A 72,089-nucleotide genomic window follows, 5' to 3' on the forward strand; every position below is an offset into this window, starting at 1 on the left:
AATTTTTAAAAGCTTTTGGTGAAAATATTTTGATGAAAGATATGAAATAAAAATCAGTAACGTTATGATGTAAATAGCAATTGATATAAATTAATCGAAGCTGAGATAACATTCTGCGTAAGATGTATTGCACTATTCTATAAAGTATACTAATGTTTCGAGAAATTGTATCATTAAGCATAATCACGAGACAAAATTATCCAATTTAGATTAAGATAATATAAAGAAAAACGGCTCATATGTGTAGATAGTGAACGGTATTGGGCTAGTTTCCTTATAAATCACGCGTAAAGAGCTAATAGCAATTTTCATGATTAATCGGTAAAGCGAGCAAAGCAGTCGCGCCACTTCAAGTAAGGCTCAGCGTGTAATTCATCGTATATAATAAATAAATAGAAATATTTACATGATTGCGCGAGAAACCCGATAATGGTAGTTCCATGACTCACCATAATTTAAAATGATAATTAGATCGATAATTACTAAATGTGGTCGCTCGTTCCCATAAGATTTACCAGCGCGTTTAAACGATCTATCGACACGATTGAAAAATATATTTTAATGACCGTAAAAAGATGACACATCGATTAACGTGGTCCAAAGGAAATAACATGGATGGAACAGCAGGATCCATCCTGCAGTCTAGCATTAAAATGCACGTTTAATCACCACTCGTTAATTATGGAAATCTCGGCTACTCGAAATAGCGGCAATTTTCCGCTAAACTTTATAATGTTTACGTATGATGTCATTTTGATAACAGTTAACAGTTCCCAGTTGAACAAAATTCTGTTAAATAATTTCCTGTAGAATTTTTAATATATAAAATTTAATATAAAATATAAAATAATAAATTAATATAAAATACAATATTTTTTGTTTAATTTTTGCCCGATATATTATAGCATTAATTGAAAAGCGTGCGTCAAAATAACGATACTCTTACTTGTCTTATTGACAAATTAAATAAGACACCCCAATCGCGACCTAGCATCATCAGCATATTAGGATCTGACAAATTAATCGGGCAACGAGAATAGAGTTAATAAAATTCCGTCACGGTGCCCGCAGCAGGCGTCTTCACCTTTTTCCCGAGAACGCGTAGCACGCTATTATTATTCATAAACCGGTCTATTCTCGCCCTAATCGAAATCAGGACGCGCCATTAAATTCCGGGGGCCGCGCCCTTTAATCGTCGCCTGACAGCGTTACGGGCGCGATTTGTCATCCACGAAATTGAGTCGCATCTGCACGGAACGCGCGCGTCCGGGATGCTGCGCTTCCGAGGTGCGCGCGCGCGCGCGCATGCGCACGCGCACACGGCCATACAGCTCCCGTTCCTTCGTACGTACGTGAAAGCGGGCGCACACGTCGAATCCACGTGGAACGTCACCACCGGGCGCACGTATTCGCGGATGCCGACTCTAATACCATCATATGGTCCTTGAGGGCGATATAATGCTCGAGTATATATATGTTATATATATGTTATATATATGGGCACGGACCATTAATATATGGCTGCTGGGGCCATTGTTGCGAATTAGGTGCCCATTGAACGACGCATTGTCAATGACAACGGGGGTCCGGGATGGAGGATGCAACGTGCACCCCCTCGTATACCAACCGCGTTTTGATATACCCCATAAGTGGACGCTCCCTTGTCCCGACCCCGACCCCCTTTATGTCGATGCGATGCACTTCTCCCATCGTTACGAATAAAGTTGGAATTGTGCCGAGAGATTAATAGAGTTGAACGTTCTTGAAAGAGGATATATCGAAATGCTCGAATTTTTTCTAAATAAAGATGGGGCGGACGGTTGAATCTCTTCAATATTTAAGCGAATTTGCAAACTCATACAATCGGTATTCTTTTCAAATATAACGCTGCTTCAAATAGTGGTTATAGTGTACTACAAAAAGTTGTTGCTAACTTCATTGATTAATTGTACTTAGCTATACAAAGTATTTTACGACAAAATTGGTACATAAAATGTTTAATATAATTATATAAAATATTTAATATAATTATAATAAATATTTAATTATAATTTTCTATTCAGAATAATGTATATACATACCTAGCAACGATCGCTTTTTCGCCACACATTGACAGAGAAAAAAAATCGGTTGAGGAGATGATTTCTCGAGTAGATATTATGATAGCAAGAGTTGGCGATGCGTTCAACGAAGAATCGACACTTTACGAAACACTTGCGAGAATAACTTTCCGCACGCGAAATACACTTTTATGCAGCAATAATCGCGAAAGATACACGGAATACGACGAGCGTGTAACATGTTGCATAAACCGCCATGTTGTATAAACCGCGAAAAATCTTTTCGATATTAATCTAACAGCACACATGACCAAGGGTCTCTCTCGTCCAGAGGATATCTAGAAGACAGTCAGAAAATTTTATATCCTCTGGATATTCACTCTGATGATCTCTGGATATCTTTTGAATATGTGTTGCTGTATAAGGTACGATTTTCAAAATGTCAAGAATCAAGATCAAAAGAAGAGAGTACCTGTCACGAAACTGTGCGAAAAATTCCGTTTTCCTCAGGGATCACAAATATATAGGGATTTGAGGAAAAACGAAATTACTCCGAACAATTTTATAATAAATATCTTGAGAGGAATCATGCCGCCGTTTTTCATACGATATTTTTTTCCTAGTTCGCACAGTAGCGTCATCATTTTAGAGCAGCCAAAACTACATGACCGATCCACCTTTTCGATGCCATGGTAAAATCACAATGCTAGATCCACAATTGTGGCTGAAAAATATAGAAACGTTATAGATTTATTAATGTGTTTTATTAGCTACGAGATCTTTTTTCACTTTAACATTGTGGACAATAAAAAATATATGTAGATATTTTTCATGTATTAAAATAAAAAATCTCGGAGATAGGAGATAATAATTGATGACATTACCGGCTTTAACTGATAATTGCACGCACTGAAGATAATTACACGAGTAATTAAAATCACGCGAATATTTTAGCTCATCCTAATCAACTATTGTTTTATCGTCGAAAATGTATAGATCCTTAAAAATAACAAAATAAATATTTTATTGCATCAAATTACCGATAAGGCTAATATTACATTTGTCGTACGACAAATTTTTGAAGCACATTGATTGGCTGCGGGATAGAAAATTTCTAAAGATTCAAAAAATTATCATCCCGCAGCCAATCAAAAAAATTGTGCTTAAAAAATTTGTACAAATGTAATATTAGGCTAATGCAAAGATTTTCTTGTCTACACTAGCGTGCAATCTCTTGCACTTTTATCATCTGACATATGAAATAAAAATACACATGTGTATTTTTTGAAGAGGGAGAAAGAGCAAAGAAAATAAATACAGAGGATGCAATTGAAATAAACAGAGCTATTAGTATAAAAATAAAATCCGAAATGCTTCAGCAAATATTATAAATAATTGAAATAGTAGATAACACGGATTTAATTAATTATATAACGACATGCGTAAATGTCTAACAATGAGCCCCGGGATTGGGCAGGCATTTAGCTAGTCATACTTAACCCAACCTAACGCAACCTCCCCGGCACGAGGACGAGGAGAAAAGGGGGTCGTTGCACAGACGAGAAGATACGTCAGGAGTGGATCCGTCGATGGGATTAGGTCAATGAAATTAAACGAGAGAATTGCGTTTCTGTTTGAACCGATAGTATAGCTCCCTCGGAAACATGTGGCTGGAGGAGTGCGATAGTTTTGCCGAGCTGTGTCGTGGATACTTGCCGTACTATTTGTTAATAGTCCTGCCGATCTTCATCATCATCTCCCCGGTTAATCCTGTGGCCGCCTCGCACGAGTTCCCCGTGTATCGTATGCACCAGTACGACTTGCACGGAGTCCCACATGGTAAGAAACCAATAATGTCTGTGATGATTTCTCTGAAGATTGTGCGATTCTCAAAAAAAAAAAAATTGATTTCCATACAAGGTTGCCGAAGCGCACCTATTTCTCTGGAGGCGAGATCGTTGACTGGATGGAGCACTTCCAGGCATTGCGTTGTTGCGAAGGCTCTGGATGTCACATCGTCTGTCTTCAAGTCCATTAAGAGCAAAGCTGGTGCGTTGGTGATTGTTTTACCTGAAAAAATGAATGAGCTTACGGCTGAGGAAAGAGAGGTGAGTAATAGAATTAATACAGCTCTATAAGATAGAATATTATAAGATATAGTAAAATAAATTAAACTGTTTCGATTTTAGCATATTATAAATCTAGAAGCATATATGATGTATGAATCTGAGACGATGATACCGGTATACTTTGCATTGTGGCATCCAGATCTTCAAACAATCCTGGATGATATTGCAGACGGCTTTATTACTGATGAAAAAGCTGGTTCGGCAGCAGAGGCTATGTATAACTCCATTTCTGCTAGTGGTTATCAAGTAGTAGTAGCCACTGGACAGACACTTCCTAAAACAGATGTTAAAGTTGCCACGTTACATGGCAAATTGACGGGAACTGGAGCTGAGGAGAAATTACCTACTATAGCAATAGTGACGCATTATGATAGTGCTGGTGTAGCACCTGTAAGTTTATAATTAAATTCTGTGTCATGATTCCTGATATTCATAAAGATTAGTATATGCTCAGACATAATTTATTTTATTCAAATTGTAGGAACTGTCATTTGGTGCAGACAGTAATGCTTCCGGTATAGCTATGTTATTAGAAATAGCAAGACTATTTTCTGCTTTATATTCGACTGGTCGATCGAGACCACAATATAATCTTGTGTTTATTGCAACTGGCGCTGGTAAATTAAACTACCAAGGTAGTAAAAAATGGTTGGAAGATCAATTGGATGGACTTGAGGGATCTATTATACAAGTAATGCCATATCAATTAAGAATACTTATACTTAATTTTACTAATAATAATTCTATTATATTATAATTCTATTATATTTTATCTATAAAAGACCTGATTTATTTTGATTATAGGATGCAGCTTATGTAATTTGTCTTGACACAGTTTCGGCGAGCGATAATTTATTTATGCATGTGTCAAAGCCTCCTAAAGAAAATTCGTCTGGTAGTCTATTTCACAAGGAACTTATGATTGTATCCAAGTCTTTGAATACCAACAATGTTACAATAGTGCACAAAAAGATAAATCTTGCAGAAGAAACATTAGCTTGGGAACATGAAAGATATAGTATTCGAAGATTGCCAGCTGCAACTTTATCCACACTAGAAAATCATGAAAATCCAGTCAGAACTACTATATTGGATATTGCTAATCACGAACAAATAGATACATTATACAAACATACTCAAGTTGTATCAGAAGCATTAGCACGTCATATATATAACTTGAGTTCTAGTCAAATCTTTGCTGGCCCACTGGTACGTTACAAATTTTGCATTCTTAGCTATATTATTTTTTATACCCTATACATCTGAAATATTTGTGTGTATAATTAAGAGACTTAGAGTATATTACAAAATTGTTATAATTTTTATTTATATCATGTATATAGTGTTTTATTAATGATTTAAATATTAATGTGAATAATGTTTACACACTGTATATCTACAAATCAATTTTTACATCAAAATCTTTCTTTATAGGATGTATCGAAAGAGTCACTGTCTTTATGGTTTAATTATTTTGCTTCTCAACCAAGAGCAGCATCATTACTAACAGATAAACACAATTTACTAGTTGGTACATTGAAAGAAGCAATGGCAAGATATTTGGGAGATATTAAAGTTACTTTCCATATTCCTGATAAGCGAGATCCAGAATTTGTATTCTATGATGTTGCAAAAGCAACTCTAAATGTATATAGGTAAAGTATAATCATTTCTTTTTTATACACGTATATGTGTTTGTAATATACAGTGTATAAAATATTGGTTGTTGTTATATAATTATTTTCATTTTATTACAGTGTAAAGCCAGCTGTGTTTGATCTCTTCCTTACAATTGGCATAGTTTTGTATTTAGGAATATTATACATGATTGTGCATAATTTTTCACATGTTTATTCTCTGGCAACAAAGCTTTCTGCAAAGAGTAAAACATCTTAATCTTATTTTACAAACAAAAACAATTTTTTTGGATCAATTGATTAATAATACTAAACAGTAAAGTTAATCTACATCGCAATATTCTATATTGTAAAAAGATGTTAAAATTCTAGGGTTCTTATAGATAATACATTTCCTCCAAGATATTGTGTAAGTACTTTAAAATGATTATTAATTGATATTCATATATTTAGGTATCTGTCAAAGACGAATAATATTTGACAAATATAAGTGTTTGTTTGTGTGTTGTATATTTGTTTGACAAATTTTTAATTATAAAATAGTTACATAAATTAAGTATTTATAATGCTTAATTATATGTCGTCATCCTTTCTTAACCTTTTCCAGCAATAATAATAATTTAACATTAAAGAAAAAAAAATTTTCGTGCAAATAAGTGTTTTTTTTTTCTAATTGAACTCTGATTAAACATGAAAAAACAGATTAAGGCCAAGCATAATTAAGACCAATTATATATGATCGACCAAATAGTGAGATACCAGAATGCAAATAACAATGTAGATTAAGGAATTTATATTATGTGCAAATATATAAATAAATATAAAATTTAATATTTAGATATATTTAGAAATTAGATTTTAAGTTTATATCAAAGGTGTTTTAAAAATTCTCACTGATTTTTACATCCTATAACAAATTACAAATGAGCTCAATTTTTTTAATAATTAAACAAAATAATTGAATAAAATTCTCTGACCTCACGTGTCTAATATATCTTTATAAATTATCTCATCTAATGTATATTTTTTTTATATACATAGAAAAATATGTTTACAGAGAGAACACAATTTCACACACAATACATACATACAATGGAGATCTGGTAGAATAATATACAATATATACTGTACATATTTTAATAGGTACAACCAAGAAGAAAGTGCTTCGATTTGTTGCTTCCAATTAATTTTTAATAGATTTTAATTGTTAGTGTAATTGTATTCCCAAGAAAAAATGTAAAACTTTTTTATTTTGAAATTTAGTATAAAACTTTCTTTTTGATTGAATTGCATTGTATAAAATTTTGTCTTAATCTATTTTAAAAATCTTTTAATACAAATATAAAAATTTATCATGTGAATTAATTGTGACAATATAAATCATTTAAATATTATTTAATAAACAAAATAAATGTGTTTTGACAAATATCGTTCATAATTTGAATTTAATTACTATTATATTTCTTAATTTTTTTATAGAAATTAAGAAATATAATAGTAATTAGTTAAATACATAAGAATATCTTGTAATAGACAAGAAAAAATATAAATGTAAATAGAAATTTCAGAAATTTATAATGCAATTATACAGAAAGGAGTGAAATATACAGAACAAATTATAATACAAATGTTAAAATGTATCGACCGCATTAATGAAAAATATATTAAATTATAAAAGTATAATTTCTTAGAAATGTAAGGAACATAAGAAATATAACAGATTTTAAACTTGAAAACATCATACATTTCTTAGAAGTTGCAATATGCTATATATATAAACCATTTAGAAAGATGGCTCCTGAAATAACATTAAAAAAAGATTGAACTAAAAATATAAATTTTAATAAATAATAAATTATATTATAAATTATATAATAAATTATAAATGCACGCAACATATTGTAAATTATAATATAGAATTATACAGTTTGAAAATTTAATTATACAATTATAATTTTCATTAATGCCAATAATATATAGATACATATATTTAAAAAAATAGTTGAATTTTTGCATTATAAATATGTTTATCATTAGAATTTATTTTTGCCGACTTTTATAAATAGATTGTGTAACAATTACACGTCAAGAATGTATACTACATTTCTAAGTGTAAAACCGGTTGGACTACTTCAACTTGACCAAGTAACTGCATATTTATCATCAGTTAAAAATCAGTGATTTCTCGGCATCATTTGAGGTTCAAAGTAGTAAATAATTTTGCAATATGTACAGAAATTTTAGAAGAGGTATGTTTCTTTTGCGATTAGTGTCATTTATAAAATAATATTGTTTAAAATGATCGTATAAAGAAACATTTTTTCGAATATAATTTCCAGATATTAGATGGAATATTAGCCGAACATTAAATTCTTTGGCTGCTTACATAGAACCCGAATTGGCAGCGATAGCACAAGCTGGTACATGGAAAAACGAACGCATAATTGCTTCACCTCAAGGAACAAGGATCACTTTATCAAATGGGAAGAAGGTGCTAAATTTTTGCGCGAACAATTATCTGGGTCTTGCGGTAAGATAAAATTTTAAACAATAAATCAAAGTCAATGTTAAAGCACATAATGTAGCTTTATAGTTTATAAAAATTAAAATAAAGCTTAGTATGTGCGTAAGACGAGATCTCTTTAAAATTCCAATTTAACAGAATAACAAGGATGTTATTAATGCGGCGAAAATTGCCTTGGATAAATACGGCGCCGGTTTAAGCTCTGCAAGATTTATATGTGGAACGCAGGACATACATGTTGAATTAGAAGAGAAGATTGCTAGATTCCATGGCAAGGAAGATACGATACTTTACACATCCTGTTTCGACGCGAATGCCGGTGTTTTTGATACTCTATTAACTGCTGATGATGCTGTATTAAGTGATGAATTAAATCATGCCTCTATTATTGATGGAATGCGATTATGCAAAGCGAAGAAATACAGGTAATCTGCTGTATTTTTTAACTTGTTGCACTCTCACACAAAAAATTACAAAATTTTTTTTTACTTTTAATGTCAAGGTACAAGCACAGAGATATGATGGATTTGGAAAGTAAGCTTCAAGAAAGCAAATCGGCACGTTTACGCCTTATAGCAACTGATGGAGTATTCTCCATGGATGGTACCGTTGCACCATTGCCGAAAATAATCGAACTTGCCCAAAAGTACAATGCTATTACGTTTATAGATGATTGTCATGCTACTGGATTCTTTGGCAAAACTGGCAGGTATATTCTAGAAAAACTTACACAGTTATTTGTTTGTTATCTATAACATCAACTTCTCAATTTAATTTTATCTCAATTCAGAGGTACAGAAGACTATTTTGGCTGTCTGGGAAGTATCGATATCATCAATTCTACATTAGGAAAAGCTCTTGGAGGAGCAATAGGTGGTTATACAACTAGTAAAAAAGAAATTGTCAGTTTGTTAAGACAAAAAAGTAGACCGTATATGTTTTCAAACTCAATGCCTCCACCTGCAATTGCAGTAGCAAGTAAGGTAAAGCATTATCTTATATGTTTGAATAATTAGTAATCTCATAAATAGTGTATGCTGTTAAAAGGAAAAAAAGAACCTTAACAGAAATATATGATAATATTAAACTGTAGGCGATTTAAATGTTATTAACAGGCAATGGACCTTATAACAGATAGTACAAGATTTTTGGACTGTTTAACAATCAATACAGAACATTTTAGAAATGCAATGATCAAAGCTGGTTTTGTTATCAGCAGTGATAATCATCCTATTTGTCCTGTTATGTTAGGTGATGCAAAATTAGCAACAACATTTGCAGATAAAATGATGGGTATATATCTTCTTATAAATAACTGAGAATAACTGAGAAAATCTTAAAGAGAAACATATAGAATATATAATATACAACAGAGCTACCATATTCTTTTTAAAAATTTTATATCTTATTTTATCGCATTGAGCAAAAATGTTTCTTACAGAAAAAGGAATTTACGTTATTGGATTCAGCTATCCTATAGTACCAAAAGGCAAAGCGAGAATACGTGTTCAAATTAGCGCAGCACATTCGATCGAAGATATAAACCATGCTGTGAACGCTTTCATACAAATTGGAAAAGAACTTGCAGTGATTCAATAAGTATGTTTTTGACGATATATAATAAAAATTAAATATAATAAAATATAATAAAAAAAATTAAATATAAAATATAATAAAAATTGTATGATTAATATACATATATATTTAATTTCTAATATGCATTTTTTTTTCATTTATATATATATATATATATATATATATATATATATAAATATATATATATATAATATAATATAATATATATATATATATATATATATATATATATATATATATATATATATATATATATGCTCTAAGCTAATTTGTATAAATTAAAAATTGCAAACACATAGTGCATGCAAATGAATGCAGCACTGAATTTATTAACATATATAATAACAAACGTCGAGCAGTATAATTAGGATTCAGCTTTCTTTATACAAATTTTCAACGCGCGGAATTGCAAGTGTATAAAAACTTCGAATTAAGTGTAAAGTGTATATTGTATTATTAATCATTAATTACATAAATGTTAAGGCTTGTATGGTTTAACAAGATTTTCCGAAAATTCCCTGACCTGTTGAGCTCCGCGTACTTCCCTTTCCAATAAAGGAAGCCGTGTGATATGGAAGTCCTCATAAAGATCCAATATCTTAGGAAAAAGAAGTTTAACTTATTTTATAGGAATTTTATCTTTCTTATGTATATATTTGCACATTTGAGTGAAATAAATATAAAATATTATATTGAAATGTTCAAAAAAATACAAATTGCAATATCATATATATTGCAATTTATATCCTAAATTAATTACCTGATCTAGATATTTATCTTGAATTTTATGCCTTGCGAGACAAAGCCGACAAGGAGTATCTCCTTCTTTCAAGAATAACAGTTGGTTCACTATGATATTATGGGTGTCAATACCATATTTTGTTAATTCTTGTACAAGTCGTTCCGTTTCATATAATGACAGAAATTCTGCTATGCAGACACATATAAAAGTTGTTTGATCAGGATTTCTAAACTGTTCATTAACTTGTCGAATGACAGCAAGCATTTCCTCCATCTTATTGGAAAATGTATCTACATTGAACTCTGCCAAGCCCAACAATGAACTTATCTAGAATAAAAACTTTTTTTAATTTAAATCAGAAAATACAACATGATACATTTGATATGTATTAAATGCAGATAATTAAAGTATTATATGAATTAAGTATCTAACCTGTGTAATGAAAGGACTAATCTTCATTTTCAAACGCATTAATTTCCCCAATCCTTTTTCAACCACTTGTGGAAATGATAGTAACCTTAGAGTATGTCCAGTAGGTGCAGTATCAAATACCACAACGGAGAAATTCATTCCTTTCACAAGCCTAAAGACATTCAAGATAGATAATTAAGAATAAAAATAAAACAATTCAAAAATGCATCTGTAGTTTTAATTGATTATAAAGAAAGATCGTTTCTTTAGTATTTTATAGTGAGAAATATGAGTGTGTAAATTTACTTCATAACTTCTGCATAACTCATTGCCTCGTCTATGCCAGGAAATGCACCAACAATTTCTTGCATAACATTTTTGCTTAATCTCATTGCTTCCCCTCCTGAAACTATAATAGAAACAAAACATTTTTAAAAATGTTTAAAAATAAATTTTGCAGAATATTTAGAAAAAATTCAGATACTTATATATTAAATTTAGTTTTTATATATAATTTAATTTTTTTTACTTCATATGTGCAACAATTATTATAGCAGTCATATATAGTTATTATAATCTATATTATTATATTACTGTATTTTACTGTTATCTATAATAATCATTATATAATGAGAATTTCTCTAAAGACTCATAAATATATTGAAGTAAGTTTATTTTGAAAACAAACCTCCTTCGCTGTCAAAGTATTCCTCTGGCAATTCCGTAATACCAACATTTGGATCGATCTCCATGGCAAACAAGTTATCGAAACCCTTGACTTTTGTAGGTACTTTACTAAATTTCTGATCAAATGCATCGGAAATATTATGTGCCGGATCTGTGGATATGATAAGTACACTCTCTCTAACTTTGGATAATTGTACCGCCAGAGAACAACTGTAAAATGAAGATTAGACTATTATTGTTTTTTATTATTTTTAAAAAATTTAAACAAGTCAATAAAAACAGATTTATGACACAGGTTACATTTTTTCAATAAAATCCAATTATTTTATTAAATTTTATGTCTAGACACAGAGAGAAGGAACAAATATTTTTTATGTCACATCAACATACGTAATTATTTACAAATGAAAAAAATATTTACACATGAAAAAAATGAATATTATACTTATATCGTTATATGGTACTTTTACTGATTCATCTCATTTAAGTGTTGCTGACATATGACTTTTTTTCCAGGTTATGTGTACCTGCAAGTTGTTTTTCCGACTCCACCTTTGCCGCCCACGAATATCCATCGTAAGGAACGTTGCTCGATCACGTTTTTGATGGAGGGCTCGAATTCCTCCATCGCATTGTTCTCGGCCATGCTTTTCTGTCGCGACGGTGACGATGCAAACCTCGCGGAAGGGTAACACGTAACTTTTTCTAATCGTCACGCCGATGCACGAGGCGAGATGCGAAAAAGACGCACGATTTCAGACTAAAGTCTCGCACACAACGTGGTACAATAACCAGAGATGTGTCAAGACCTGCACACTCTAACTACACCTTCTGTGCTCTTTTCCCTCTCGTAACTCGTAACAGAGAGAAGACTAAAGGTGGAAGCACATAAAATTGCAGGAGCACATAACCATAAGCATAAGAAAATTGATTGGTTCATTTTCTTATGCATATATTTGTGGACCAATCAATTTCCTTATGCTTATGGTTATGCGCCTATGCAGTTTTATGTGCTTTTACCTTCAAGGTGAAAGCACATAAAATTGCATAGGCGCATAACCATAAGCATAAAGAAATTGATTGGTCCACAAATATATGCATAAGAAAATGAACCAATCAATTTTCTTATGCTTATGGTTATGTGCTCCTGCAATTTTATGTGCTTTCACCTTAAAGGTGAAAGCACATAAAATTGCAGGAGCACATAACCATAAGCATAAGAAAATTGATTGGTTCATTTTCTTATGCATATATTTGTGGACCAATCAATTTCTTTATGCTTATGGTTATGCGCCTATGCAATTTTATGTGCTTTCACCTTGAGAGATGTCATGGCCTGCTTTTAGGTGATCCCTGAAAGCGATACTCCCTCTATGGACTTTTATTATGGATTGAAAACGTGGACATAAACTACAAAGCCAATGTCCATGAATGTTCTCAGAGGGTAATATATAATGTGCACAATTTCTGGTTTTGTACCGTGCTATGTGCACGAAATGCCGGTAGCACCAGAGTATAACAAGACACTTATGTATATAAATTGATAGTAAATAAGTTATTCAATCGCGAAAGATACTGTAATCTTCCAATGTTCAAAGATGAAATAAATATTTTTCTATATTCGTTGTCATATTTATATCTTTTTATTTACAAAACACAAAATGCCTGCTGTGGAATAAAAACATTTTTAACCGTATTTCTATAAATCTTCGTAATTAGCAGTAAACTGATCTCTGATATTTATCAATCATTTTTTTAATTATTTAAAAATTTAATTATTAATACATGTATAGAATTTATCAAATTAATCACTGATTCTTCTGAAGTTTTTATAATTAAGACTCGAAAAATATAGATGTTGCAAAATATTTTAAGTCTCTTCCTTTATATAAAATATAAAGAATTCATATGTTCCATTTTAATATAGCTAACATTATTTTTATATATTTTTATTATAATTTTCATACCAACATAATATTTTTATGTTTAATATAATATTTTTATGCATAATATTTTTATGCTAAATACATATTACAAAATATATGACAAAATATAATACAAATTTAATATAAAATATAATTCGAAATTTAATACAAAATAATTTATTACATGGAATAATTTATTACACGAAAATGTCCAAAATATACGTATAATATAAAATTTACTAAAAATTTTTACATAGTCCAGACGAGACTGATCAGCGAAGATTAATTACGCGACATTTATTATTAATAATAGATATGCAATAATAGAATTTAATAAGTTTTATATAACGTAAATAATCGTGATCAAAAGAATCATTAATAAAATTATTAATCGTTTCTTCGATTGTAAAAGAAAGTATTTGCATTACTGGCGCATTTTGTATAGATTATCAAAGGAAATATTCAAAATGAAAAGATAGAATAAACTAAATCAACAATTAAATTACTAAATAAATCGCGATTTAAAATTCGCGAGAAAACGCGACGAATAAACAAATCGATACAATAATCGGAATATTCGATTGCGAGATACGCATAATTTTTATAATATGATAATCGAAACCATCAATAGACACGCGTGCGATATAATTATTATCACACAAATGATGACAGACGAAGATATTTTGGCAAACATTTGTGATCCGTATTGTTTATGAACATAAAATTCACTGTCCGATTTATTTGCGATTAATACGCGACTTTATACGAATTTCATTGATTGAGAATAAAATACATATCCTATTTCGCGCATGATTAGCTTAATAAGATGAAATTAGCTCTATAAGCTTTAAAATATAATTAAAAATCGCGTTGTGGCCACGTTTAATAGAAAATAACGGAACGAATGATTTTCAAAGTTCCTCTAATAATCGATGTAATTGTAGAATTTAATAAGATTAAAATAGTGTAAAGAATCGTTTAAAACAGTCATTAATAAAGTTATCGTTTAAATTATAGAATCTTATTATAGATCTTTTAAATTATAGAAGAAAATATTTGCACTATCAGCATTTTGCACGAACTATTAAAAACAATATTCAAAGACGTGGAAAGATAAACAAAGCTTCAATGTATAAGTTAACGATTAAATTATAAGATAAATCGCGATTTAAAATTCCCGAGAAAACGCGACGAATAAATAAATCGATAATATTCGGAATATCCGATTGTGATATGTACCTTTTATAATATAATAATCGAAGCGCCTCAATAGACATTATAATCGCGCGCGATATAATTATCACATAAATGCGAAGATATTTTGACAGACAATTTGATGACTGTAATATTTACGAATACAGTACTCACTGTCCGAATCAATTGCGAATCTTTATAAGATAAATCGACTCGAATTCACGAGAAAACGCGACGAATAAATAAGTCGATAATATGCGGAATATTTGATCGCGATACATATAATTTTTATAACATAATAATCGAAGCTCTCAATAGACACGTGCGCGATATAATTATTATCACGTAAATATAGAAAATCGAAAATATTTCGACAAACATTTGAGGTCTGTAATGTTTGTGAACATGCAATTCACCGACCGATTTACTTGCGAATTTTTATAAGATAAATCGCGATTTAAAATTCGCGATAAAACGCGACGAATAAATAAATCGATAATATTCAGAATATTCAATTGCAGATACGCGAGTGACATACCGGTAATCCGATAAAAAGAGGAGCGATCTTAAAAATGGAGAACGATTAACATCTTGTTTCTACATCAGATTTTGCAAGATCAATCTGCGAAGATAAGTTAAGTGATCCAGTGAACGTCGGGAACTTCACTGTAAGAGGGAACAAATCCTGGATCTTCCGGACTATTCCCGATAGCAATGATTTTAGTAATAAATCAACGACAATTATCCCTCGTCATTATCTTCAATTCACGAAATTGATATGCACATCAGAAAACATGTTCTTCCATTATTAAGAAATATATTTCTTTATTGAAAATTAAATGGATATAACGACCTTTTTTATTGAAATGTGATTACGAACGATTATATTTATAAATAATAAAATACATGCATTATTGGAGTTTGTGTTAAATGTGCGACACATATAATTTGGGGTACCGTTCGCGCGCGCGAGACGAATTGAACCCGATATCAGCAAGATTTAAAAAATTTCAATTCGAACAGTGCGCAAAATAAAATAAATCAAATAATTTTAAACAATTAATTCTGGATTAATTCTCTAGATTCTTATTCTTATAACGTTTAAATTAATAATTTCTTTTCTTTTAATCAATATCTTATTGATATAGGGGTACCCATTCGATTTGTCTCGAAATTTTTAAGTATTCGCACATTTTATGTAACATTCATGTATAATTTCGCTTATATATAATATATAACATTATTAAAAATTATAAAAATATTTTGGATACGTGAATTTGTGCATGTATTTTATTATACATATATATAAAATGGTATATACCTAAAAACTAATATTTCAAAATGGCGATGGATGTCCTGCTGGAATACCTGCAAATAGTTTCTTAAAAGAAACTAAAAATTAATGTTAATATCCCCACCACCTAGAAATAATTTTTCAAAAGAGACAAATTATATTAATTAAAAATATATTCGTTCGTAATCATTTTTATCAAAAAATTTATACAAATTAATTACAATATGAAATTATTTGAAAAATTAAAATTTATACACAACGCTATATCCATATTTAATCTACTATTAAATCTTTCTGACATTATATATATATAGACAATAATAATACCAATCCTACTCTCTAAATTTCTTAGAGTGAAAATGCACTCGAAAAATTGAGTGACTGGTCAAGTCACTCTAGTTAGAGTGATTTTTCACTCATAGGAGTGAATTCTTCTCACTTTTTGTTGTAGAGTAAAAAATTCACTCTGCAAAATAGAGTAAATATGTATACTCTATTTTGTAGAGTGAATATTTTCATTCTATGTAGCATTTTCACTCTATATAGAGTGAAAATTTTCACTCATGAAGAGTGAGTAAAGCGCATGTGAAACGCGCATGAGTCCGCCATTAGCAACACTGTCGTATCGTTGTCTCGCGACGTTACCAACTCGTCGCACGTGTACTTGGTATACAAGACATATTAAAGTAACTTCTTAGGGATATATCTTTTTATTTTAACATATTTCGAAATGTAAACATATTTTTGTGTGTGTAACGTTAAATATATTTATATAGCTGTGACAAGAAAAAAGGAGGTTAATCGGCTTTTACACCGACAATGAGATAACATGCTGTGTGCGATGTTCAGCTTCGATTAATTCAAGTAAAAAGCAATGATTGCTTCTCATTTCAACTAATCGAAGCTTCACGTCATATACGTAACGTGTTATCTTATTATTAGTAAAAGACGGCTTAGAATCTCACTTCCTAAGAGTGAATCTGTTCACTTGTAATTGAGTGAAAAATAACTTGACGAAAGTGATGACTCCACTCTGATTGAGTGAATTATTCACTTCAAACCGAGTGACACATTCACTTTACGTTCAGAGTTAAACAGTTCACTTTTGTGAAAAGTGAATGTTCACTAATTACGAGTGGCAGTATTTTCACTATCACTTGGAGTGAATATTCACTCGTTTGGAGTTAGATTTCACTCTAAGAAATTTAGAGAGTAATAATGATAGAACATTTTTAACGAAGAAAAGAAAAGATACATTTCTCTCATCTAAATATATATTTAAATTAATTCGACGTTAAAGAAGCGTATCGTCGTTGAATTACTATCGAAATCATTGCTTTCGGAAATTGCCAGGAACACCTGGGATTAGTTCCTTCAATCTTACAATAAAAATTCCCAATTTTCAACAGGACACCGAATTAGACGTCGCGAATGGATCTCACAAGAACCGGTGAGAAATAATTCTCCATGATGAAAATCGTTTCGACTCCTCGGCGGTACGAGCTACGCAACTTTCATTAACGTTTATTTAACGGAAGGAACAATGATAACTCTTTTATTAAAACGACAATCTCGTCTAGGAACGCGAAAAAGAACGCGAGAAAAATACGTTTTCGCAACAGTAATTTATTAATTTATTTATGAATATTTTTCGATACGAAAAAAAAATTCGTAAATACAAATATAACTGAAAAAACAAATTATTAAATTCGTAATAATTAACTCGCGATTTTATAATATCGAAGGTGATCGTTAAATTTTGCGAAGCTAATATTTAATCGTTGACTTATCACATCGAATCTTCACTCTCTTATTCGACATTTCTTTATATTTAATTAGCAATTTTTAGAAATATTATCTGACGAGAGGAACAACGATAAAATTCTTCTGTTAAAATGATAATCTTGTATAAGGACGCGAAGAGAACGCGGAAAGAACATGGTATTTTCGCAATTATAATTTAATAATTTATTTTAAGAATATTCAGTTCCGCGCGATATCGACTTCATAAATAAATAAAGCTAACGGAAAGCATATCATTAAATTTATAATAATTGACTCGCGATTCTGTAACGAAGGCGTCCGTCAAATTTTATAATGCTTATATTTAATCATTAATTTAGCATCGAATTTTTACATTTTATATAAAAATTTTCCGAATTTATTAATGACTCTTTGACATGAAAATACAAACAGTTACTCTTTTATGAATATTCCAAAAATATATACTACAGAAACAAATACTTTAATTTAATGAATTACTATTATGTTAATTACTATTATGTAATCATTATACGTATACTTTCGATAATTTTTTGTGTAATTTACATAAGAATTTACAATCGTAAATACAATTTCATATAATATAATTATAATCATAATTGTATTGTATTTTACAATTAAAATATCAATGTTAGATTATAATTAAAATACAATTATAACTATTTATAATTTACAATTTACAATTTACAAATTTATGATGCTATGAATATCAAATAATAATATTCCATTTATTCAAATATTTAATAACATCGATATAATAATTTGATATTGATAGCATTAACATTTGGATTTAATATTATATTTGATTTAATACACATATATTTTTAAGTTTTAAAATAAAATATAACATGTTAAAATTTCTTAAACGTTAATAATTATGCAATTTCTTTAATATTTTTGAAGAATTTTGATAATTTAAATTTCACTTTTAAAACATTTTTATTTTTAAAACATGTTATATTTATTTTTACAATGGTTTTAAAAATAAATTCAACTTAATTAAAATAATTTTAATTTACCCCTAGGATTATTGGAATATTAAAAGAAAGAATGAATCTTACTTAATAGCCCTAACAACCCTACTATTAAAGGATTCTAATAATTTTAATAGCTCTAACAATCCTACTATTACAGAATTCTAATGATCTTAAGAGCTCTAACAACCTTAATATTAATAGAAGAATTCTAATGATTTTACTTAATAGCCTTAACAACCCTACTTCCTGATTAACTAAAATTATTCGAGATTTGAGGAACCTATCTCTAATAATCACCTCACCTAATCACGTATATATTTTAGTTACGTGCCCTAACCGCGTGTCCTAACCACGTACCCTAACCGTACTTTTCAGGCCAGTTGAACCTACCTTTCGTTGATCCTGGCCACTTTCTTTCTCTAATCAGAGATCGAAGAAGGAGATAATTACTCCTTCTTTTGCCGGCTAATTACCAGCAAAAGAGCGTGAAATATTTACGCTCATTTAGTAACGATCGTTCGATTTCACGATCGTTCGTTAAATATTGAATATAACTTTATTTTAACTGAAATAAAGTCAAATTACTATAAATTTCTATAAATTATATTTTATAATGAAATATAAAATTAATGTGTGTATTTACCATATTACAAATTATTTAATTAATTAATCATTTGGCTTTATATTAAGTTAAAGTAAAGTTTAAAAACAATATCTACAAACAAATTCTACGATGGATGAGCTATGAGCAATTAGAAGATAAGTGCGTATTATAAGAATAAATTAGCATCAAAAATTGATAAAATGGATAATTGTTAATGCGTGTCCTTTATTTAATAAATTAGACAAAATCTTTACAAAAAAATCTATTCTTGATCTCTTCTTTTTTTAATTAATATTTCAATATATTTTCGCAATAGATGTAAAGCATAAGTTCGAAAGAACTTATTAAACTTATTTAATTTAATTTAATTAATTTAATTTAATTTAACTAATTTAATTTAATTATTTTATTTAATTTATTTAATTTAATCCATCCTAGCTCATCCATTTTAAGGCAACGGATTTATCTACAATCTACAATCTACATCTACATCTACATCTGCAATCTTTACGAATCCGTTACCTTAAAGTTAAATAAAAGTTTTTTTTACTCACCGGCACTGATGCGCAACAGCGGAGTTGTTGTTATCGAAACTAGTTGTCTGTAACATACAAATATAAAATTCATTTATAATAATGCTCACAAAATACAATTAATATTTAAAAAAATTTTTATCGTGCGGAATTTTATATCCGATGTGTAAAATAATAAGCAGATAAACACATATGGAAAAATTTTATAAATTTTTGAAACTGTTTTTTAAATAGAAAATTTTATATGACTTTTATAAAAATCTTTCTCTTTAATTCATTTTAATAATAAGATCGAATTATTGTTCGTTTATAACAAGTTAACGATTTATAACAATATTATTAATATATAAATAATAGATATTCACCATCAGGTTGCTCCGCCGATGTAAGATGCCTCTCCCAGGCCTCCTCCTCCACTCATGTTGTTGGCGCGCGATACTTTTAACGACACTCCCGCACTCGCGAGCGATATTTTTATATCGCTATTTCCGTTATTTTGCGCGCGATACTTAACGGTGTCCGCACTATTTCGGTACGATAAAAAATTTTCTATTTGATCGCGCGATGTATATACTTAATATGTATATACTTTGAACGGCACTCCCGGTTTCGGTACGAGCGAAAATCCCATTTCACTTACGAGAATCAGCTTCGAGTCAACAGGTCGGGAATGCAACGATACAACGAGCAAGGACTAAGCTCAAACCGGAAAGAAGACGAAAGGATTGACGCAAATAGAGGAAAATGAAGTTCACCAACTCTTTTTCGCGCATAATTATCCTATCTCGTATCGAACCTGGACCCGCTAAGCACGATTTCAGGTGCTCCGCCCGGACATATTATGCCTTCCGCGGTTGCTATATGCTACACCAGGCTGGTAGGCGGCAAAAAAAGAGGATACCCACATTTTTTAAATGTTAACATTTAGCAATTTAGAAAATGGGGAGGCAACCCCTTTTACCAAGCAAAAATCGTGCCTAGGGGAATCCACTCGACTCCTCGACAGGGTTAACACACACAATGCGTGTGGCTGTAGACGAGCAAAGAGAAGGGACTCATTGACGGCAATTCCGAGCAATCGATTGAGTTCTAACTAATTCGGGCCGAATCACTTGACGAAGCACGAAGCACGAAGCACGAAGCACGAAGCACGAAGCACGAAGCACGAAGCACGAAGCACGAAGCACGAAGCGCGAGTGTACGTTGCATAGCAACGTGTGCAAACTCGAAACATCCCAGTTAGTTGGCATCGGAAGTAGAGACTCGTGACAATAAATGAAATTGGGATTTTATATGAAAAAGTCCAAAAGTTCCACGAAAACGCGACGGCGCGAGAATACTACAACGCGAAAACGCGGTAACGAAGCGCTTGCCGTCCGCGGCACGTTGACGGCACCGACGACGCGAAAGGGTACTTAGCTTCCCATTCAGGCACCTTAAGATTTATCATAAATAGAAAAATTTAAGATAAACCTCAAGGCACCATCCAAGTACTAAGCCCTCCCACCGCGACAAGGTGTACCCCATGGGAGGGTTATATTATATATAATTTTATATATAATATAATACATAATTTGAAATTTATTTTGTAATACAGTACATAAATTTAAATTCGCAAATATAAACGATAAATAAAAATATAAAAGATAAAAGAAAATCTATTATATAAAGCAATGTTCAAAATAATTGATTTTAAAACTAATAATTATTGCGCGCAATTAATTTTTACTTTTAAATAGATATATTTTAATGTCATAAATCGCGTAATTACAAAATAATTTATATTTCTTATAGATATAAACTTTTAAAAATATGATAAAAATAACATAAACCATAAAATATCTAGTAAAATATTCATTTTTCGATTATCTTACCTTAATACTTTTATGTACAAAATAATGAGAGGAATCAATTGGTGTAAAGAAAACACAAAATTGTTTCGAAAAAAAAAATGTAATTTGCAATTAACAATTACATTTTTTTTTTCGAAACAATTATGTGTTTTCTTTACACAAATCGATTCCTCTCATTATTTTGTACATAAAAGTATTAAGATAAGATAATCGAAAAATGAATATTTTACTAGATATTTTATGGTTTATGTAAAATTAAGAAATTATTTCAAGCCTTATAACTCGAAAAGTACTTGATGAAAAAATACTTTATTATAGTGTTTTGGAAAGCTCTCGACATAAGCTATAAGAATATGCAATAAAAAATAGGTGGTTCCATTTAAGAAATTAAAGGTGTCCTTGACCTCACCTTAACGATGCCATCCAAGGTCAAACCAATTACACCATCTTATGTTCCCCTCAAAACCATACAATTTTTGTCGAAAACGTTTTTCTCTAAAATGTTTAGTTTTTGAAAGAAAAGGGGTGTACGGGTGGTCTAGGACACCCTGTATACTAATGATAAATAATTTATATATTATTGCGTCCGCGGAACGATATATATCGAATGCGCGCGACATAATCGGCATACGCTGACGCTCGTGCACTCGTAAATAATAACGCGATTTAAGGTGCACAAGAATTTTAATAAACCGCGAGTAACATACAAGAATTCAGAATAATCGTAAAACGGATCACAAATAAACGGGCGTCCGCACAGCTTGACAGCTGGGCTCAGACTCTCTAACAGTCCGTTGTATATAACATCTTGACAACGCGCGCGGAAACGATCTTCTTCGAAAAAATTCAACGGGTGATGAATACATTTAGTGGGACGGGACGCGGGGACGCAACAATATAATAAATAATGAATGGGATAAATAATTTATATTAATGACTTACATCATATCTCATTCATCCATCCATTTCCAAAACCTCCTTTTTTCTTTTGCCTTCTTCGCTTTTTCCTCATGGCACATCAATCCTCGTTGCACTGATTTGAATTCCTCGTTGCACTTACACTCATTCACGAAAAGTTACTCGTTGCACTTGCAATTGTGTTCAGAGAAAGAATTTGATAATATATGATATGTCTCACATCACTACTTCACTGCTCAAGAGCCACTGAGCGAATGATCGTAAGTCAGAAACATTACCGCGGTACTGTTTATATCGCCAAGGTTGACTATGTAAAGAAAGAATTTGATAATATGTGAAACGTCTCTCACGTCACTACTCGAGGTCACTGTGCGAATGATAATAAAGCCATGTAACATATTAACAATAGCGCTATACTGTTTATCAAGGTCAAACACGGTGTTATTGATAATTCTCTCGTTGCCGAAATATTTTCCGTAATATAAAATATTTGCGCGAGGAATATTAAATTATAGAATTTTAATTTATTGATTGAGATTAATTGATTATTTATTAAACTATTCATCATGAAGTCTTTCGTTATGCTAATTATTTGCATCTATAATTCGATTGTTTTATTTCGTGTTCTCTCACAATTCAAATTATATTTAGATTGTCATGAAGAACAATAAAGTAACACGGATGAAATATTATACTCTATAATATTTTACTCTAAGCATTAAAATAATAATTATTGTCCGTAAAAATCGCAACGATCGAAGTGATTATTTCATATTTTGGATTCCTATAATTTAGTCAATTCTCGATTAAATTGTGTTTTTAATTAACAATGATTGAGAAAATTTAAAGCATTGGTCGAAATATATTTAATTCTAATATTGTTAAAGAAATATTATAATAAGCATCGATGATCGAAAGATCATAACATAATTAATTCTCTTATCCTTTTTTATGTATCTCCTGTTTCAATTTTTAATCGCGGTAATGAATGATTGCGATTCGATAAAGATTTATAGTTGCGATATAATTTCATGTCGTTAATTAGTTTTTAATTAATTAATTTTTGTTAATATTTATAGCAAATTATATTTCGATACTAATCGTAATCGTGTTTAGTAAAATAATTACCATATACGGAGCGTTTCTCACCACTACTTTATTACTCGAGAGTCACCGTGCGAATGATGACAAAGCGGTAACGTGTAGCGTGCTACTGTTTATATTTTATATTGCCAAAGTCGAACATCGTGTTATCGATAATTCGTTGCCGAAATATTTTATATATTATAAAATATACATTAACGTGAAATATTAAATTATAGAAGTATTTTAATTTATTGATTAAAATTAATTATTTATTAAACAATTTATCACGGAGCTTTTCGTTATGTTAATTATTTGCATCTATAATTCGATTATTTTACTTCGTGTTCTCTCACAATCCAAATTATATTTAGATTGTCATGAAGAACGATAAAGTAACACGGATGAAATATATTTTACTCTAAGCATTAAAATAATAATTATTGTTCGTAAAAATGGCAACGATCGAAGTGATTATTTCATATTTTGGATTCCTATCACTTAATCAATTCTCGATTAAATTGTACACAATTGTAATATGCATTTCGAGATCTATCGTCGCGACGTAATTTTACGTATTATTTAGCATATATGAAATTAAGTATTAATCATATCTAATTATTTCTTAATGTATTTATCAAATCAATCGTGATTAGAAAAGGAATTTGACGAAGCTTCTCGCATCACTATTTTGTTTGAATTTATTGCGCGAATGATAACAGAACCAAAGCACGTAAATATTAATGCGCTATATATGTTGCAAAGATCGGACGCGGTATTATTATTAATTTGTTACAAAAATATTTTATATATTATAGTATACATATACGCGAAATATTAAATTAATTTAGAGAAGTATTCTAAATTATTGATTAATTTATTATATGATGTATCACGAGTCTTTTTGTTAATTACTCGATCCTACGATTTCACTGTCAGATTCAAGAAACGATAAAATAAGCGTATTTAGTCAAGTTAATAATTTTTTTTCTTTGTATAATATCACATATATATCAAGATTATTATATAAATAAAACATTTTAAAATTTTCTTTTTTAAGAAAGAGAAAAAAAGAAAGAAAAATGACTCGTATAATATTAATTACAATTTCGAGAACTTCCTCTGATTATCTTTTATAAATATAAACGCCAAGCACAAATTAAGTATGCAATCAAACAGTACTTTTACAGATCCCTTTTGTATAAAGCAAAGTGCCCATAATAATTGATTTTGAGAAATTAATTATTACGCCCAATCTATATTTTTATTTGTCCGTTAAACAGATATTTAATATCATCATTTGCACAATTATCGAAAAAGTTTCTTCTTGAGCATAACTTTTAAAAAGTATAATGAATAAAAAATCTAATTCTTATATATAAAATATCTAAATAAATATTATAAAAAATATTTCATAACGTATTAATGTACCTATTAAATGTTAATATATCCATAAAATATTCATGTATCTTGTATAAAAATATTTTATTTTATTTTATTTTATTATATAATTTTAAATATTTGAAATTAAAATTGGAATGTATGTTATATATATATATATATATATATATATATATATATATATATTATATGTCTTATATGTATATGTTTTATTGTATGATAATTTAGAATGAATTACTCCAACCAATCCAGACAATGAAAAAAGAACAAACAATGTTTATTTTGAAAATGATATATAAATATGATAAATAATAAAATTACTTACCGCATATATGTGTATGTGTGTTCCATACGTTGCTCAAATGCTTTTCTAGACCTTTTTTTCTCCCTTGTATATTCTTCGCTATTTCCTTGTGGCATTCATCCGCGTAAACACGATTAATTACGATTAGTAGAATATGATTAATTACGATAGTCGAATACGTGGGACATTTTCAATCGCGGAATAATCACATGAAATTCGCACTTTATTATATTATCAGAGCAACATTTATACGAGATTATTTATACGAGATTAAAATTAATAATATAGCAGTAATGAGCAGCGCGAGTAGCGCTAGTATTGTTGATATATGTACATAGTATACTCATAGTATATACATAGTATATGCATAAAATACAAATCGTAAGATCAAAAATTAAAGTAATGAAAAATCGTGATATAATTATTGTTTAATTAATAATTAATTTATACTTGCTTTTTAAACAAATGTAATCAAAAGACTAATACTCGTTAATTATAATAATTACAGCGAATTTGTTGTAATATTAGTCACGATCGGATTTTGGAAAAAGAATTCGATAATATATGAAGCGTTTCGCACACACGAATGTCACCGTGCGAATGATGATGAAGCTGTGACATGTAAACAATAGCGCGCTCGCTATATGCTGCCAAGGCCAAACATGATATTATTGATAATCACTGCCGAGATATTTTACGTGTTATATATACACGTGGAATTTTAAATTATAGAGTTAGATTTTATTTTATAAATTAATTATTAAACGCTTATTTATTAAACGATTGATATCACGGGACCTATACTAATTATTTGGATTTATTCCATTATTTTACCGCGCTTTTTCGAAGTCAAATTCTACAATATTTAGTTTTGCATTTTAAACAACTGACTTATAGCAAGCTAAATAAATAAATAAATAAATAAATAAATAAATAAATAAATGACGTTGAGAAGAAAAAGAAGACACATAAATAAATAAATAAATAATAGCGTGGAAAGACAAAATATACTAATATTTTTACATAATAAATTATTATTAATTAAATTATTTATATTTATATTTTTATTATTTATATTATTTATAATTTATATTATCAGAGAGGAGACATATATGTTACCCTCTGAGAACATTCGTGGACATTAGCTTTGTAGTTCATGTCCACGTTTTTAATGTCCATAGAGGGAGGTACCTTTTAGAGATTATCTAAAAACGGGCTATGACACTTCTCAGGCTCGTATTTATAGTCGTGATTCTGCTGAGAAACTCAGCTAAAACTAATCTTGAGATGTGATACAGTTTAATAAATGAATCTTAAGAATCGATATGATATTCATTTATAATCTCGATTCAATAGAGATACTCAGAGGAAGTTTGTCTTGAGATGCAGCTTGAGCTATGTTCATTGCATTTCAATAATCGATACTTGAGAAAAGATCATACGTGTACATATTAATAGTCTTTGGATTTCGTATCAGCTAAGATTTGAGTCGGGAAAAATTGCGTATCACTCAAGTGTGGTTCGAAGGTGACTTGAGGAAAAGTTGACAGAATTTATAAAATAATTTACACAGATTAATCATCAATTGATTCATAGAAGTACGTTTATATTGCAGTTTAATAATATATAAGTGTACTTAATAATAAAAAAGTAATATAATAAATAAATAAATATATGATAAATATATAAATAAAATAAATAATATAATATAAATAATTAATATATGATTAATATAAGTAATAAATAATATTTTTACTTCATAATAAAGAAGCACTTAATAGTGAAAATATTTTTATTACAAAATTTTTGACAATGTACAGGTTAATTAAAATGAATTGGATTGAAAATTATGAACAATATGATATTTATGAAAATTATGATTAATATGATATATATGATATATGTCTTCTCTTTGATTTCGATGCTAAAATAAAGACGGTAGACGTAAAGTGTGCGTGGAATATAAAAGAATTGGCGAGACTTAGCATCTATTAAATGATATACGTAAGCATATTAATGAAAAATAAGAAATGAATTTTATTTACGTTGATTTTTGTGTTATTTTTAATTTTTACACATTGCAATGTTCTTATATAATATTATATAATAAAATTATATAAAGCATCATTCATGTATATATTTTATCTGATTTTATTCGCTCCTTGCGCGTTCCTAATCGATCGGAACTGTTCGATTATTTCTATCGATTCTCATTATGGCGTCAATCGATAGAACCGTGGATAGGTTAGGCTAGGTTAGGTTAAAGAGGCAGCGGAGGAGGAAGCTAATCATATGTATCTGGCTCTGATCAGTATGGCTATACGTGAGAAACTCGTAGTGATACGCACGGTTATACACGGTGTACGGTTAATTTGGAAATGAAGTGTTACGTGCAATAATCTTGCGTCGAAGTGGTGAACACAAGTGGAGGCTAGTTACGTCGTACTTTCTTGTTACGAGCGAACAGTGGACATTGTAAGACGCCAAAGTATAGGATGCCGCAGTTTCACAAGATCGAGATCAACAGGACGGAATGGGAGGTACCGGAGCGATATCAATTGCTCACCCCCGTGGGCTCAGGAGCTTATGGTCAAGTCTGGTGAGCGATAATAATCGACGTAATACATAATAGTTGCGCGCGGACAGATTTTGGCTCGTTCTACGTCGAAGACTTTGCCAGAGGTTCAATAGGAAAAACATTCGGAGGATATCGCGGAAATAATTTTTAAATATATTCTCAACTTTATTGATATTCTTTGGACGGTTTTTTTTATCAAAGAAATCTAATGTGTTTCTCATCCGGCTCGTCAGCTGACGATGACACTCGAACAGTTGTTTGACGGCTGTGAAAATTGTCGGAACGAGAGATGTTCCGTTATATATATCGTGAACCCCGATTGCGACCTTGACATTTACAATATTTCTTGCGTAAAGTGACGTTGTCATCGCACGATTATTTTTCTATTGTGAAGAACAGCCCGGCTATAATTATTGTCGGAAATGCGTTAAATTTCGAGGAATCGCGCATGCGTTTTCTCGCATTTTTGCAAAAATAGAATGAATTTGGAAACAGCCTACAATGATGTTTGTCAAATAGTGAAACGATTGAGAAATAAATGCATAATTTTATTTCGTAAAGTAGATTAGTTTCGTCTGTTATATTGTTAATTTTTTTTTATAAAAATGTTGAAATGTATAATCATTATTTTGCAAATTATAACGTAATACTTATCATAATGTGTCGGTGGAGAAACGTGACTAGGATTCTGCTGCTTTTTTGAAAAAAGATGTATGTATATTTCAGTTCAGCCGTTGACACGACTACCGGACAAAAAGTGGCGATTAAAAAGTTAGCCAGGCCATTTCAATCAGCTGTACACGCAAAACGGACATACAGGGAGTTACGTATGCTAAAACACATGAATCATGAAAATGTGAGTAAACACAATCATAAAGAGATCTTTATTATTCAATCTCTTTACATTTCTAATCAGTCTTAAATATGCATGTTGATTGTAGGTGATAGGATTGCTAGATGTATTTCATCCATCTTCGTCTTTGGAAGATTTTCAACATGTGTGGGTATTGCTCGATATATGAGAAATTAATTTTATTTTACTTAATTTTATATTTTATTTATACATATATATGTATTCACGCAGATACCTAGTCACACATTTAATGGGCGCTGATCTAAACAATATTATTAGAACACAAAAACTTTCTGATGATCATGTGCAATTTCTTGTCTATCAAATACTTCGTGGCTTGAAGTATATTCATTCTGCAGGAATTATACATAGGGTATGATAATGTGTTACATGCATTTATATAGAAAATAAAAGTATAAAAGGTCAATTTCTCATAAATCTACTGGATAGGATTTGAAACCATCTAACATAGCAGTCAATGAGGATTGCGAATTGAAAATATTGGACTTTGGCTTAGCCAGACCTACAGAAAATGAGATGACTGGTTATGTTGCCACTAGATGGTATAGAGCACCTGAAATTATGCTTAATTGGATGCATTACAATCAAACAGGTCAGAATTATATCGATAAAAGTTAGCGAAAGAACACAGAATTTATTTATCTTATTTTATAAGAAAGATACAAAATTATATGATGCTATAATACTATATATATATATATTTTTTTTTTTTAGTCGACATTTGGTCAGTAGGATGTATTATGGCAGAGCTGTTAACTGGAAGAACACTATTTCCTGGAACAGATCGTATCCTTTGAGTAATTCTTGACAAATTTTGCTGTATTACTAATATCCAATATTTTCCACATTGATATATTTTTCCCATAAATCATACAATAGATGTATATTTTATGTTTTTAACACAAGATCATTAATTAGCCTTGGTATTACTTCCGTCTGTTTTGCCTGGAATGTTCTTTCGTAAATGCTTTTTGCTAAGGGTCTATAATAGCTAATATCCCATTGTTGCATTAAATTGTTAAAGCTAATACACAGCATACTTTGCTTAATATGCTTTTAGAAAGCCACTCATATTTTGCATCACTTGTAAGCTGTCTGCAGATTGAATAAAATGCAATAAAGATTCTGTATACAAAAATTTGAATGACACATTTAAAGTGTATTTGTAGCATATTGCTTTTATATGTAATAAGAAATATTTTATAAAAGGGATATTTATTGTCTTTGAAGAGAAATATAGTGGAGCCTTAGCAAGAGCAGATATTCATCAATTGAACTTAATTATGGAAATTTTGGGTACTCCACGAGACGAGTTTATGAAAAAAATATCGTCAGAATCGGTAAGTTGTTTTAGTTATTCCATGTTGGTTACTTCATGGATATATAGCATGGTTATGAATTTGTGCACGTTTTATATATATGTATATTTTAGGTAGTATGTGAGTTGCATTTTCTTTCTATTATTATATCTTTTCTTATTTTATTAACATGTAAAATAAGTATAAATATTATAATCTTGGCAAGTTCGATAAATTACTTTTATATATAATATTTTATACAAAATGCTATAGTAATAAATCTCAGCATTTTGATAAATTATAATTATATTTTATTATTATAGATATATAATAATGGGTTAAGGTATATATGGGTTAAGATATATATGTTTATATGTATTAGTATATTATTATATTTATACATAGAAAAATTTAAAAAGTATATATTGTTATAAAGTTATTTCTTTTGTATATATTCAATATTTGAATTAATTTTCACTGCTTTATAACAAACATGTAGCTTATTCTAGATGCGCACAATAACTTATAATTTATAAAAATGGTTGTATATTTAGCACTATTAAAATTATCATTTAGTTGTCATATCTAATTTTAATATTGCTTTTTAAACATACCTTAACCATAAGCAGACATTGATCACCTAACACGAGTGTTAGTGCTCTGTGGCACACCCACAGAGGAAACATTAGGCAAAGTTACTAGCCAAGAGGTAAATTTGTATTTTTTTATGCAATTTAATGTGATAGTATATAATATTAGATTTCATTTTTCAAAATGTGTAGCTTCTCAAAAAATGTATTTTTATTTCTTTATAAAGATAATTTTTATATTTTGATACATTTTGATTTCATATGTAGTATTGTATTGTATTGTATTTGATGTTAAAATGTAAAATTTGTAAAAATTTATTATATTATAAAAATTTTCATTTATAAAACTTTTAGGATGTTTTATATAGAAATTTTATAAAATGTATACACTTTACAGTACATATAATACATAAGGAGTACAAATTGCATAGAGAGTACAGAGAGTTACAGAGAGTACAGAGCATAGAGTTAGATCTAAATTTCAAAAATGCCATGATTTTTTTATTGGAATTTTTAATTATTGTTGTAGGCTAGAAATTATATTCAGAGTTTACCACCATTGAAGAAAAAAAATTTTAAAGACGTATTTCGTGGAGCTAATCCTTTAGGTAAAAGCAAAATACTTATATTGTTGGAAATGTATATTGATATGTGTATTGAATGAGTAAGTAGAATTGTATTGTATTTCCGTTTAGCTATCGATTTATTGGAATTAATGTTGGAATTGGATGCAGAAAAAAGGATTACTGCTGAACAGGCTTTAGCACATCCATATCTTGCACAATACGCAGATCCAACTGATGAACCTATTTCTCTACCATATGATCAAAGTTTTGAGGATATGGATCTACCAGTAGAAAAATGGAAAGGTAATAGATCTTTGTTACTTTTTTATTTTAATCTAAAATATTTACATTTTGAATAACTAGCATTCTTACTTGCAGAACTTGTATACCATGAAGTTGTAAACTTTGTTCCACAGCAGCTATCCACGTTGTCTTCAACAATTGAAACGACTTCTTAAGAGTACATTCATAGCGTGAGTGATATGGATTTAAATACAGTAAGATATAGAGTATGATATAGAGATTAACATGGAATAAATAATATCATGAATAAGATATATATATATATATATATATATATATATATATGTATATACATATACATATATACATACACACACATACAATGCATACACAATTGCTAAAAAACCACAATGTACATAATTTAATAGATAATATTTTGTTAGCTATTCAGGTTTATCTATCTAGAGGGTAGAATGTATATTTTTGTTAAAAAAGAAAACACATTTATTGTTTAATTGCTTAATTTAATTATTAATTGAATACCAGTTTATCAATAATGTCTATTCTTACACAACAATATGTTTGTGTATAAATTTTTTTAGTTATTTTATCAGATATTTCTTCTAATCCAGGAAGAGAAATTGTTATCAAATTAATTTATCAAAATATATAATTGAATATATATAAATTATGATGAACTTGCCATATGATACAGTAAAATTATGTAGTGCTAAAATAGCAGCTTTAGACTTAAAAGTACGTAAAAATATAACAATTCTAATGCTTATCATTTTTTTTAATGATGCTTTTAAGTAAAAAAAATAGGAGCTAAATATTTTCCTATTTAAGTCGCCTAAATTTAATGAAATGACCAATATTTATGAAATTAGGATTAAAAAATTATAATTGCCAGTAAGAAAAACAAAAAATGTAACAATAAAATCAAAATAAATGTACAACGACTATAGCATTATTATAAATCAGGAATTGTATATTTACAGGATAGTGGGTATTGTTATAAAAAATTGTAAAAGAATTTACAAACAGATCTTTACACATAATTTATATTTATATAACTCTAATATATGTAATATACATGAAAAGAAAATATGTATAAGGATATACATATCTGAGAAATAGGTGATGATGAAACTTAATACGATCTCCTCTTAGAAGACTTTCATTTATTTTTAATCATTTACTCTTTTGTGTCATTTATTTTTTTTCTCATGTCTTCTAAATTTCTGTGTATTTGTAATTAAATAGTACAATGAATAAGCTTGCTGTAACATTTGTGACATATTTTGCATTGAGACACATCTTCCAAGAAATATCAATTTAATATAAAAAACTAAGAGCAAAATGAGATTAGACAGTATTTGAATTTACATTTTAACATAGATATTGTGATTGGTTAAATAACCTATTTGGTTTAATATAAATTATATTTCTTAATAATGCCAAATGTATGGACTGGAGATGATACTGAGAAATTAATAGCACTCTATGGGCAATATCAGTGTCTGTGGAATCCATTCCACCCAGAGTTCAATAGCACATTGTCACGTTACAGAGCATACAAGAAAATAAAAAACTCGATTAATATTCCTGGATTAACAATATGTGATTGCATTGAGAAAATTACAAATGTAAAGAAAGAATACTGTTATGAACTATCAAAAATTACTGCAGCTATATTTTGTGAAAAATTGTACGCGCCAAAAGCAGAATGGTTTAAAAGAATGCATGTACTCTTTTTTCCATATATACCGACATCTTCCTATAATGATCTTAAAAAGGTATATGATGTAATAAGAAACAATTATTTCAGGAATTGTTATAGAGCCTTGATTGCCATATTTATAATATATGTAATATTGTAATAGTAATTATAAAATCGTAAATAATAATCTCTTATAAAACCAATATTGTGATTTCCATTCATATTTAATGATATATGTAATTTTTGTATTTATTTTTGTATTTATATGAAAATTTATATTTGCAGCCAGATAGCAATAAGCAAAAATTTAATGATATCAGTACTCAAGATGATCTTTTGCATTCATCTCTTGAGAAATCAAAAGATAAAGCAAATGTTTGTTCAAATGATATCTGTGGAACGTGCGAACTTCAAGAAATCGAATTATGTTTAAAATTGAGGTCATTTGCTATTTGTATTTATTTCATGTAATTCTAAGGCATTAACAAAATAAAATTACAATAATATTTTTCAAGTACAGAGATACAATCCATTCTACTTCGAAACCGCAAGATGCTCTCATTTTTTCTGAAACAATTCAAATGATTGATGTAGCAACAGATATTTCTAATGGTGTTTATTCTACTACAGAGAATGAAACACAAACGGATATGTTTAATGTTAGAAATAAATGTAAAAAATATATATTAATAATATACGTATATAGATATATATTTTCAGTAATTAATATTATATAGGAGCAAAAGTACATTGTAGGCGTCGACAAAGGAAAAAAGGTTTATATATTGAACAGCAAGTTATTTAAATTGTCAATTTCTCAAGAGCAAAAATGGGAAAAATATAAAATCTTTTTTAATAGGATCGTTCCACATTCACGGATGATATTTCTGTAGAGATGTATAGTAGAAGAAAAACTGAAGATAATTTTGATTTATTTGGGAAAACAATAGCTTTCCAATTGCGAACTGTTGACATAAGTAATGTTGATTATAATATGAAGATAAGTAATTGTCATTATTGAACTAGTATAACTTATTTTTTAGAATCTGCTATGGAATTGGAGAAAGAGATACAAAATTTGATTACAAAAGCACGGTTAAAAACCTTAGAGTCTAAATTAATGGATCGGAATGGCAGTTCAGTTTGCTGCTGTGATTGTAATGATTGTAAAGTAATGTGTAAAAATGAAACTTGTAATTGTGGCTTAACATTAAAGGAATGTTTATTACTAACAAAGATCAAAAGAAATAAGGGCTATGAGTTTTGCTACAAGTAACAGAGTTTAAAGCTTTTTAATATTGAGATATTGATATAACTGCAAGTAATAATTCTCAGTTTAAATTATTTAAAAAATTAGGTTTTTACATATATAAATGATATATATATGTACACAGCAATTAAGAAATTTGCTAATAAAATATTAAAAAATATATAGAAAACTTAATAATATATAGTTTTCTCTATATTATATATATATTTTGTGGTATTTTTATCAATTTATTAAAAAAATTTATATATGTATATCTTGAATTATAACTAATAGTCTATACAATCTTTTTGTTATCAAACAAAAAATTAGAGATTTTTCTTTTTCTATTTTTATAGAACGTCAAAAAAATATAAAAATTTATCATATTATCTAAAATTGATTAAAGCTAATATTCTGACCTTTAAAGCATTAAAAAACATTTCTAAAATTCCATTATATAAATTCTTAAGTATTTACAAAAAAAAGAACTGATTTATATAGAATGTTATTTTGATATATATGTAAATAATTCTTTTATAATTAATGCCTTTATAATAATTTTATAATTCTAATTTTGTCATGTTTGATACTTGTAAAAATAAATAATATTTCGTATATAAACAAGTTTCAAAATTAGATAATAAATAAATAACAGCTTTTTTTGTCAAGTTAATAAAATAAATAACGATTTTTAATTTAAATCCTATTTTATTACATGAAAATGTATAATATTTTCACAATTAGAAATAATATATAGATATAAGTATTCCTAATTATAGAAGTACATATCTGCCGAAAACTAAAACGCGCTTATACGATATACAGTATCAGTATTTAAATTTAATAAAATTGTATAAAAGACATTTATTTTTTTCGCACTGTCCGTTTTTACACATGTGCTATTAAGATTTGAATATCTTGTAATTCATGTGACAAATCCGTGATATAAACATTTAACATTATTGAAATTATTTGTTCTGATATTTATATTTCTCCTCTATAAATATTATATAATGAATAAATAAAGTAATTTCAGTATAATTCATTCAAATATATACTCCAAATCGTTAAAATATATCTTAACATGTATTTATACAATATATTAGAAATTTTACATTATACTACAAAATAATTTGGTATTAAGAAATTTTAATAAATCAACTGTTAATATATTATATAAGATCTACTATCAAAATTTGCACATTGGAACACATTTCTGGTACTTGCTGATTAAATCGGCATGTATCTTATTGTTTTTAATAATATAAATTTAAATCCAGACTAAAAACAAATAATGTCACATTTACAATTTTTAATAAAAATTTTACATGATAAAACGAAATGTCTTCATTAAGAATGCATAATAAAAGAAACAACATATATATATATAGAATATAAGATATTTATAGAATTTAACATTTTAATTAAACTTTGTATGTATAATACTGTTGATATTTTTATAAGACACTCTTTGAAAACTGAACAGCTTCCATTCTTAAAGTATATATATATATGTATATATTAAATTATTGTACTCTTCCAATATTTGATGATTTGTCAAGAGTCATATTTAACTTGGGTCATCTGACTAGCTTAAAAGAGTTTCATCGTTTCTTAAATATTTCATCACTTCTCAAGTAATGAATGGTGGTGGCAAGACAATGATACGTTTTCTGAAAAAACAGATAAGATTCGATTTATATTTTGATGTACAAGAGCTTCATAATATTTAAAAATATACAATATCATCTTTTTTTTTTCATACTATTATTTAATTTGTTTTCTTTGCGTCCGCTTTCTCGTCTTTAGCTTGACCACGACCCAACAATTTAGCCAACGAGTCCCAAATTCCTCCCAAGAACAAAGCGCAGGATAAATTTTCAAATGGCACAAATGGATCATGAATGCCGAGCAAAATTGATGATAGCTAGAAAATAACATTATTGTCAATTTTATATTGTTTTAGCAAAAAATGCTGAATATATATATTCAAAAGAAAATTCATGATATTTACCTTGAAATAGACAAAGAAGATAACAATACCGAAATACACAAGAGCATGAGGTGCAGAAATGAGATCAGTCTTCTTATCTAGCACAAAGATAATCGATGCAACCATAGATGCTTTGGTAGGACTGTAAAATAAAACAATTATATGATATTATATTTGTTTGTCATTTAAATATATATATATATATATATAATTTTTGTGTTTGTCCATATGAATTATGAATTTTACATACAAACTAGGTTGCATGAATTCCATTGCAGTTGGAGTCCATACGCCACGTATAAGACGTTCAAATAATTTTGTAAATCCAGCTGCATTACCTATTTGTAGACATTATAATTACAAACTATGTTAATTTTTACATAATTTTAGATTTTATAGAATGTGCGTTTATATATAATTTCATTGAAATAATATGTAATATGCATTATAATATATATTCAATGTTTTTCAACCAACCTTTAAGTGTTCCAATCAATATCATAATGAGATATGCATTTGGATAAAGTTTTCCTGCATGAGTCACCCCATCATATACTTTTTTACACCTACAATAACATAAAATATTTTTGTACATAGGTAATTTACTTATAATATGCTAAATGAAAAACTTATTTTTATTTAATTTTATATTTTCTTATATACACAAACACAGTTTCTATAAAAAAGGGATGGTTTGAAAATATAAAAATATAGAAATATTGATATTTATTTACCTGTAAATTTCTTTCATAGCAGAACATACTATCTTTACTGGTAAAAATTTGGCTACCTTATAACCAATGTCAAATGGTGTGTAAAATATCACATACCTGAAAAATTTATATTTATTTTGATTAATTTTTATAAAATTGACAACTATAAATAAATAAATAATAAATTTTATATAAGATACATTATACAAAAGACACACCATCATTACTTACCAAACAATAGTTGCGACTATCACTTGAGGTGTATTTTTCAGAGGTGCAAGAATAGGTTCACCTAATAATCCATTGCATAGCATACCACTTGCAAAACAAACTAACATTGTAGAGAGCCAACATGACAAAGGATGCTTGCGAGAAAATGCTTGTGCACCTGAAAAGCATATGTATTATTAGTTATATTATTTTTTGAAAATTTTATTACATATAAAATTTTTAATGTTTATTTATTTTTATTCATTACAATATACATGCATATACATTTTAAGCAGAAAAAATTATCTAAAATTAAAATTAAAATTAATAGCATAATTTAGGAATCTATAATTTAAAAATTATATACAAAATATTACCTTTGGGAAATGTTTCTATATTGTAAATTTTTAAATGTGTATTTCAAATAAGAATTTATTATATTGTGGAATGTAGAAGATATATATGCTGTTTGAGATAAGTCAGTTAAAGAATCCTTACAAGTAACACCATGTAACACACCTCTCATATACAAACTTAAAGGTGTCGTGAGTTTCTATTAGCAAATGCTGTGATTACAATCATATGATAACATCAAATGCACTTAAAGAAATATGATGAAAAAATATTTCTCTTGGAGATACATAAATTTTTCCTATAATTCAAGTCTTATATTTTTTAGAAAGTTAATTTAAAATCTATTTTGCTTAAAAAAAAAATGTTTTTGTATATATGAATGTGTACATTAATATTAGATTAATAAATGAATATATAAATAAAATAAAATAGGAATATATTAGAGCAAAAATTTATTTTATTTTAAATTGTATAAACGAGGGAAATTACGTCAAAATCCCGGAATTCAATTTTTAGTAAAACAAGTAAATAAAGAGACAAAATTATGACCGATAAAAAACATTTATTTTTGACGAATTTCCATTTACATTACAGCATTTATTCCATCGACTATTAATATGTAATATCGACAGAATAGAGCGATTTGTGCTGATTTCTAAAACATTACAACATACACGTTTTTAAGCTTCTCTTAGCAAAAGGAATCACAATAAAAGTGCTGAATACTACTGATGTTTTGGATTCTATTTTATAGAGCAATTCGCAACGAACGACAATTATTGTTAAAAGGTGTGATTTTTCTATAGGATAATGCAAGGCTCTCACCTAGAAAACTATCTAGAAAAACTAGAAATATTCAGTTGAGAAGTCCTTCCATATCCCTCCTATAAACCCTTGCTTTCAAATTTTCATCTGTTTGATTCATCGAAGGAACATTTGGATGGCAAACGAAATATATTTCAATTGGAAGATGAGCTTAAATTATGTATTACAATGACTCAAGTGTCAGGATAAATAATTCTATTTTGTCGGTATTAACGCATTGGTACATCAAAGAGGAAATGCTGTAAAGTAAATGGAGATTATATTAAAAAATAAATGTTTGTTTACTAATCATATATATATATATAATTTTATGTTTTTAATCTAAAAATTAAATTTCGATTTTGACGGAACTTTCAAATTGATTTGAATAAATAGGACGAGAGAACTTCTTTTTATGCATGATAAGCCGATAAAAATTGTAGTAATAATAAGATATAAAAATTGAAATAATAAGTTTTTAAATTTAAATTAGCATGTTTTACAGAAGCTGCTTTTGAAAGAGCCTTTATTTTGAATAGTCTGGCTGTAATTGTGTATGTGTATGTGTGTGGCAAGGTGTATACTGAAATAGATCAGCTGGGTTGTCTGTGTTATTGCCTTGGGATAAAATTATGATAATTGTGCCAAAGAGTGGTATAAAATCAGCTCTTAATTCTGATCAATTTTGATTTTGAGAGGCATCTCTCTCTTAATATAATATACTTTATAATTATCTGATAATTCTTATATTTCAATCACTTATACAAATGCAATATTACAATTATAAAAAGAGAAAAGAAGAAAATAGATAATATAAAAAATATTTATTACTCATAAATATAAAAAATTATTAACATCAAATTATCTATCAATAGTTAATCATAGTTAATAAATAAACAATAAATACGATTTTTTATCATGCAATTCTATTTATATATTTTCTATATTCTTTCAGATAAAGGAATCTTAAAATATTTCTTTAGTTATGCAATAATGTCTATAGTATGCATAATATTTAGAGTCACGTGTATAGTATATATTAACTCGTGAATAATATTACATAAACGATAAAATTTCCATGCTTGATAACTCGTAGAGTTACTTGAGACACGTTTAAAAGAAGTTTCGTGATTGTAATGTCATGACAACTCAATTTATTGTATGCCAAGATAATTTATATATAAATGAATCAATATTATAAATATTTCTCCTCGATTAATTGATGTTATCAATGGATATCACAAACAATCATCAGTCGTTTCGTGTTTCATGAAACTTCGAAAAATATATAATTTACGAATCGTCATTATGTATAAAAAATTCATCCAGTATTTCAAGTCTGCTGACATATTCATCATTGGAGTATTCCGATTTTATCTCTCGACAAGGACAGAGGAAGAGCTTCTGGATTCCTAAAAATCTCGCGCCGATTATTATATCACGTTTGCACGGAGGAAATTCAACGAAGGAAAGAGAGAGAGAGAGAGAGAGAGAAAGGAAAAAAAAACCGAGAGACACGTCCGTAAATATAAAACATCGCGGCAGAGCGTGGGACGTGACGGTCGTCTCGGGAATAAGCGAGGCCGCGAGGAGCTCGATTCCCCGAGAGGGTCGCGGCATTCGGAGGTGCCCGCGCGTAAAGAGCATTATAAATTTAGAAACGGCGAGCTTACCGGGTCCTAGATCCTCCCTGACGTGCAGCGCGCACAGTACGCAGTGCGCTATGTCGAAATACGGGAACATTTTCAGCTTGATGACCTGATTGGCCATGTCCAGGAACGCCTCGGGATCCATCGCGATCACGCCGATGTTCCACGCTCTCGACCTCGACGAACAACAAACTCTTCCCCGAGCACTCTTGCGAGTCTCCTCGGCTTCCGATTCAAACGTACGCTGACAAGCGCCCGCGAGCGACGCTAGCTATGCGCTGTCTGCTGCGTCCGTCCCGTCGTCTGCTAGACTAACCCAACCTCGATCGGAAATTAAATAAAAAAAGAAAAAGCGGATCCCTCTTTACCGACCGGATAGAATATCCATTCAGAGAGAAGAATGAGAGACGCTTTAGGTGATTAGAGTCCCTAGAATATAGAGTCTGGCCACGGTACGTGTCTCATCTTATTTGTCGAAACGAAATTTGTAAAAAAATGGCGGAACCAATAGAAATTGTTATTAGACAGCTTATTAGAACTGTTATTGGGAATTGTTATTGTTATGAGGAATAATTCTCGCGCCTTAATAATTGAAAAAGAAGTGAGACAAGAAAATTACAATTTTTATTTATTTAAATAAGAAAATTACAACAATTGTACTCTCTTTTTATCAATTTTTAATTAAAAAATAAAAAAATTAACTCAATAATAAATTTAAAAATTTCATTACTTCTATAGTTGAAAATTATATTTTAAGAGATGATAAATGATCAAAAAATAAATATACATTAGCATTTTGAGATATGTCATTCATAAACTGCCACCATGTTTTTTCAAAATTTCTAGATACGCTCATATATACACTCGTCAAAAAAATTATCGCAACACGCAATTAATATTAAAATTTCACCTAAATTCAAATAAGCGTATCTCCGCGAAAAATTATCGCATTTGAAAAATTTTTTTTTTGTTTTAAAGGGTAAAGTCTCCACTTTAAGAAACTTTCGTTAAATTTTGATTTCATTCTCTCTCCCTCTCTTCATCCCTTTAAAAGTAAGGACGTGTTTTTTTTTTCAAAAAATTGCAAAGTTTGACGAACTCTACGGGGTGTACTAAATTTTTTTCGTCAATATCATCATAACTATCATAAAATATGGACTTTTCTTTACAAGTTTAAAAAAAAATTGAAGCCCGTGCGATTTTCTTTCGCGGAGTTACGGCGTATCAAAATTATCTATGCATTTTTGTGCAACCGCCAACATTTGTATTAACCGATGGGCACCACGGGGAGGTTGTTGATCGGATTTTGCCCATCATGTGTGTGTGTGTGTGTGTGTATGTGTGTGTGTGTGTGTATGTGTGTGTGTGTGTTGGAAAAGGGATGTATGTTGTATGTATTTAAAAATGTGTATTTCCGCCTCGTCTTCGGATGACCTCTTGCAGGCGCTCACGCATATTAATGCAAGCTCTAATTGTGGCCTGCGGAATTTCGAACCAAATTCGCTGTAGAGCTGCTTTCAATTGCTGGAGATTGGTTGGCTGCCTCTCCAAATCACGCAGCCTTCTTGCCATTATATCCCACAGATGTTCGATGGGATTTAAATCCGGGCTCATCGCTGGATGTGGTAACACCTCGATGTTGTTTTCTTCGAAGAAGTCAACTGTAATCCTGGCAGTGTGTGGACGAGCATTATCTTGCATTAGAATGAAATTGCGCCTCATTTGACGACGCATCGGAATTATGTGAGGACGCAAAATTTCCTCCACATAGCGTATCGCTGTCATTCCGGGAGGTGGTACAATTACGAGATTTGTGCGTCTATGTGTGGATATTCCACCCCATACCATAATTGAACCACCACCAAATGCTCGAACAGGTTCGACGCAATTCTCTTCAAAACGGTGTCCCTGACGACGCCAAACACGAACTCTTCTGTCAGAACCGAAGAGGCAAAATCGCGACTCGTCAGTGAACAATACGTTGTCTTGCAGTCCAGTTCTGATGACTGCGTGCATATTGTAAACGATTACGTCGATGAGCCACAGACAACATTGGTACTTGAGCACGAACTCGCGAACTGAAGTTTCTTTCGTGCAGACGATTCCTGATTGTTTGATCGCTTATTCGTCTGTACGGCAGAATGTCATTAGCGATTTGTCGCGCAATTATTACTGGATTTTGTATTGCCGCGTTTACGATGAGACGATCTTCTCGAGCTGATGTTGCTCGTCTTCGACCTTGTCCTCTTCTCCGACGAAATCCGCCTGTTTCTTCATAACGAGCCCAAACTCGAGAGATTGAGGCCCGATGCACACCCATTCGCCTTGCAACATGTGCCTGACTTGCCCCTTCTTCCAAAAGAGCAATAATTTGCGCACATTGATTTTCGTTTAAACGAGGCATTTTTGTTTCCCGAATGAACAACACAGTGTTTTTAATACTATGAAGTTTTGTACGTACTGAAGTAAGTACAGTACATAACTTCACAGTGTATACTGTGTGAACTTCAGTATTGTGAAGTTATGTACTGTAAGAACTTCAGTACTGTGAAATTATGTACTGTAAGTACTTACTTCAGTACGTACGAAACTTCACAGTATTAAAAATACTGTTGTTCATTCGGAAAACAAAAATTCTTCGTTTAAACGAAAATTAGGGGTGGAATATCCACATATAAACGCACAAATCCCGTAATTTTATTACCTCCCGGAATGACAGCGATACGCTATGTGGAGTGGTCCCCGTGGTGCCCATCGGTTAATACAAATTGGCGGTTGTACAAAAATGCATAGATAATTTTGATACGCCGTAACTCCGCGAAAGAAAATCGCACGGGCTTCAATTTTTTTTTAAACTTGTAAAGAAAAGTCCATATTTTATGATAGTTATGATGATATTGACGAAAAAAATTTAGTACACCCCGTAGAGTTCGTCAAACTTTGCAATTTTTTGAAAAAAAAAACACGTCCTTACTTTTAAAGGGATGAAGAGAGGGAGAGAGAATGAAATCAAAATTTAACGAAAGTTTCTTAAAGTGGAGACTTTACCCTTTAAAACAAAAAAAAAATTTTTCAAATGCGATAATTTTTCGCGGAGATACGCTTATTTGAATTTAGGTGAAATTTTAATATTAATTGCGTGTTGCGATAATTTTTTTGACGAGTGTATATTGCCGCCATGTTTTTTCAAAACTAATTGAGTGGCCAGACTCTATATTCTAGGGACTCTATAGGTGATGAAAGCGATGTGCCCTCTGTAGACATAGAAACGTGGCATGAACTAAAGTAGCGCATGAATTTCAAACTTCATGTCGAACGATAGTACTTCTCTCGTGTGTCTTCTGTTTCTTACGATATGTTAAAAAGTGCGTTTCTCGTATAATTATTTCGAGAGTGCCATGCAAAGAATCTCGCAATTGTTATATGATTAATCATGTTTTCGGAAGTAAACCACGAAGAAATAGCAAAAGACGAACAAGAGAGGAAAAGGAGATTGGGAAGAGCCTCGGGCAACAGTCGGAGCAATGAAATATGCGGCAAGTGATTTATAAATTATTTATCATGCATATTATTTTCAGACATCGATTCTTGTTCTTTTTTCATTTTCCTGAAAGTAATTTATTCTAAATTATCATTTAATATAACGCATATATAAAATATTTTAATTTCTAGTTTTTCTTTCAAAATATTTCAAATAATACAATAAAAATTTTTTCTATCAATCAATATTTTTATGTAGATAGTTTAATATTTTATAAAATATTTCACAATGATGTAATTATTTAAATACATTATATATAAGAATTAGATTTTTTTATAGATTAAATTTATTAAAAGTTAATATTCAAGAAAATATTTTTAGATTTTTACAAAAACTATAATTTTATATAAAGTTATTAGAAAATTATTAATAATGTTCTTTTTTACAAAATATATAGAATTATTTTACTGCTTATTATTACGTGCATGGAATATAAAATTCAATGCGTACAATAATAATTTTTTGAAATATTAATTATTTTGAACGCTGCTACAATTTAAATTTTCTATTTGTATGTTATAGATCGACGCAACAACCCTGATGATCTGAGAGGAGGAACAGGCCTAGGAAAGGCATCCTGCACCGGCGGAACAACCTGATGGTATTATTATTTATATTAATTATTATATCACATGCACGTATTAATTTGATTCATTTATTTGAATGATTAAACAAGAAAGATTCAAAGAAAAAAAACTTTATGTAAATCCTATAAAAGTTTCTATTAAAAAATAGTTTTTTCAGAAAAAATTATTGCATCTTTATATATATATATTTATTTTTTTATTTATATATTTGTTTATTACTGTACGCATCGAATATAAAATTTGGTGCGTACAAAAATAATTGAATATGAAATATATAATTGAATAATGAAATATAATGAAATATTAATTATTTTAAGAGCTCCTATAATTTGAATTTTATATTTGTATGTTATAGATAACGTAGCTTCTCATTATTGACAACTCCGCTGTTGCACATCAGTGTCGGTGAGTAACAAACTTTTATGTAACAGATTTGTAGATACAGATTGTATGTAGATTGTAGGTCCGTTACCTTAAAATGGATGGGCTAGAACAAATTAAATCATATAACTTTATAAAAGTTTAAAAAAATTTTTTTCAATATGCATTAAAGCATATTAAAAATGAAAATTAAAATATTCATTAAAGAAAAATTCAATTTTTTTATTAATTCAATTTTTTATCATCTTATTCAATTATTTATTTTATTTAATAAAGAATATATATTAATAATATTTTACTAGTACAATATAATAATTAATTTTTACAATGCATACTGATATTATTTTAATTTTTTATAGTCCATCCGTTTCTTTGTAGTGTAACATGTTAAACAATTTATGGGTACTTATGATGTGTTTAGAAAATATGTAGTTACAAATTATTTATGACAGCCATTTATTGATTATTATTTATGCTAAATACAATCAGAATTTGTAATATTTTTGGTATAGTTTTAATAGGTTTGTAGGTTTCATAAGCTTTCTCACTCAATTCTTCTGACGGATTCAGTAAGATTTACAATACACCGAATGGAAGGAAAATTACGACTTCCAACCAGTTTTACATATTGAATCATATTAATCTTTCGCATTTTTACATTTATAACATAATTAAAGATAGGACATGAATAAAACATTGTGGACTATAGAAATATTAGAGCCTGAAGCAATTTATTGTTTTATAACAAGATATGCAACAAACATAGATACATAGCAACATAAATTTCACATATTGCATGATTTTAAATTAATAACAATCTTCACTAGAGAGATGAATTTATTATTCTTATTAGTATTAATTAATTGTGTAGTATTTTATTAAGATTTCAAAAATATAGAAAGAACTATAGAAGTAAAAATTAAAGATCAAGCAAAGTATTTCGGATAAGAATCACGCGAAGAAAACTGTGCAAAGTCTTTCGGTAAAATCAGAAAATTAAATTTTATCCCGTTGAACGCAACCAGTTGACCACATGAACGGTTACCTTTCAACATTATTGATAATTCTCGCTCAAACACGAAAATAAAATGACATAGACAATGATCGAGAACATAATCGCGTATCTACAATAACATTATCGATTAACATTCAGAGAAAAATATAATTCCTATCCATGCGTCACGCACGATACACTCTAGATATTTATACATTATTCAATCTTAGCTTACACATCACCTGTGTTCCCCATATTCTTTATTTCTCGAAGTAGAGGACGTGAAATCATATTGTCGTGTAATTGCGCCGATATATGTATGTCCATAAATTAAAAATAAATCTCTTGCCACTTACACATTAGATTTATACAGGGTGTTTTATAAAAAATTAATAGTAGAGTACATATTTTTTCATAAATTCTGAAATCATTTTTCCTTAGCGATAATCTCATTTACGTCATTTTAAATACAAAATTACTTCATATTTAAAATTGCTTTTGATCAATTTTAAGCATGTGTAAACTTTTGCTTTGTTGTTAATGTAAAAGTCATGTTATTTTAATGGTGTTATTTTAATTAAAAATTTTAATTTTAAAATTTAATACGATGACAAAATTTAATGTTGAGAATTCAAAAATTGTTATTCATTATAATCTTATAATTATCAAATTTTTCTGATGTTCTGAAATGTTTCTGATCTTCAAATTTTTTGCGATTAAGATCTAATCTTTCCTAAATTCAGTCAATAATATATCACTACTACTGATGGTTTTTTACATTACACCCTGTACGAATTAACAATAATACTGATGTAGAGAGAGAGAGAGAGAGGCATCCTTTGAAAGACTTCACTTGCATATACAATCGTAGCCGGCAAAATATATATTTGACTTGTTTAATCTGTAATTCTGCTAATTACATCATCGATATAATGTATTTTTTGCAATGCATGCAGGTCACAAGATACAAATCGTGAACATGCAATCACATAGAAAATCTTTTTGTAGTTACATTAAATAGCAATCTAAAAAGCCATTCACCTTTTTATCATTAGCAGACAATTGTCTTTGCGCATATTCTTCGTTTGGACAAAATATATATTCAATAATGCGTACTTAATACTTGTTTCAGATCAAGTTTAATTGATAATCTGAAGTCATGTGTTCGATATGGATAACTCATTGTGTTGAAATAAAATTTATGCCAATTTCAAATGATATTTTTTATGTATTTAGATTAAATTCTAATTAATCAATGTAATAACGAAATATATCCAATATAATCAATATAGTCATATACAATTAAATACAGTATTTCCGCCAATCTTAAACATTTATTTGAAGCCTATCTCAAAATAATCTTGACGATAATTGTAGGCAAAGTACAAAATAATATGTTATATAAATATATTTTAATAATACTTAAACATTTTTTAATAATTAATGTTTTAAATATTTGAAAATTTCTAACAGTTTATATACATGTATCTAATTTTCTCTGATTTTTATGCAGAGAAAAAAATTATTCGTGAAATCGCAGTAAACGTCTCGTGAGATACTATTTATGAAACGTTACTATATACGTTAGTGTATACAATGAACAAAGACAAATATACATATATATATATAGACCTATTCTATATATATATATATATATATATGTATATTTGTCTTTGTTCATTGTATACACTAAATTTACATCTCTCCATTAATTGTATTTACGATTTGCGACTTGCGGCCTGCATCCATTGCACGCATTTATAAATTTTACTAGCTGCGAAACATAAATAATATAGCGTATACATAACAAATAATTTTACTACTATTGACTAGATCAAGATATCGGCTTACGATATGTAAAATAATAATAATAATAATAATAATTATGATGAAGCTATTTTTATTATCGAATTTTACTAGCTGTAATTTAAAATAGACCTATAAATCAATAGACGACAACATTTTCATCTATCATAATTGATGGTATGTATCTTCTTGTTCACTTTTAGATTCAGTTATTTAGGTTAGCTCGGTTTAATTATTTGGAGAAGATGTTTCGTAACAGTTATCGCTTCTAAGGATTGCTGCATTATTGTGAATCTGAAACATAAAGCAAAAATGGATTTTATAATCTTTTCGAAATATCTGAGAGGAAAAAGTTCTATTCTAATTTCAATTGTTTAATGTAATTGCACAAAACTATTGCGGAAACTCTTGAAAAAAAAAAAAAACATTATTTTAAACCTCATTGTCAATACAATAAATGTTCACTAAATTTATTTAATAAAAAATATATATAAATTTAATTATATTGCCTATCTAATTCACATTTCATTTAAAATGCAATACATTGATGTTCATACATTTATACATCATACATTTAAGATACATAAAAAGATATTTATATTATGAAAATGGCATATGACAACATTATGACATCAATAAAAAAATTATGTGCCGTTATATAAATAAATAATTTATGTGTGACAATCTGAATAACGCACTTCGTGAAGAATTTATTATTTTAATTCTCATTATTTTTTTAAATAAAAATTAAAGATATAGTGATATAGTAGATATAATAAGATATAATAGAGAGAGATAAAATTCATACAGCCTATTGATGAAGCATTTCAAGATTAATGAATCATGTTTATGTAGATAACTGGACTTTATGACCAATGAAACTGTCATCCCAAAGTGTGTGTGTTAGTAGAATGTAGAATTTTATCATTATTTCGTGCAATCGTGTGTACACAATGGTAAGCAACTTTTCGACGACAATATGCCGCAGAGAAACTTTTAAAGCAGACCCTTGCGTCGCTATTGTTTCGCAGTCGTCAGGAAGATAATCCACAGCTTTGTTTTAAATGTCACTTAGTACCCGGTATACAAGGAAAAATATTTTCACAGCATCAATAGCGCGGAATAATTCGTAAACGGACGATTACAAGTGTTAATCATAGAATGTAGTAAAAGTATAGAATTGAGAAGATAAGTTTTATCGGCAGGCGTAAAGTATATCGATAAATATTATACAGAGAACAATGTATGACACTTAAATGCCTCACGTTACATGCAGGATAAAAAGATATAGAATAGTTATTTTACTGATCGAGAAAGTCATCCGAGAATAATATATTTCATCATGTATTATATATATAATATTAGAAAATATTAAGAAATATTTTTGAGAATTATATTTTGAGAAAAAAAGATAACTAACAATTACTTTTTTTGCTTTTTCTCTGCAAACATATACGCTATAAGCACATTTCACACGACAAAGATTAGAGAAGCATAATTATTCAGCCATTAGAATATGCATGAAAGATAGACGAAACGTCGAGAGAATCGTGGCGTGAGTGTTTTGATTGGCTGATCAGCTGATCGAATTACCTAATATTGCTGGCGAATCCCCATCTACGCCAATCCTTTCGGTGTTATCAAACACGCTTATGAACGGGCTGTCGTCCTCGTACGGGGCTGTCGCCCATTTTTTGCCTCTTACCCCCACAAACATCCCCCGTAACTCCCATCGTGGATTTTTCTTACCGCGCATCTCGAAATATCGGAAGGGCGATCGTTTTTCGAGCTGACACGAAGCTAGAGCATTTCTCCTATTGTTCGTTCCTGCTCGGGGGAAATATACAACATGGACGAATGTGACCATTTCGAGCTTAAAATTGCACGGCATACATGAGCGGAAAGAAAAAAAAAGAAAAAAAAAAATTTATCCACTATTTCAATGTAGAGTTTGACTCGGAGATACATGAATAATAAAATAAACATTTAGAAAAGCTTCGCGTTACGTGTTCTTTCTACTGGGAATAGATTTTATCGATTATCGTCTAGTCGTGTTAAAAGGGCTATTGAGGAAACTGAACTATTTCACAAAATATTCCAGTGCATGATAAAAACGAGGGAAAATATTTCATCGAGCTAGTGCGGAAATTTTAATTGAATTGTTTAGTCTTATCGATAACTGTAATAAAATTCACACGTTTGCGGATATTCTTTTATCTATTTCGATTCAATATCGAACAAACGTATTTTCACCTTTTAAAAATCTTGTATAAAAAAAGAGAAACTTCTGTTAATTTTTACCTTTACAATTTCTTATATATGTTAAATTTTAAATTGATAGTATAAATCTAATTTTAGTATGTTATATTGTAAAATTTATGAAAAACTTTTGTCAAAATTTTGAATGAAATGAATGGAGCTCAATCAATAATGTTTTTTTAATTTTTAATAATTATAGTATGCGTGTGTTTATTATAAAAAATAATATAAGGTATATCAATAAACACATTATGCAGATGTTTCTCCTTTCCCAATAATTGTGTACATTACATTTAAACTACATCAATTACCTCCATATTCGTTTGATGATCGGATGTCAAAATTTATGCCGGTATCAAATCTTTGTCCCGTATTTCTTTTGCCTCTCATGCCTTGGAAACCCATAGGTGCTCTTTTATCAGAATCTTTTTTGCCTCTCATTCCTTGGAAACCCATTGGTGCCCTCTTGTCGAAATCCATGTCGGGATCCAAGTAATAATCTATGTAATTTCCATTTTTCTTGCCCCTCATACCCTGAAAAGATGATTAAATAAATAATTAAATTTCTTTAAATGTTTTCTGTGTATATTTTTACATTATTATTAAATTAAGCTAAAACAAACAGTATTATTAATTTTTTCGTAATAATTATAAAGTTATACACTATTTTTTTTGACTTTTCTTTTGAATATATTAATACATATAACTTCACAATTGAGCAAGTAACCTGAAAACCCATGATAGTTCGTTTCTCAAGTTCTTCTATCTCATCGAGCAATGATTTCTTGCCTCTCATCCCCTGAAATCCCATAGGAGCCCTTTTCTCCCATTCCATCGGAAATTCTTTCAACTTGCCACGAATACTCGCGAAGAGTCTCTTTTCGTAATCTTCCGGATATTCGAAAATATATGTCTTTTTATCTCTCGTACCATAATAATCCATCGCGGCCTTCTTTTCGATTTCGCCTAACACCTGTTTATACATGCAATTTTTGACATTTCTCAGTAAAATAGAATATAACGTAAGAAATAACATTAAGAATTTTAAGCAAAGTAAATATTGCTAATTAAAAATGATTTTATTTAAAACATGCTTGTAGATAATAAAAGAATGTTATAATTAAATGTTTATGGGATAATTACATATTTCTTTTTAAAACAGAAGGCTCAGAGAGCAAAAGTAGACTAATTTATAATATTCATTTACGACGTCATACTTCAAAAGAACCTTACTTAAAGAATTCTGTGTGCATTTTTTAATCATTATCTTAAATTCTCTTCAAGTGCAATAATTTAATAATTTAATTAATATCGAATATTTTCGGACTTACCTCTTCCAAAGACTTCTTTCCTCTCATTCCTTGAAATCCCATCGGTGCTCGTTTATAATAGTCATCGTCTGAAACAATTTTTTTTCCTCTCATACCCTGGAAACCCATTGGTGCTCTTTTCTCGTCACGAAAGTAGGAATCTTCGAAATCAGGCGTTAAATAATCTTTTTTCCCTCTCATACCCTGAAATCCCATTGGTGCTCGTTTCTCAAACTCGTGAGAAAGATTATCTTCAATGTCGGGTGCATTCGAATCCTTATTATCCTATAATTAACACATTTTGTTTCTCATAAATAATTCAGAAAGCAAGAATTTAAAAAGAAACCGATTTCTTTTTTTTGCCTTTTCTTCGTATTAATTTTTGATAGAGAAATAACTTACTTGAAAATCCATTAGCGTTCTCTTGGATAATTTATTGTGTTCTAAGGAAGTAGGAATGAGATTTTTATTCCCGCGCATATCCTGAAATCCCATAGGCGCTCGTTTGTTGGACGTAGCATCGCTGGAAGATGATTCTTCCGCAAACGACGAACTGATCCAAATTGCCAGAAAAAGAACTGAGTTGATAAGCATTCTGAAACATATCGAAGATAAAATAATCAATATTGATAAGAAAATATTCATTGATTTAATTATCTTTTACTTAGGCTCCAGAAACTTAAATATGAACATCCACCAAACTTCCGTAAAGTAATAAACTCGTGCTAATCTCGCATCTTGATGTACCTACACGAAAATCACTGCATCAGGCTAAACTAATTTATCAACCGTAACTGTATTTGATTATCAGGAATCTCTAGTCACACACTAATTATTATCCAGATATGATCTTTAAATACTCAAGAAATGTCAACTCCAATCGCTCTTTATTAAACCTTGAAGTACACATAAGAAGAAAATAGACAGGCTATTTGTCAATAATAGAAAGATCAATAATTTTATTCTGATTAATTGTAGATTTTGAAAAAGAACAATTATTTGTAACTTATTAAAAAAAAGAAGAGAGAGAGAAAATAATTATTTAATAAATAATTGAATTCTCTGTTTGCGTCAATTGTTATATAAATCTAACATATGAGTAACATGCACATGCAAATATAAATTTTGTTGCTATCCTATGTAGAAGATATGAGGAAATTAAAATACGCTTTTTGTATGATGTGCTATTTTATGCGTGCAAGAGAATTTACCACAAAAAAATCGTATCATAAGAAGATAACATTTCCGCGAGAGCAAAACGTGTAAAAAATAAGAATACCAAAGAACGCCAAACATTCAGGAGAATATAAAGACGCTTTTGCGATGTTAAAAAAAAAACTGTATGTTGCATTAAGAGAGAATCCGAGAGAGAGAGATGATCTGAAATTAAAAAGAACGGTAAATTGGAAGGGGCATCTTTGATTAATTTGGAAAAATATATTCCCCTTGAAAAAAATCGAATGAATTTAAATTCCGGGTAGTTTAAAAGTGCTTCGTACACCGACGTCGAATCTAAATATAATGAAAAAAAAAACGGCGCTCATATATAATTATGTTCTTGTCGTGCTTCTCAACAGATTATACAATTTTATAAAGGTTTAAAAGAGAGTGCCGTTACCTTTCAAAGCAGAGGCTATAATTAGCGAATGGAAGGATAGGATAAAGGCATGCTTTTCTCAAAGCATTTCGCGCCACGGTAAGATCGAAGAATCAATATCAATAAGCAGCTATCGAGAGATAGGTAAGATACATTCTAATTATTAATCGAGAACGAGTTTTAAATATTTTCTTAATAAAAAATACCCGCACAGTCTTATTACCACTTTTCGAGATTGATCAAAAAAACATTTAAATACATTAATGATTGTTTGTACATTTTGTTAATATAAACTTTTCTTCAATATTATATATATGTGCGCGAATTATTTTATATAATATAATTTTATAAAACTTTTATACATTTCTTTTTTCTTTCTTTTTCTAATCAGGAAAACTAAATATTCTTATATATCATTCGTTTTTCCATTAATACATTCATTTAGCTAATTATTTTTTATAATGAATTCTGTTAATTATGTAAATAAAAAATCATATGTACATAATTAAATGCAATCAATTTTACTTAGCAGATTTACTAAAATTTAATTTTTATTAATGTTGTCTATAATATTTTTTTATATATCATATTATCATATTATTAACTTATCAATAATATTTTATTTTCTCATATATAAAAATATAAAAGAAATAAAAGGGATAAATTAACGTGATTTTTATATAACGACAGACTTACAACAGACTTATGTCCTATGTGTAAAAGCTATCGATTGAATAATGTTATTTTATATTTTGTTTTCTTTTTATTGTTTTATCGCCGTCATATTGTGTGAAATGTTGATCAATTTCAGTTTAATACATTTCTATTCAATGCGATTCGATATCGTTCGCAAATACATGGCATTGGTATGTTGTATATGCATTGCGTAAATATGTAAATAAATTAAATAATTCTTAGCATTATAAATCGTGTCGAATGTTTGAATCAACGTATTTTCTAACAAAACAAAATAAATATAAAATACAATAAAATAATTATGCATTATATCATTAAGTATAGCAAAAATGATATTGTCTATATACTTTTCAAAATAAAAGCGAGTTTTGCTCATAGACATGAAGAAATAGATCCGATATACAGTGGTATAGCATATATTAAGCCAAACTTTGTGGAAAAAAAGAAAGATATTAGATTTTTTTCTATTCTTTGATTTCCGTTTACTTGTATACCTGAATAGTCTATGGTTTTTTCTTTGTATCAATATTCTGTCGTTGGCTGTCGATAAACATAAACGTACAATGTATTGCAACTTTAGTTTTCAGTCGAAAATAACATTTATTGTAATTTTATTTATTTTATTTTTTATTTATTATGTCTTTTTTAAGTTCCCCTTTTATAATTTTTTCAAAAATAAAAACACATTTTGCAATATGTTTTTCTGAAACGTTCGCTCAATTCTTTGATGTGCTTACTTAAGATATATATGATATTAGTTGTTTTTCTTCTGTGATGTAAATCTCTCTACTTTTTTCATCCTTTTTATTGCTTTCTCCTTTTTCAGTTTTAAATAATTATAAACATAGAGAATACAGAATATATATTACCCTCAAATCAAATACAAGTAATCACATGTAAGTTTACGTATAGTTACGCAAGTATACTTCACAAGACCTTAAATACACTTAGTTGTCCTACAGGCTAATCGATTTGCTTATGTAAATGGACGGTAATATTACTGCAAGATTAACATGAATGATATGCATAAACTTGCAACTGGTGGCTATACACGTATTATACAACATATTCACAATATATTCACAGTATGTTACCCAATAATTATATTTATGATATAAATTGGCTTTTAACAAATATGAGTCGTTCTAAATTTCTTTTACTATAATGGAGCATCAGTTTATTAATTTAAAATTTTACTTTATAATAGAGATTCTCAATTCGGGGACATATGTGCAGTTTATTAATTTAATTAATTTAAAATTCTACTGATAATAGAGCTTCTCAATTCGGGGACATATGTGCATTGATTTAATTTCTACTTATATAATAAAACAATGAAAATAAAAAAATCTCAAGGTACATTCATATAAATGTCGATCACAAGACCGCCTCCTAGAATCGTGGTAATATAAAAGACACTAATGCCATGGCAACGTAGGACGTATTAATGCGCGTACATTGTAAATCGTTGAGCTCAGCCTCTTCGTCGCGCAAAGTAAACGGAGCGAGAATTCTAGCTCGACGAAGGGGCACGAGACGCCGGGCATGTGCCATGTAGAGAAGATGAGGAGAGGAGCGAGTATGATAAGAGTGGGATGAAGAGGTGTGGAGGGTGGCGAATACGTGAGAGACTATAGTGACTGATGGGCGGTGATGAGCCTGTTCCTCACTGCCGATCGGTCACTCGTGTAATTGTTCTGAGCAAGCTTGTCCTACACCCGGTTATATTCCTTTAAAGACGACAATCTCGAGAGTCTGATGCTCTCGCTTTCGCGCAGCGTATCGTACGCGTGAGATTTGCCGAAATTTCCTTCGTGATACTCGAAGAGACCTTCAATTGTGCCAAAAATAAAATACATATCTCGGATAGACTCTCTCTTTAACTTTAACTGCAAATTGGATACTGTGTAAATAATATGAAAAGATAAATTATCAAGTGTGGCAATCCTGAGAAAATAGATCCGAGATTTAAAATAAATAGTTTTAATTTTCTTCAAAACTTATATGTAATTTCAATTACAAATTAAAATATTGTTGTATCTTAATTTTTTCTATTCAGAACAGAATACAATATATAATCGTATATTTAAGAAAATATTAATTATGCTGTTAAATAATGACTTCCGTAATAATTAAGCAGATTAAGTTTAAAATAAATTTTTAGCAAAATGAGTGAAATAGGAGGATATTTAGTTTAAAATTTTATTAATTTTTTTTTATCGAATAATGACGTTTGTATCATGTAGGATGTAGAAAAATCTAATATATATCGATTGGAGTACATCTGTACGGTACATATACGTACAAAGAACAAGAACGTTTACTTGAACGATGATCTTTTATGAAAAAACAGAGATTGATAGAGAAGCTGAGATGAGTCTAAACAATGCTCAAGGAGAAATCGCAATAAGAGAAAATCATTCAGGTAGAAGAGTCTCTCTATTGTCTATGAAAGGGTGCATTTATCTTTTCAAAGTAGTATAGCGTTATACATAATGTAAAACAGCACGTTCGAATCTGTCTAGAAATTCACGTCATGGACCATGTGTTCTATTTCTCACTATACAAGATTTATACCTGAAATTAATACATAGATATAAATCAAATTTACTCAAATTGGACATATGTTGTATCTTTCCATTTCAAACGAAGTGATATATGTCATTCCACGTACAAAATATGTAATAATAATATATAATTTAGGATTTAATTAATCAAAAATAAATTTATAAAGAAAAAAATTTATAAAAATAAATTTTTTTAGTCTGAAAAAATATAAAAATGATAAACACATTTATATATAAATATATATGTGTATATAGTTTCGAGAAAAATGTCTTTAAAAAAATTTATGATAAGAATATGACATATAAGTGAACGAAAGGATTTTATTTTATATTATAAAGATAATATTGATTTGATTAATTTAATATTGATTTTGATAATATTTAGATAATTTTGATTTTCGATTTAATAATGACAAGTAATTCCTGTATGTTCACTGTATGCTTTTAATATTTAATAGTTATTACTTGAGAAATTTATATGTATCCTATTTTCCTTAAATATCTACGCATATATATTGAAGATAATCTTTTTTGAAATATGTACATTAAAAAATTTTTTTGACAAATTAAATAAAAATAACATCCGGAATTTAAAAAAAATATTAACAAGTTTCCCATAATTGACAATTTTTTTACATAAAAAATATTAACGAGTGTTTCTCCTAATTGACAATCTTTTTATACTGTTATTTCGCAACTTATGTAAAAAATCAATACTAAATTTCTTCTTCAGTTCTTCATCTTTTTCCGAGTATTTCAATTTTCATTTAAATCAGACAATTATAACAGACGTTCTATTCAGTAAAACAATTAAAAGCTCGCCTTTTATAAGCTGCTGACAACTCTCTTAATTACAAGAAATACAAAAAAAATTTATAACTTTGATCAAATAAAGACAAAAAAATCGCTATACAAAGCTCAATAAAATTATATCATTAAAGGGCATAATATTTCAAGCGATATATTCCATTACATTATCTACAATTTAATTAATGATTATTTGCAACAGAAAAATTAAACATTTTTCATTGAAGCGTTTAGCTTATTTACTGTTAAGCGTGGGCGCATTTACGTAATTTCCATATTACTTAATCGTTTGAGTTAGCCTAATATTGTCAGAAGTGTAGTTTGACTATATTAACTTTATTATCCAAATATCAAGTTTTGGAAGATGTCGAACTATCATGTAAACGCGAAACAGAATTTTCGGATGTACGTATATCGCAAAAATAACAACAATTCAAGCACAATCATCTGTATTTGTGGATTATTATCAAATATCAATGAACAAGTAAATAACGATCGAATTTAGGGAGAGATATGATACAAAATATTTTTATTAGATTTAACGAAATATACTTTTTTAGGAATACATCGTTTAATGCTTTATTTTTTAATTTCAAAAATATTATAAAGATATATACATATATAATATTACAAAAAAATTTTGAACAAACGATATTTCTCCGTACAATTAATACATTTACTTTCAATCTATCTTCAGATATATATATTGGATTTTGTAAAATTAGAAAATGTGATCTCTTCCTACATAGCAGGGGGATGTATCAAATAAGTTCATCAAATTTTTACATTTATAGTCTTTCAAAAGATATAGAAATAAAAAGACGACATAGTACGACGACACTCGTTATATATTTCTGCGTAAATGAAGCTCCCGTAGACATTTCATCTCGTTGAATAGTAACTTGTTGAATAGTGTCATATACACATGTATCAAGTAACTTCGCGTGATAGTGTAAGACTAAGACATTGTATCGTTCCCGTGATATAATGAAACTTTTGGGATTGCAATTGGCGTTTAACACGAAAAAGAAGTCTCGAAGAGAATTCTATTTATAAATAGATTTTATCTTTTTTTTACATATCTTAGATCGTCGATATAATTGTTTTTTAGAAGAGAAAAAGAGAAATAAGAATTTTTATTGATAAGAGAACAATATGAAATAAAATTTTATTTTATTTTGAACATTTTGTTTGTGCATATATTGTTAATACAAAATTCCTTAACATTTCTTTGACTTTCTAATACATTTTGTTAATACAAAATTCTTTGACATTTCTAATACTTTATACGCGTAGGCTTTCGAGACCCTACTTTTTATATTGCCCAGTAGTAAAAGCAAAACAAGACAATTTTACTTTCTTGTTTGAATATTAAATTATTAGGAAAAATTAATTTTAAACAAAAATATATGTAATTTATACAAGTTATACAATATATGTATAATTTTTTAAAATTTATATATCAATATATAATCTTTTTATTTTCTTTTTTGTTTGATAAAATATAATAAAATATGAAATATTAAGATGCTGTGTCTCTTATAAAAAATATTAATTAAAGATATATATAGGACAATTATAACTTAAACTACACAATTTTTATTTGGCAGCAGTTATAGAAATGGAAAAAATATATGATATTGCATATATTTATAGTCTCTTTAATTCCGGAACAAGATCTCTATATTATATATTTGTATTAATTTATAGGTATTAATTTATAGATTTAATAAGAATAAACTGAAATATTTTGCTATTACATACGATTTTAAAATATGCGAATTATTGTATATTGTTATAAATTTTTATATATATCGTCTATATTTTTCTACCATCTTATTTTATATAAAGTTATTTTATATAAAATTATATTAGTTGTTAAATATCGAGAGAGCTCTTTCTTCTACACTCTGACATGTTATTTAAATAATCCGATTCCATACATGAACATTTCCATACGAATGAATTGTTTTATGTAAACATCACTGTGTCAACAGTTGGCATGTAAGATAACGTAAGCGAATTAACGAACTTCTCATAAGATTCAGTCGTTTAGTTATAAGTTGTTACATTTTTACATGATTAAAGAGATGCATTAAAATTCACACTGTTCAATTCGAAATATCTTGGTATTAGCTTTCTGTTACAACAAATCAATGAAAATATTATAAGCAATTGTTTCTCTCTAACTTTTATTCATTAGGAGAAAATTGGTTACGTTTAAAAGAACTTGTAATTAAAACACATATCGAAGAATATAATGAATAAAAAAAAATCGTTGAACATTTTATTGGAAAATTTTATCATTATCTAGCAGTACGCGCATATATTTTTTTTAATTTGTTCATGTAAGTGAAACATAAACTGAAAAAAGTAATAATCGCAATGCAAAACTCAAGTAAAAGAATTTTCCTAATTAATGTCCAGTAGAGAACCAGTTTGTTTTCACGTTTTTCAAAAAAAAAAGACACAGATAATCGCTTCGTGCGACACCGAATAAATATTATCTGTATTTCAGATACACGTTTGGTATTTGTAGTGTACAAAAACAGTTCGTTCCGACTCGTTTCTCGCACCTTTCTCGCACTTGCAATCAATCTTATGCCACTTCCTCTGGGATTTCTGCTCACGTCACTAGAGTTAAGAATGATCTTTGCTTCTGCCGTTACATCCATCCCGATGCTTACTACGCATATTTTACACTAGCATTTTAATTTTATCTTCCGGATATGGATGTGAGATCAATCAATTATATATATAATCGAAGAGAGAGAGAGAGAGAGAGAGAGAGAGAGAGAGAGAGAGAGAGAGAGAGAGAGAGAGAGAGAGAGAGAGTTATGAATATTAAAATATATCGATTAACAACTAATTAATTTGTTTTGGCAGGAATATATTTCCCTGTCTCTCTCTCTCCCTCTCTCTACTTATCAAAAATGGTATTGTAGTAATAAATAGTATTAAAATCAAAATTAACTTTAGTCAAACATGGATTGAAAGATTATGCTCGCGAAAATTAATGCATATATTATCGCACATTATATACTTATATTATAACCCAAATTTACATAAACGTCACTAATTCTATAAATGGCTTCATTGTTGCGTTGTACTATAGAACCTAAGCAATTACGTCTAATACTATACATAATGAATTGAATTATTTTCAGTGTATACAAATGCATTAGGTTATATATTACACTAGAATGATGTATGTTACGATGCTGCAAACACCACTATTGTACCAGCAATAATTAAATGACGTATTAATAGCCATGACTCATATCTTCAGTAAGCCCTAGTACTCTGGTAAAGGATTATAAATTACATCGAGTGACGAATTCCTGCTAATGGCAATAGTGTTAATCTTTGAAATGGATCTACAGACAGAGATGCAGCATAATATCTTTATGTTTGAAATTAATGTATTTTTTATAGCATGGTATTTCTCAACAGTGACATTTTACGTAAATAATTTGGCAAACGAATTATCAAATACTTGTATAAACATAAAACAGAAATATTATTATACCCATGAAAAGAATTTATTTTCCATTAAACTTAAAAGCCCGTGTTCTCGATGCGGCGGTGAATTGCTCTTAAAGCGTTCGATTAAAGCGGCGCTGGCGAGCAAAAAATTCTCTTTAGCATAATCGCGAAGGAATGTAGCGAGAGAATTAAAAATATCGTGCGTGATATCTGAAAAAAATTTAAGTCGATTTTGAGGGCGAAGAAAATGTTTCCGATTGGAACGAATTTGGCGTTTCCTAATTGGAAAGGAGGCTGCTATCATTTATTTCGTTATGATGAAAGCACAGACTTCTATACAGGGTGACCCATTTTAACTTAGGCAGCCAAATAACTCGAAAAATAAGCAAGATAGAGAAAAATGTTTTAGACAAAAGTTGTATGGTTTCGAGGGGGCCATAAGATGGTATCATTGGTTTGACCTTGAAGAGTCATTTGAAGGTCACGTGAAGGTCACTTCAATTTTTTTAAATGGAACATCCTATATATTTTTGTACACTCTTGTAGCTCATCTCGAGAGCTTTCCAAAACACTATAATTAAGTACATTTTCGTTAAGTACTTTTTGAGTTATGAGGCTTGAAATAATTTCTTAATTTTACATAAACCGTAAAATATCTTGTAAAATATTCATTTTTCGATTACCTTACCTTAATAGTTTTATGTACAAAATAATGAGAGGAATCAATTGGTGTAAAGAAAACACATAGTTGTTTCGAAGAAAAAATATGTAATTTGCAATTAACAATTCCATATTTTTTCTTAAAAACAACTATGTGTTTTCTTTACACCAATTGATTCCTCTCATTATTTTGTACATAAAAGTATTAAGGTAAGATAATCGAAAAATGAATATTTTACAAGATATTTTACGGTTTATGTAAAATTAAGAAATTATTTCAAGCATCATAACTCTTAAAGTACTTAACGGAAAGGTACTTAATTATAGTGTTTTGGAAAGCTCTCGAAATAAGCTACAAGATTGTACAAAAATATATAGGGTATTCCATTTAAAAAAATTGAAGTGACCTTCACGTGACCTTCAAATGACTCTTCAAGGTCAAACCAATGATACCATCTTATGGCCCCCTCGAAACCATACAACTTTTGTCTAAAACATTTTTCTCTATCTTGCTTATTTTTCGAGTTATTTGGCTGCCTAAGTTAAAATGGGTCACCCTGTATATTACAGAAGTCTGTGAATGAACAGCAAAATTGGAATGAGATGATGATAAGGGATATGCGATAATGCCGGAAACTCACTAGGAAAACCGTAAAAATGTTACGATATCTGTCCAATTCAATTAGGAAATATTCATCTCTTAAAGAGCATTATAGAGCTATATTGATCGTTTATTTAAGGATACAATCCTTATGATAATGATAATTCTGTACTCAACGATCGTATCTAATCGTGCTTTTATCTTGTAAAACTGATAAAAAAAGATTTGAAACTATAATTTTCTCTTTATAATAAATAAAAATTACATAAATTATGCGATTATAGATTACTCAATTGATTAAAAGTTCCTATATGAGAGAATTTTATATATAATAATTAAAAATATCCAATATATTACAAGTATTTCGATCAGATTCGGATTAAAATTTTTTGCATGTATAATTTTAGTTGCAAATGCAAAGCATTATTAATTTTAACTTTATGAACTTTATTTATCATAGTATCGATAGCAAAAACATCGATAGTATTGAATATTTAGCTTAATCTCTTGTATTCGTGTTTCTTCGCTAAATTTTCTGTTTACAACAATATGGTTAAATTCGTAGCTCATTCATCATTCGGTATATTTCATAGGCCAAAAAGAAGAACATCCAAGGATTATTCGAGTTCACACATATTTACGTAAAATCATAAGATGGTTTTACATATATTTGTGCTTGGCATAATTAAAAAGTGACAGTAACTTAACCATCATTTATTATTTCAGTATAGCCAAGTTTGACAAATTAGACAGTTATACTTCAAAAGCGTTAAGATTACGAGTAAATCCTGAGATTGATGATTTTAACAACAAAAATATTAAGAAGACTTTAAAAGTTCGAAGAAATACGGATTTATATAGAAGCAAATTAAAGGTTACTCCGTTTACTGTAATTTGTTTATATAATTTTCTTTCCAATATGCCATTTTATATTATAATGCTAAAGCAATAACGGTAACTGAAGCAATAACGATAACTGACTTTAATAGGTATAAGATACATGGCGGATATTTTTTTCTTCGGCTTCAGTTCTGTAGTGATCTTTCGTAGGTCAACTTTGATATTCTCCTTATTTAACGTATTCGTTAAGAAGTTTCAATATCGGAACATTATCGATGTTATTTTTTATTGCTGTCATATTTTACAATTTTATTGAAGTTTCTCTAAATTTTCAGTTCTCTCTCTCAGTGCTTCTTTTTTAAAGCGAATACATTTTGTAAAAATTAAAGATAAAATTCGTAATAAAAATGAATCAAATATTGTTATTATATATTATTGCTATTCGTAATGAAATAATATTGATGTATTTTATTTTTAATATTTACGCTCTTTTTAAAAAATATTTCATTATTTGTAATAAATTATTTATATATAAAATAACTTTTTCCAAATTATGTCATTAATTTAAAACACATTACCAATTAAGTACATTAATTTTTAAAACAAATTAACGATATCAAAATAACATATGTCTGTGATATATATTCCATCTGGAAAGATATCTAATATATGTGACGTAAATCAGTTGTTGCATAGATTGAGATATTCATTTTTATAAAATATGAGGAAAGCTCAATTTCTAAGAATAATGTTTGTACAGATTGCGGCGTTGTGTAAAAATGCGTTGATAGGTTTAAAAGTTTTAACGAGACAGCTGAGTAACGGAAAGGCTGTCGAGAAATTCGATAAATAGAATTCCTACGACATACATCGCGATTTCCACAGGATGTCAGTGTACTCTGTGTACAATGAGAGGCTTTTAAACTTTCGGATTCAATGACGCTCAAGGTGTTTTCCAAAATTGTAAAGATGAAAAAAATTTATACGGAGTTTGTTTGCTAAGAGAGCTTACTCTTCCATAATGAAAACTAAACAAGCTTGGCCCATCTATTGTATTTTGATAATCGCATTATCATAAAATAGAGAGCTAATAAAGCAAAAAAAGATATTTTTTGATTATTAAAAATATTTCTTTAATCAATAATTATTAATGATTAAATTATATATAATATTAATTTCTTTAATCATTAATCTCGCTTAAAATAAAGGATACATAAGTATATATCTTAATTTTAATAGATATCTTTCCAGTTATACAGACTGTGTTATAAGAAATCGATTTTAATATAGTGCTTGATAAAACTTTGAATTTTCAATGTTGACTTTTCCTCGAAACATCATAGTGAAAGTTTCTTATAAAACTTAAAAGATACTATCTTCGATTTTAAAAATTTAATTAAAAATGTATAATAGAAAAAGTAAAATATGTAATATATGTTTGAAATTTTCTTCAAAGAGACTTAAACCTTTCGCGAAAAGAAAAATTAGATCTTATAACTTTAAATTTACATTAAGATGTAATTTAATCAAAAATTCCTTAAGAAATATTTGCTTTGTAAAATATTTGATTTGTAATCCTAATTCATTAATTTGGAAGATTACATTATTATAGCTAACTTTAATGTAACTTTTTTTACTTAAAAATTTGTATATAATTAAAAATATAATCACAACAGAAATATTTTGCTTAATTAAAAAAGTTACATTATTTACATGTATTTTATGATATAATGTATAATGACAAGATTACTGCGAGCGAATATTGGAAGAACGTGCTTCGTAATCAGTGGCTGTTGGTGTTACAAGGAATTGTAATAATAATCGTAATTCTTACTATGGGAATATGGATGAAATATGAATGTAAAGAGGACAATTTTGTTGATGACAATTTTGTGAAATCGTGGCATTCAATTATTGAGCAATTACAAGAAAGTATTATCGAAATAGGAACGGAATTACGGTATTTATATGTTAATAAATTATGTTAATAAATTATTCTAAAAAGTTTAAATATAATTGTTATCTAATCAAAATGTACAATACTTAGAAATTTACAAATCATTTTCTTTTCACTTATCAAAAATTATTTTTTGCGATAATAAATGCGTAAATCGACTTGAAGTTAAATTAAATTAATTTACATAAATTAATTTACAGGCCGTGTTACGATAGTGAAGCGGATACACAGCAAAAAAGAAGAGCAAGCATTTTAAAACGAAAACGTATTTTCGTAAATGAATAATGCTTTTCTTATGAAACAAAATAAAATTAAATAAATATATTTTTTACAAAATTGTTTTGTGAAAAAATAATTTGTTGTATTTTATAATATTTTTTAATTGAAAACAGAAAAGAATATAAATAATATAGTATAATAATAATATATTTTTTATATTACAAATAGAAACTATAGTGGCTTTTATAATTTTATAAAAATATATATCAGCAAGATTTACAAAATTCATTATTCTTATTTAATTATTTTTATATATATTTTTTATAAGACACACGGACAATTTAAATATCATTCATAAAACACATTGGTTACACAAACTATTGTTTTCTTAAATTTTCTGTTTTATTGTTTCATGTGATTAACATCCTCAAAAAAATGATTCGTAATAAAGCATGTTGCCATTACAAGATGAAAACTAGTTTCAGCTACATCTATCCATCGTGATATTTGAAATTCTATAATTCAATATAAATTGATAAAGCATTATATAAATAACAGTTTTACAGATATAATTAAATGGAATGCGATTACTATTATAAACAAATTAAAAAAGTGTAATTAATACGCCCCAGCATAATTATAAATGTGGAGCAATGCAATAATAATTATTTTAACAATATCATTATGTAAACTATAGATTGCGTTTTCCCCCAAATTTTTAATTGATTATAAAACTATATATTAATCCTTTGAAATATATAAAACTAAAAATACAAAATTACTCGGCGCGCTGTTTACCTTTCATCTCAAATTATAAATTTTCAGTACTGAGTTTTTCCAATTAGGAAAGATATCAAGCCAATTAAGGAAGACCAAGAATTAGTGTGACATATCAATTAACGAGATATTGATATTTATGATTTTAATTAAAAAATTAACGAAAAGTACTTTGATTATAAAATATGATTGACAGTATGATTGAGATAAAACTAACTGAAAGAAAATCTAACTGAAAAGATATAAAGAAATCTACAAACTTACTTTTTTGTGTTTTATTCAAATTGTCATGTATCGGTGACATATTTAGGTTAAGACACGTGATGATATTCAAAAGCATAGTAAAGCATTACCATTCCTGTACATACTTTGATAATATCATCACCCATACTTTTTTTTTAAAGTATAATTTCAATTGCTCGATAGATGATATAATCACCAAAAAATTATAACGTTTCCAAAATTTGGACAGCAATGCGAGAAGATAGAGTTCAAAAATATATGCGATTACCTTAATATATTCCGGATCTTTTTTGTTTTACAAATTTCTTTATGCATTAAAATTTAAAAATATTAATAGATTGAAGAAATATTTTTTATAAAATATTAATTGATTTAATTAAATCAGTATTATAACCAATTGAATGTAAATCAGCCGTTTGTTAATTCGTTAAATTAATTTTTTTCAATAAAAGGCACTTTCCATTTTCTATATAATAATCATTTATTATACACAAAACACAAACGAACAAAAGATAGTGATTAATAAATATTATATAAAAGGTAAAAAATCATGGCAATATATCGATCAATCATTAAATTGAAAATTAATAGCTCTCATTTTTAAAATGAAAATTAATAGCTCTCATTTTTCACATGGTATCACTTTTTATGAAAAATGAATATAATAGTTGACATATTTGAAGTTTATTTTCATTTATGTGTGTCTTCTTTTTTATTCATTTATGACTTAAAATTACTTTTGCTACCCATATATATTAGAAACAAAATATTACTGAAAATGTGCGTATTAAAATAAGATATATATTGATGCATAAATATATTAATAAAAATTATCACGTTGTATTTTTGTCTACATTGACATCATAGTCAATAAAATTGCATCCAAGATTTCTCTACTCTGTTATAATGAGAGAAACATTTATAATTTGCAAGCAAAATTACGTTACGGGGAATTAACATTCGTTTTAATCTGTAAATCTTTTCTTGGAATTAGTAGACTGGGAAATTTTGTTATTATGTTATTACTCAAACAGACTGCAGAGCAAATCATATTACTGTGTAGTTTTACGATTTTTTCATATGTGTTGGTATTAAAGAAAAATAATAATTCTTGCTTTATTATATATATTGCTACACTTTGTATTTTTGTGTCATCGATAGAATGTCTCATAAGCTTATGAATCTACATGTAAAGAGGTGCTAATATATTAAGTACAAATGTCTAGTCGTAGAAAATGTCGATCATATTTCTATAACTATATTCACAACTAAATCGTATCATATCGAAAATAAAAGGTATCGAAAATCGAAAGATTTTTAAATAGTCTAACCTTACGCTGTTGCGAACTCTTGAGTTCTGCGAATGATCAATGATAACACTAACATGTGGATAAGCAAAATATATTCAAATCCCGATTTACAGAAACGTGATGCATCGCTCGCTATATTATTCAAAAAATTCGTAAATGCGCGCTACAGCATAGAAGTTACGTTCTGAATCACACTACGTGACACTATCACTCTAATGATTAATATAAATTAACTTAAATTAAAATAAATAATGTCGAAAAATGAAAAAGTAGAATATACCAATGGTAAAAAAAATCAGAAAGATATTCAGTGGTTTAAAAATTATGAAAAGCGTAGCAAGACTAACCACTTTGAGAATCTGAAAAATAAAGACATATTAAATTACATTAAGGATATCCAACAAAATTGTCGCCTCGAGGTGAGTAGCGGTGACGAGGATTATGCTGGCACAAAAAGATCCAGCAATTGCAGCGTAAGGTATTCAGGTACACGATTTAAATCATTTAAAAAAGTAAAATCTAAGATAAAGTCAAAGAAAAATAAAGATGCGACTGCTTTGGAGAGAAAGATAAAACGGTCTTCTAATCGTAACAGTATGGATGCTTGCAATTATTGCTGTCCGTCGCAAAAATCTCATTTCTACAGCAATCTTGATTTCACCGTACATGAAAATTCTGGAAAATATTTAAATACTGTCGTTAAAAAATCTACTCATCGATATTTAAAGCCATCGAGTAAGGGAAATTCCTACAACTATCGCGAATCTTCACCGAGATTCTATGGTTCGTATTCCAGGGGTCACCAAACGTGGCCGGCAGTTACCAAAATGAACAATCTCGAGGTTATCAAAACCTGGTCTCAAGATGTCATTCCCGAGCCCAAAATTAATGACTCTAGAATTATCGACAGAAAATCTGCAAAAATTCATACATTTAAATCATCGCGCAGGAAAAAATTTGATAAGTCGATTTATTCAAATATCGCGTCTTCCAGTAAAAAGACGAGAAAAAAAAATCATATCGACGATCAGAAAATAGATACACAGAGGAGGCAATTAAACAAAGAAAATAACGTCAGTGACTTTATAAATCAGCAGTCTTTTAATAAATTTTATTCTAACCGAAGTCATAAATCAGCCGAGCTCTCTTATCAGGATTTATTGCAGAATGGAGGCTATAGAAGACATTATAACTCCGGATATCGTTATCCTGTAAAGAGATCCAAACAATCGACTTCTTGGGGTTTGAGTTCGCGATCCAACAGGTTGACCGAAATGCCTGAAACATCGCTGCCACTACGACGTACTTCGCGAAGGGAGAACGAAATGGGATCTCCCCTCAAAGCATCTAGCCCCATTATGGGAACGTTAATCGATAGGAATTACCAACGAGCGCGGGAGTTGAAATACAAGAATAACACGAATCGACGGCGACGAGAGCCAGGCATTTTAAGGGAACGTGGGTCGCCGTGTTATTGCAGGCCGTGTTTCTTAAGAGAATCTGGGAAGCTGTGCGAAGTGGTACGCACTAACGAGAATAAGCAATGGCTCGGCTGTTGTTGTGAGGACGTCGAGCAAGATGAGACGATCGATTGCTCGAGTTATTGTCGTTGCCCAGAAAACGTGAACAATTCCGCCTGGCGGGATTATCGGCCGCAATACGAGAGCATCCGTCGATCAAACGAAACGAGCAAACGGATCAATTACACTGAAAGGGAAATAGCGCTACGCGAAATGTTGCCTAAATCGATGCAGTCGCAAAGTGCTGATACAGGAGAATTTGATTTCAATTTATCGACGAAAGCAGATCTGCGACATGAAACGGCATATGATGATTTTGCGTTTGACAGATCTGAGACAATTTTTGATACCAGGAGAAATGATTACGACGGTAAGATCGAATTGGAAGAGTTAAAGCCGCACACATCATTTCCGGATGATTCGACTCAAGAGTATAAATTGAGCAACGAGAACCTAAAGAACAGCCGAGAAGAAACGATGAAAACGCGTAAAACGTTACGAAAAAAAGCTACCAAGAGATATCCTTTGGGCAAAGAATTATCTTTCGAGACGAGAAAAACTCCTAGGAAAGTTGCTTCAAGAAATTACTCGAGATTAAGACACGACGCTGCAGAATCCACGTGCGAATGCAAGGAACCCTTCCACGATCCTCCAGCAGTGTGTTTAACTGGTTCTTGCACGTGTATCGGGAATAGCGAGAATGCTGAAAGAAGTGACAGCGATTCACACAAGATCCCTACTGTCTGTTGTTGCTGCTCTTCACCTTCTTTTCACGACGAGACGGATCCGGTAAAGAAACTCGAATCTTTCTGCGAAAAAGTGAAGGCGGTAAATCAGAACGTATTTCGCAAAACATCGAGATCCGCTTTTTCTAACGCAACGAGAACCAACGCGCACCAATATTCTTGCGGCGCTAACGACGAGCAGAATCGATCCGAAATTAGCACTGAAACAACCACCCGAGTCTCAAAGCCTATCGAGAGAGAATGGTTAACGGATCCTACTCGCCTGAGATTCGGCAAACCGAAGAAGCATAGTCGTGGCAAGCCTAGTTTAGAGAAGATTCTCATTTATCCGCCGCGGGGAGAAATCGGGCCACCTTTGACACTCTACAAACAATCATCAAATATAAACTGCCGGGTGAAGGGCGACGTTAACACGGGATTTCGCTACAGCGTGACGTACGTGCAAAAATTCGTGAGCCCATCATGGATGCCTAGTTTATCGCCACAAGTCCCTTCGTCGGAGACAGAGGAAGAATGCGACTGTTCCGCCGATTACGGCTGAATCGGCGATGAACGTGATTGATTTCGTCTCTTCGAAGATGAATCTGTTTCGAGATGCCATATACGGAGGAGTTATATATGGAGCAATTACATTAATGGAGTGGTATGAATGTATATCTTCATGTTGTCCATAAACCTCGTTTCACTTACTCCGGCAATTGCGTGCATAATCAAATCGAATCTTGATTGGTATAAGAAAAATTGTCTTATGAGGGCATATAATTTTGAGATATAAAACGAGCCTTTCAAATCTTGCAAATCTTTATTGATAGATCTTTGATTCGCAAAAATTATAAATAAAACGTATAATCTAGAAAATATATATTTTGATCGTTGCATATTTAGAATAACTTGCCAAAAAATATATTTAATGTTTCTAATTTTTTTTTTCATAGAGGTAACTTGTATTATTTTAAATTATATTATTGTAAATGATAAATATTATAACATATATATACGTACAAATTATTTTGTTAGATAAAAAATAGGAAAATGAGATAAAACCAAGGATAAACCGTGAAATACATGTTTGCATTGTCAATTGCAAGATTTTTTTCTAGGCCCTCCTACACAAACTCTTACGCAAGTTTTCTTCTCAAATGCGAAGAATAAGCAAATTTTAGTAACGAGTTACAATCTAAACCGGAATGAATTTACTTATGCAGCATTATCTAAGAACGATATACTATTCAATAAGAAGCTCAGCAAGCAATTCGGATAGCTTTTTCATCATGCGAATACAACCCTTTAAAATAAGTGATTTTTCTTGTTAATTTATATTACATATTCATGAAAAATAGTATAATAGCGCTATTCTCTTTCAAATAACATTACAATTAAATTAGGGAAATCTATTTTAAATTCCTCCTTTTTATTCCGATAAATCGAGACAATTAAATCATATGCATCATATTCCATTATATTAAATAAATTATCGAAGACATCATAAGTTACTATAAGTTCCATGTTTGGAACAAAAATATATTAAAATCGAAAGTATCTTGTATGTTATAATTATTGAATAAAATTGTGAACGATTGTGAACAATACTTATCTTATCAAATTTACATTTTCTATCTATTAATCTCTGCCTAAGAATAATAATAAATTCATGTTAACGAAATTTATTAAAGGCTTTATATATAATAATTTCAGTATACATACATCATATGCTACATGTATAGCTTAAGCTTGACTATTTCGAATTGGTACGCAGGTGTTTGCAAGAGGATCGACTTACAATATTAGCGTAAAGCGTGAATTCTCTAGAGATTCTAAAAGTCTTGTGCTCTACTACTGCTTTCATATCTAAGATTTGTAATTTTGAAAAAAGATATATCACATTATTTCTTGAAAATGAATACAAAACACAAAATAGGCAAGATACAACAGAAATTTATTTCAAATACGTTCCAAAAATATTAGCGCGTACAACGAATTTACGAAAGACAAATCTCTTTCATATTTAATAGTGCAATTTTGAAAGATATTCAGGGTGTATCCCGCAGAAAAGTTTCTCTTCAAAATATCATAAAACAAGATAAGCAACATGAACAAAAAAAATTTAATCTCTTTGAATATGCTTTTATATATTTTATAATAATATATATAATATAATCTCTCTCTCTATATTTAACGGATTCTTTTAACAATTTAATACATTATTTTTTATGTCCAGTATATAACGTCAACAAATTTGCTATAAAAAAACATCTAAAAGATTTTGGGATACACACACAAACGTACATGTGCGTTAACATTTTCATCATGTATTGTTTCAATATTGCTATTTAGTCTACAAGAACTGATGTAAAGTATTTAGATGATTTCAGGTAGAAACTAGATGTCTTTGAACGATTTCGTTGAGCGTGGTTTACCACAGCAAATCACTTTGAGATTTGTTTCTCTCGTTCTTCTCTCTTTCATTATTGGAAAAGACAAAAGAGTTTACGCGCGTATCAATTTTCAGACGCAAACGATCAGACGTTTTATAATGTCATGTTTGATCTTTTATTCTTTTTTTCCTTCATCATTCTTTCTTATCATGGTTGCATGCGTATAACGACAATTTTTTAAAGGAAATACTGAAGCGAAGCTAATGATGATTGGCATAAAGGAGTTAAACCTTTAATGAGATCGCATTTTTC

The 72,089-nt window shown here is 29.2% G+C and overlaps 9 protein-coding genes across 13 annotated transcripts in view; 6 read left to right on the plus strand and 3 right to left on the minus strand.

The window, feature by feature from the left end:
• The first annotated feature begins 3,362 nt into the window (after positions 1-3,362).
• On the plus strand, positions 3,363-6,663 carry LOC145972838 (BOS complex subunit NCLN). The gene is made up of 7 exons (XM_083101836.1): positions 3,363-3,899; positions 3,981-4,168; positions 4,250-4,579; positions 4,671-4,880; positions 4,994-5,398; positions 5,624-5,844; positions 5,947-6,663. Exons 1-7 carry the CDS (start codon positions 3,725-3,727, stop codon positions 6,083-6,085), a joined length of 1,668 nt encoding a protein of 555 aa, XP_082957962.1. The 5' UTR covers positions 3,363-3,724; the 3' UTR covers positions 6,086-6,663.
• A 1,140-nt stretch (positions 6,664-7,803) lies between these two features.
• Positions 7,804-10,043, plus strand: Gcat (Glycine C-acetyltransferase). Its single transcript, XM_083101849.1, has 7 exons — positions 7,804-8,075; positions 8,166-8,356; positions 8,489-8,775; positions 8,853-9,059; positions 9,141-9,333; positions 9,466-9,643; positions 9,792-10,043. Exons 1-7 carry the CDS (start codon positions 8,054-8,056, stop codon positions 9,947-9,949), a joined length of 1,236 nt encoding a protein of 411 aa, XP_082957975.1. The 5' UTR covers positions 7,804-8,053; the 3' UTR covers positions 9,950-10,043.
• Positions 10,044-10,231: 188 nt separating this feature from the next.
• On the minus strand, positions 10,232-12,639 carry LOC145972853 (ATPase ASNA1 homolog). The gene is made up of 6 exons (XM_083101859.1): positions 12,314-12,639; positions 11,788-11,996; positions 11,406-11,508; positions 11,121-11,271; positions 10,707-11,015; positions 10,232-10,544 (listed from the first exon to the last, which is right to left on the minus strand). The coding sequence occupies exons 1-6, from the start codon at positions 12,430-12,432 to the stop codon at positions 10,425-10,427; spliced, it is 1,011 nt and encodes a 336-aa protein (XP_082957985.1). The 5' UTR covers positions 12,433-12,639; the 3' UTR covers positions 10,232-10,424.
• A 14,259-nt stretch (positions 12,640-26,898) lies between these two features.
• LOC145972885 (mitogen-activated protein kinase p38b) lies at positions 26,899-32,179 on the plus strand. Of its 4 annotated transcripts, none has more exons than XM_083101934.1 (11): positions 26,899-27,252; positions 27,967-28,253; positions 28,959-29,088; positions 29,174-29,232; positions 29,317-29,458; positions 29,536-29,698; positions 29,821-29,892; positions 30,367-30,446; positions 31,524-31,602; positions 31,690-31,863; positions 31,939-32,179. In XM_083101934.1, exons 2-11 carry the CDS (start codon positions 28,150-28,152, stop codon positions 32,016-32,018), a joined length of 1,083 nt encoding a protein of 360 aa, XP_082958060.1. In that variant the 5' UTR covers positions 26,899-27,252; positions 27,967-28,149; the 3' UTR covers positions 32,019-32,179. The 4 variants fall into 4 exon arrangements, with proteins under 4 accessions (XP_082958060.1, XP_082958042.1, XP_082958068.1 ...); XM_083101916.1 differs by lacking the exon at positions 26,899-27,252 and adding an exon at positions 27,475-27,658 and having other exon boundaries at positions 27,887-28,253; XM_083101942.1 differs by lacking the exons at positions 26,899-27,252; positions 30,367-30,446 and adding exons at positions 27,475-27,658; positions 31,034-31,113 and having other exon boundaries at positions 27,887-28,253.
• A 152-nt stretch (positions 32,180-32,331) lies between these two features.
• LOC145972906 (uncharacterized) lies at positions 32,332-34,901 on the plus strand. Its single transcript, XM_083101953.1, has 6 exons — positions 32,332-33,602; positions 33,812-33,966; positions 34,047-34,185; positions 34,264-34,302; positions 34,386-34,503; positions 34,570-34,901. The coding sequence occupies exons 1-6, from the start codon at positions 33,261-33,263 to the stop codon at positions 34,800-34,802; spliced, it is 1,026 nt and encodes a 341-aa protein (XP_082958079.1). The 5' UTR covers positions 32,332-33,260; the 3' UTR covers positions 34,803-34,901.
• A 1,171-nt stretch (positions 34,902-36,072) lies between these two features.
• On the minus strand, positions 36,073-40,816 carry LOC145972916 (trimeric intracellular cation channel type 1B.1). The gene is made up of 8 exons (XM_083101963.1): positions 40,523-40,816; positions 37,713-37,869; positions 37,503-37,598; positions 37,246-37,334; positions 37,019-37,106; positions 36,790-36,910; positions 36,541-36,702; positions 36,073-36,448 (listed from the first exon to the last, which is right to left on the minus strand). Exons 1-7 carry the CDS (start codon positions 40,641-40,643, stop codon positions 36,547-36,549), a joined length of 828 nt encoding a protein of 275 aa, XP_082958089.1. The 5' UTR covers positions 40,644-40,816; the 3' UTR covers positions 36,073-36,448; positions 36,541-36,546.
• Positions 40,817-45,711: 4,895 nt separating this feature from the next.
• Tk (tachykinin) overlaps positions 45,712-72,089 on the minus strand; it is a 57,469-nt gene continuing 31,091 nt past the window's right edge. Inside the window, exons 2-7 of one of the 2 annotated variants that reach the window (XM_083102001.1) lie at positions 51,779-51,971; positions 51,398-51,661; positions 50,794-51,039; positions 50,378-50,600; positions 49,401-49,634; positions 45,712-48,101 (exon numbers count right to left, since the gene is read on the minus strand). In XM_083102001.1, the coding sequence (XP_082958127.1) occupies positions 48,091-48,101; positions 49,401-49,634; positions 50,378-50,600; positions 50,794-51,039; positions 51,398-51,661; positions 51,779-51,970 (1,170 nt within the window). In that variant the 5' untranslated portion in view covers position 51,971 and the 3' untranslated portion in view covers positions 45,712-48,090. The remainder of the gene's footprint in view (positions 48,102-49,400; positions 49,635-50,377; positions 50,601-50,793; positions 51,040-51,397; positions 51,662-51,778; positions 51,972-72,089) is intronic. The other variant, XM_083102007.1, reaches the window with a different exon arrangement.
• LOC145971347 (uncharacterized) lies at positions 62,302-64,966 on the plus strand. Its single transcript, XM_083098893.1, has 4 exons — positions 62,302-62,431; positions 62,517-62,664; positions 64,376-64,590; positions 64,788-64,966. Exons 1-4 carry the CDS (start codon positions 62,340-62,342, stop codon positions 64,870-64,872), a joined length of 540 nt encoding a protein of 179 aa, XP_082955019.1. The 5' UTR covers positions 62,302-62,339; the 3' UTR covers positions 64,873-64,966.
• LOC145972924 (uncharacterized) lies at positions 67,133-70,900 on the plus strand. Its single transcript, XM_083101970.1, has 2 exons — positions 67,133-70,045; positions 70,503-70,900. Exon 1 carries the CDS (start codon positions 67,388-67,390, stop codon positions 69,941-69,943), a length of 2,556 nt encoding a protein of 851 aa, XP_082958096.1. The 5' UTR covers positions 67,133-67,387; the 3' UTR covers positions 69,944-70,045; positions 70,503-70,900.

The sequence above is a fragment of the Camponotus vicinus genome, unplaced genomic scaffold (genome assembly GCF_025532165.1).
Source record: "Camponotus vicinus isolate PSW18456_S1 unplaced genomic scaffold, iyCamVici1.0 SCAF_1, whole genome shotgun sequence".
NCBI lineage: Eukaryota > Metazoa > Arthropoda > Insecta > Hymenoptera > Formicidae > Camponotus > Camponotus vicinus.

Coding starts and splice junctions, on each gene's coding strand:
- LOC145972906 (XM_083101953.1), top strand. CDS start 33,261: ATGCCAAATGTATGGACTGGAGATGATACTGAGAAATTAATAGCACTC. Junction 33,603..33,811: donor CCTATAATGATCTTAAAAAG/GTATATGATGTA, acceptor TTATATTTGCAG/CCAGATAGCAATAAGCAAAA. Junction 34,303..34,385: donor GCGTCGACAAAGGAAAAAAG/GTTTATATATTG, acceptor CTTTTTTAATAG/GATCGTTCCACATTCACGGA.
- LOC145972885 (XM_083101934.1), top strand. CDS start 28,150: ATGCCGCAGTTTCACAAGATCGAGATCAACAGGACGGAATGGGAGGTA. Junction 29,459..29,535: donor CTGCAGGAATTATACATAGG/GTATGATAATGT, acceptor TCTACTGGATAG/GATTTGAAACCATCTAACAT. Junction 29,699..29,820: donor GATGCATTACAATCAAACAG/GTCAGAATTATA, acceptor TTTTTTTTTTAG/TCGACATTTGGTCAGTAGGA.
- LOC145972853 (XM_083101859.1), bottom strand. CDS start 12,432: ATGGCCGAGAACAATGCGATGGAGGAATTCGAGCCCTCCATCAAAAAC. Junction 11,509..11,787: donor ATACTTTGACAGCGAAGGAG/GTTTGTTTTCAA, acceptor TTTCTATTATAG/TTTCAGGAGGGGAAGCAATG. Junction 10,545..10,706: donor AAGATAAATATCTAGATCAG/GTAATTAATTTA, acceptor CTTTTTCCTAAG/ATATTGGATCTTTATGAGGA.
- LOC145972838 (XM_083101836.1), top strand. CDS start 3,725: ATGTGGCTGGAGGAGTGCGATAGTTTTGCCGAGCTGTGTCGTGGATAC. Junction 4,881..4,993: donor TTGAGGGATCTATTATACAA/GTAATGCCATAT, acceptor TTTTGATTATAG/GATGCAGCTTATGTAATTTG. Junction 5,845..5,946: donor GCAACTCTAAATGTATATAG/GTAAAGTATAAT, acceptor ATTTTATTACAG/TGTAAAGCCAGCTGTGTTTG.
- LOC145972924 (XM_083101970.1), top strand. CDS start 67,388: ATGTCGAAAAATGAAAAAGTAGAATATACCAATGGTAAAAAAAATCAG.
- LOC145971347 (XM_083098893.1), top strand. CDS start 62,340: ATGGTTAAATTCGTAGCTCATTCATCATTCGGTATATTTCATAGGCCA. Junction 62,432..62,516: donor TCGAGTTCACACATATTTAC/GTAAAATCATAA, acceptor TTATTATTTCAG/TATAGCCAAGTTTGACAAAT. Junction 62,665..64,375: donor TATATAGAAGCAAATTAAAG/GTTACTCCGTTT, acceptor TATAATGACAAG/ATTACTGCGAGCGAATATTG.
- Gcat (XM_083101849.1), top strand. CDS start 8,054: ATGTACAGAAATTTTAGAAGAG. Junction 8,776..8,852: donor TGCAAAGCGAAGAAATACAG/GTAATCTGCTGT, acceptor TTTAATGTCAAG/GTACAAGCACAGAGATATGA. Junction 9,060..9,140: donor TTCTTTGGCAAAACTGGCAG/GTATATTCTAGA, acceptor ATCTCAATTCAG/AGGTACAGAAGACTATTTTG.
- LOC145972916 (XM_083101963.1), bottom strand. CDS start 40,643: ATGGATCCCGAGGCGTTCCTGGACATGGCCAATCAGGTCATCAAGCTG. Junction 37,335..37,502: donor GCTATGAAAGAAATTTACAG/GTAAATAAATAT, acceptor ATGTTATTGTAG/GTGTAAAAAAGTATATGATG. Junction 37,107..37,245: donor ATTGATTGGAACACTTAAAG/GTTGGTTGAAAA, acceptor GTCTACAAATAG/GTAATGCAGCTGGATTTACA.